Source organism: Cannabis sativa, chromosome 7 (assembly GCF_029168945.1).
Source record: "Cannabis sativa cultivar Pink pepper isolate KNU-18-1 chromosome 7, ASM2916894v1, whole genome shotgun sequence".
Classification (NCBI taxonomy): Eukaryota; Viridiplantae; Streptophyta; class Magnoliopsida; order Rosales; family Cannabaceae; genus Cannabis; species Cannabis sativa.
In genome coordinates this window covers 55,003,562-55,075,650 of record NC_083607.1, presented here as the reverse complement: position 1 = coordinate 55,075,650, position 72,089 = coordinate 55,003,562, and the positions used below count along the sequence as shown (strand labels likewise).

At 33.3% G+C, this 72,089-nt stretch overlaps 4 protein-coding genes and 1 non-coding gene across 7 annotated transcripts; 3 read left to right on the top strand and 2 right to left on the bottom strand.

Annotated features, from left to right (window-relative positions):
• Positions 1-8,392: 8,392 nt before the first annotated feature.
• LOC115698361 (small nucleolar RNA R71) lies at positions 8,393-8,499 on the top strand. Its single transcript, XR_004008113.1, has one exon. It is a non-coding gene; the product is annotated as a small nucleolar RNA R71 (small nucleolar RNA).
• Positions 8,500-21,969: 13,470 nt separating this feature from the next.
• LOC115696700 (formin-like protein 14) lies at positions 21,970-31,908 on the top strand. 2 transcript variants are annotated; one of them, XM_061118972.1, is made up of 18 exons: positions 21,973-22,266; positions 23,068-23,189; positions 23,308-24,008; positions 24,118-24,339; positions 24,536-25,959; positions 26,161-26,287; positions 26,984-27,055; positions 27,727-27,825; positions 28,970-29,011; positions 29,104-29,184; positions 29,271-29,321; positions 29,404-29,485; positions 29,573-29,667; positions 29,963-30,034; positions 30,160-30,276; positions 30,523-30,591; positions 30,668-30,734; positions 30,979-31,908. In XM_061118972.1, the coding sequence occupies exons 2-18, from the start codon at positions 23,117-23,119 to the stop codon at positions 31,179-31,181; spliced, it is 3,597 nt and encodes a 1,198-aa protein (XP_060974955.1). In that variant the 5' UTR covers positions 21,973-22,266; positions 23,068-23,116; the 3' UTR covers positions 31,182-31,908. The 2 variants fall into 2 exon arrangements, with proteins under 2 accessions (XP_060974954.1, XP_060974955.1); XM_061118971.1 differs by having other exon boundaries at positions 21,970-22,266; positions 29,404-29,667.
• Positions 31,909-44,248: 12,340 nt separating this feature from the next.
• LOC133039894 (uncharacterized) lies at positions 44,249-47,571 on the bottom strand. Its single transcript, XM_061118970.1, has 2 exons — positions 45,332-47,571; positions 44,249-44,458 (listed from the first exon to the last, which is right to left on the bottom strand). Exon 1 carries the CDS (start codon positions 46,361-46,363, stop codon positions 45,332-45,334), a length of 1,032 nt encoding a protein of 343 aa, XP_060974953.1. The 5' UTR covers positions 46,364-47,571; the 3' UTR covers positions 44,249-44,458.
• A 7,618-nt stretch (positions 47,572-55,189) lies between these two features.
• On the bottom strand, positions 55,190-58,564 carry LOC115696882 (urea-proton symporter DUR3). Its single transcript, XM_030623770.2, has 9 exons — positions 58,109-58,564; positions 57,904-58,011; positions 57,719-57,814; positions 57,545-57,627; positions 57,237-57,457; positions 56,850-57,112; positions 56,515-56,753; positions 55,723-56,375; positions 55,190-55,640 (listed from the first exon to the last, which is right to left on the bottom strand). The coding sequence occupies exons 1-9, from the start codon at positions 58,292-58,294 to the stop codon at positions 55,357-55,359; spliced, it is 2,133 nt and encodes a 710-aa protein (XP_030479630.1). The 5' UTR covers positions 58,295-58,564; the 3' UTR covers positions 55,190-55,356.
• Positions 58,565-61,068: 2,504 nt separating this feature from the next.
• On the top strand, positions 61,069-68,721 carry LOC115697939 (small RNA 2'-O-methyltransferase). 2 transcript variants are annotated; one of them, XM_030625115.2, is made up of 10 exons: positions 61,069-63,557; positions 64,326-64,615; positions 64,762-64,851; positions 65,326-65,780; positions 65,898-66,143; positions 66,340-67,259; positions 67,342-67,490; positions 67,577-67,693; positions 67,824-67,949; positions 68,097-68,721. In XM_030625115.2, exons 2-10 carry the CDS (start codon positions 64,343-64,345, stop codon positions 68,538-68,540), a joined length of 2,820 nt encoding a protein of 939 aa, XP_030480975.1. In that variant the 5' UTR covers positions 61,069-63,557; positions 64,326-64,342; the 3' UTR covers positions 68,541-68,721. The 2 variants fall into 2 exon arrangements, with proteins under 2 accessions (XP_030480975.1, XP_030480974.1); XM_030625114.2 differs by having other exon boundaries at positions 61,078-63,557; positions 67,339-67,490.
• The last annotated feature ends 3,368 nt before the right edge of the window (positions 68,722-72,089 follow it).

Genomic DNA, 72,089 nt, shown 5'->3' with positions numbered 1-72,089 from the left:
TTTAGGGCTAAGTATAATCGGTTTTAAATTAGGGTTTTAATTCAGAACTTTCAAGTTAAGGTATTCATTGAGTTTTAATTATCGTGACATAGGACCGGGATTGCCTAGCTTGTTTTCCACTCAGGTCGGCCCGTACACTTGAGTTCTGAATTGAGGTAAGAAAAGTGGTAAGCACCGTATGTGGCTAAATATTAATGGTTGAATGGTAGTGGCCTTGATTATTATCAAGACTTTGATTAAACATTTATTGAGCCTAGGTTATGACCTAGGGTGGGAAACGGTTAATACCGTTACGAGTAATTACTCATGAAACCGCAGTTAGGTTTCTTATTTATCGTTTGCTTCATCGGGCAACGATAGTGACATATACAGCTCGTGGTCAACGAGTGGTAAAGGGGTACTTTATAAAGTACCAAGATTGTGTGTTTATGATATTGTGTAAATGTGTAAGCATGCTGACATGAGATTGAATTGATGATTATTACCAGTTATTGTTTATCTCACTTTTCTTGCTGAGTCTCTGTGACTCACAGGTGCTTTATGGTGCACGTAAAGGAAAGGCTAAAGTTGAGCAGCCATGAGTGCGAGGCCGTAGCAGCAATGTACATATCAGTCGCGATGGCATGGCGCAGTAAACCAAATGCTATATTTTGAATGTATTTTGGAATTACAAAATTTATGTTGTAAAAACACTATTAAACCAGTTTGTAAATATTTTGAAAACAGGGGGACCCCGTAGTTAATATCACTTATCTTTTATCAAATAGTTTTATATGTCGAATTTTTAATTATCAAAATTTAATTACTCACACTTTTAGTATAATTATGTAGTATATAAAATACGAATTTTATTAAAACACACACACGTGACGTCCCTGTTGGACAGGGCGCTACATGTCTCCTCTCAAATCCTCAACTAGTAATAACCAGATCAAAGATCGATCTTAGAGAAGACGCTCTTTCCTTGTAAGTGAACTTTCAACAACTTTTTTTAACTTAATAAGTACCATCTGATATGAAATTTAAGATACAGACTTTGACCCAGGTACCATATCAATTTTAAAGTCAATCTCCCACTTTGGTAGTAACCCCAGTAACTCCCCTAGAGAAACATTCAGAAATCCTCAAACCACTGGAACATGTTCCAGTCCCATAGGTATTCTTCAGAACATCTACCTCACTAGCTAAGAAACTGACACATCCATCTCACAACAAATCTCTTTCCTTAAACACTGAGATTAATAGAATTTAGGATCCTTAAACCTTACCCACTAACATGAATGAGTCCTCTCCATCTGGTTCAAAAGTTACCATCATCCCTTTTACCATCGATTGTTACATCATACTTTGCAAGCCAATCATTTCCAGTATAACATTAAAATTCTCTAGATTCAATCAAATCAACTGATAATCCCCTTCCCTTACAAACAGCAGAAGGGACCTAACCCACCTATTGGAGATAACCAATTCTCCAGTAGGCAGTAAGGTACCAGAACCTCTTGGTACAACATCTCTAAGTTTATAGAAATTTCTAATTGCTATACTCAACACATAAGAATGTATTGCTCCGGAATCAATTTAAAACAATCAACAAGGTACCCTCAATAAAAAGATGACTTGTCACGGTGGAAGGATCAACATCGACCTCTACCTGTGTCAACGAAAACTCCCAAACAGGAATCAAAGTGTCATTTTTCTTCTATTTCGATCACTATAACTGTGGATAATTTCTTTTCAAATGGCCCACTACCCCCACACTGGAAGCCGGCTTTAGCTTAATATTTGCCCTGATAACATCTCTTGCACCTCATGCACTTTGGATAGGTTTGCCAATTTTCATTTCACCTTGTCGGAAACCTTGGTGACCTTGGAATATCTTTTTTGGTCCCGTATTTGACGGATCATTAGGCCTTTCTTACAATCTTTAGGGTCAGCTTTCTTACCAGAACCAACATTAGATGTTTGTTTCCATGAATCTCTCCTCATTATGTTTCTCTTTTGAATTTGATCTTCTGCACCCTCAACAACAAGGGTTAGCTTTACTACCTGAGCATAAGTGTAGACAACTCCTAGTTGTTTGGCAGCTACAATTACATTTCAAGCAATATGTTCTTTCAACCCTCAAATAAACTTGGCCTCTCTAGCTGCCTTAGTGGCCATTCCATCTAAAGTAATCTTTTCTAACCAATAAGATTTGGTGGCATACTCTATCACTACCACATTACCCCAGATTAGCCGTATAAATTCTTTTCGATTTAGCAGCTCGAATAAATTCGTTGTTGTACTTTTCATAGAACAAAGTCTAGAAAGTATCTTACGCCATGGTATTCAGATCATAGCCCTATGATACAATGTCCCACCAAATGCGGGCATCTCTACGCAACATGTATACGACACATCTAACCCAATCATTACTCTTAACCCGCATGAAATCAAAAATCGATATTATCATACTCATCTATTGCTCTGCCTTGAGTGGATCTGCACCATCCTCAGGCACAGGCAATCACTACTTTCTGAACCACTTAAGAAAAGGCTCCAAACAATTTCCCGCCTCCAGTGGCACTACCAGAAGTGCTAGAGGATCAGGATTGAGACTTGGAGAAGGCTTAGCTTGCTGCTCCCTCAATTTTCAAATCTAATCACCTTGCTACCGGATGGCCTCCTGCATCACGGCATACATCTCTTTCCAGTTTGGTGGTGGTGGAGGATTCACCCCTTCACCATCAACCCCGAGCCCTAAAAGCTCGTGATTACCTCTATTAGATCACCTGGAGTGCATATTCTACTACACTCGTGACCAAAACTTTCCATCATTAGAATCTTCCAAATTAAAAAATTAATGCTAATAAGCATTGCCATACATGCACATACATATTTAACAATCTTTATCAGAACTTATCATACTTTCTAATTACTTGCAAATTTCAAATAAGCAGGTAATTAGATAATTAACAAATAATTCAACATTTAACACTTATTGAACCATGAGTCGAACGAGTCTTCGCAACCAATGTACATATCAAACCAGTCTTCAGGATCTTTAAACCTTGGTTACTCTGATACCATGTTGTAACACCTTGTCTCATAGGGACGCCATGTGTGTGCTTTTATAAACTAATCTTAGTTATTCTATTAGTTTAGGAAAAGAGCGGTTTAGTTAAAAACTTTCAATTTAAACTAAAACGTAACTTTTATTCAAAAGATTGTTAAGTATGGATCCCTTGTTTAAAAAAACTTTTACACTTTAGCTCAAAACCAGATTTACAGAATAAGGTTACATTTCCACAAAATAGTCAAAAGGATGGATCCTATCCACTGGCAGCCGAAACATCGCGATTGATATGTACATCGTCGGGAGACCTCTGACTCATGGCTGACCACAATTTCATTCTCCTTATCTGCACCACAAAGCACCCGCGAGTCACAATGACTCACCAAGAAAAGCTATTAAATCAAGACAATGATAAACACAAGTAATCACAACATAATATAATATGCGTACTCATAATTCATTACTTATTCAGCATGCATAAATAATTTAACAATTATACCAACAAGCATATTACGCATTATAAGAAAATCATAGTAACTTATAATCAACAACTTCATCATTTTACTAAACAGACATTCATTCAATACATAATCACATAATTGCAGTGCTTCATAAAGCGCCCTTACCACTCGCTATGTATGTCACTATCGTTGCCCAATAAAGTGAATGATAAGTAAGAAACCTATCTGCGATTTCAACGAGTAATTACTCATAACGATAATGACCGTATCTTTTACTCGATCATAATCGAGTCGTAAACGATAATAATCATTCCATACCATTACCTCGATCATAATCGAGTCACAAACGATAATAATCGTTCCATACCATTACCTCGATCATAATCGAGTCACAATCGATAATAATCGTTTCTCAATATTACCTTGATCAAAATCAAGTCACAATAAACACATTTCGGGATCTCGATCATAATTGAGACTATCACAATTATATTTGTTAAACATAAACAGTGCATAACACTTTTCTTACCTCAAACCAATATCAAGGGTGCGGGCAGACCTGGGTGGAACCATGCTCGACGATCCCAGGTCCTATGTCACAATAACAAAACTTGATAAACAACTTATCCAAACTCCGAAAAACAAACCCTAATTCCATAACCGAACAAATCAATCCCCCACTAATTCTAAATAACTCAAACATCACTAAAATGCCCTAGTCTAAGCTCTGAAGAACACCCCACTCAAAACCGGTTTCGAAGCCAAAAACTAGATTTTTCCCTATTGGAAAACCAGTTGACTGGTTTCACTATACCTGTGAAACCGGTTAACTGATTTTCCCTGTTGCACAATTGGGAAACTCGGGTTTTTTCACCAAAAGCCAACTAAATCTCCTCCAAACCTACCCAAACACTCCAGAACAGTTCAATAACATAAAAACAGTGTATATAATCAATCAATTCTCAAAAATTCAACACAATACCCAATTCACCATGTTTGAATCAAAATTAGGTTCTTAAACTCAATTCCTTCATTTCCAACATTAACCGTCATGGAAATCATCCAATTCACAATTAAACAGACCTAAATTAACTTTAAAATCATACTATGAACCTCAACAACTGTACAGACTTGAAACCATAAGAAAAACCCAATAAAACTTAATCCTAAACCTAGAAAATCAAAGGGATAAAATAAGAGACTTACCTCCAAGCTTGGGTTACCTCTACACCTCATTACCACAATCAAATCTTGCCTGAAATGGAGTTGAAAACTTTGGTCCAAGTTGGTTTTCTAGGGCTATTGAGAAAGAGGAAGAGAAAGCAATATATGTGTATCCTTAGTTATTTATTTTTTTCTTTCCTTGATTTTATCTTAATTTCCTAACCTTAAATTAAGAATTAATAAACTTAAATATAATTCTAATTCAGCCATCAATAAAACTAAAATCTATATAAGACAAAACTAGGGTAATACTTGGTAAAATGACTATTTACCCCTCCCACTAAACTTAAACTAAACACAACCTAGGGGTATTTTGATCATTTCTAATTTCCCCGATTAAACCTACTTTTTAACATTCTAACCTAGTCCAATATAACTTTAATATAACGCAACTTCAGTCGCCTTGACATTTCTGACCAATCCGTCGAGTTTCCATGGTCGCCGAACCAGAAAATCTTTTATTTTGAAAATGGTATCTACAATACCCCCATAATCCAATAAAATTTTTGTAATTAATAAATTACGCTTTATTTATTCTTTTACTCATATTTCACTAATTAACTTGTAATTAGCTTAAGTAAGATAATAATCCTACTCTGATATCCACTTAATCACATATTTAATAAAATATGTCTAATAAAATATTATTATATTTTTTGGGATATTACATCCTACTTCCACCGATCGTTTCTTGGTCAAGAGGTCACACATGTCTCTTGGTCTGCCAAGTTGATCTTGGACTCCAGTCTACTTGGGTCTTGTTGTTGTCTCCTGACCATGGGTTCGTGAAGGCAACACTGGTGAGGTCTTCAAAATGAACTCCAAATCATCTCAAGATGATTCACTGCGGGAGTGATCATTTGGAGTATTGTAGTAGCTACTTCTTTCAAAGTAGTCTTCATCTGGATCACAAGTATGAAGAGAATTGGACTGTTTGTTCAGGTTCAACTCCTCTCCGTGTACTTGAGGGAAGTACTCATACTACTGGCCATCAGGGCCACGAGCAAAGTAACAACACAATTTACCCATTTCATCTCAATAAGTATTTTCGAGTATAAAGCGGTTCATTGGTCTTTACCTGCTAGATCTCATAGCCTATAGTTTTGAAGTAGTATCTCCTACTACCACCATTAGTTTGAGTAACAAGTCCCTTTCCCCTTGAAGGATCTCGGGGCCTGTTATCATGAGAGTTTTGAGAAGGACTTGGTGGAGGAGTCTTGTTAGTTCTCTCAGTGTTTTGAGGTCGCTCCACATCAGGTGGAGGGCCCATGATTGGCACCCATGAGCTTGAATCCTTTTGGGCTCTTGCTCGAAGGTATTTTTCCTCTAGGAGGTCTCCACACCTGGTGTTTGCTTAGTGTTGGCACAGTTACTAGGTGTTGTGGTGGTATTTCGTGTGTTAAGGGTTTTCCCTTGAATACTAGTTCCCACGTGACTAGTTTGAGCCTGTGGCTTTGGATTGGATGGTTGACTGACATGAGTTTGTGCGGTGTGATTAGCTATATACTCTTCTAACCCATTTGTGTTCCCATGGGAATACTATTATCAATCACTGGTTGATGGTCAATGATCTAATAGGCTCTTCAGATTAGCATGGTGGTCTGCCCAGAGCGGTTGTCAATGGCTGCTTGCTGGGCTATCATGATCTCCATCTCTCAATCCCTCCATTCCTCAAACTGGCATCTTTGCTCATTAGAAGCAAGATTAATAGCTACTTAAATATCTTGTTGGTCGTGGTGAAGAGCGTTACTATGGCCTTGTATTAGCCCTAGTGCAGCTCGTAAGTTCTAAAGCTCAGTGTCATCTCCAATTGACATTTGAGTATTTGAAGTGGACAAAATTCTAGTTCCAGAAGTGGTATTCTAGGTTGTCGTACTGGTATTCCCAGTTTCTTATGCCTGGAGTGAACCCAGCCAGAGGGGAAGTCACTCCATGGCTGACTGTTGGTGGTTGAGTATTAACTTGTCTAGGGGCTGTCATAGGTGGATCTCTTACGTTTCCAAGTGTTTGCATGCTCAAATCTGTCACCATTGGATCGACTGTATCATTTTGAACCCCCCTTTGAGTGACGCATGGGACTCACCCGTTACACGGGAATGAAGACAAACATCACGTGTCATGTAAAAGACTTAAGACAAAAAACTTGTTTATTTGCTCTCAATGAAAGCATCAAAATATTAACCTCCCTTTTAGCCAACTACAGTGAGTCTTAATTAAAGTGATAAGAATAAATAAACAATAGAAATCACATAATAAAAAAGTTAAAGAAATACCAAAATTTATAGAGGTTTGACCCCGTGATAGTGGTAATAGTCTACTCCTATTTTTGTTGTATTAACTTGTGAGATAAAGAATGAAGTATTATCTCTCGAAAGCTCTTACAAAGATCTCTGAGTATTCACTCTTAGAACGAAATTTCTCTCTTGAGTGTTTTTTCTCTGAATAAATTCATCTCCGTGAATAGTGAGATGAGATCACTATTTATAGGGGCTAATTACATAGTAATGGTTTCCCTTAATTTATAAGAAATAAAATAGAAAATTATCATGTTTCTATAATTACAATGAAAAAATTGAGAAATCTAGGCTGATTGCCTTTATTCTCTGAAGGTACAAATTAATCCCACAAAAATAGGGATTGGTTTGTGACATGCAAGCTTGGAGATGACATTGATCACTTATGAAATTGCCAACTCACATCTCTTGGCCGATGCATGAGAATTGATCACACGATCGAGCTGGTCGGGTGTCCATTAGTGACCTTGCTCAAATATCTTGTTATTTGTGTATGACTATGAGCTTCATATATTATCAACCTTCATGGGCTACTAGGAGTAAACCCCAAACTCAATTAGGCCGGAGTTTACTCCTTAAACCTGAACTCACTCATTAATGGAGGATTTGTGGAATATAGGATTACATAATTTGACAAAAATTTACAAATAAATTTTAATAAAAAATTACAACAAAATCCTATACCACAATTATGGTGTACATATTTTTCTAATAAATACTGTAAAAAATTTCTAACCCAATTTTATCATATAATTAACAATTCATATTCTGTATAACATGTTTCCAGCCACTCATGTTATTAAGCTCTCAAAACAAAAGTTGTAAGAATTATCTTATCTGAGAAACATTAATGAGTAAATCAAAGAACTCAATGAACAAAAATAGGAGTTCATTTAAAGTCGGGATTAAGATTGATCTACTAATGATCACTGTTGTGATATGAATAACACGTTCATGATAAACGACCCGTTGATGAAAGATGTTATTGCATATCGATCCAACCATGAATAATCAAATTATACACACCTTTACTACATGTCTATCCACATATGTGATCCAAATCAAAATCAGAGTATAGTGTATATTAAACTGTACTTAGTAGTTCTATATTAAAGATTCATTTTACTTTAATACACTACCGACTAGTTTTATTCATATCATATAATCTTAATTCTCTTGTACATCTTTACAAGATTATACCTTCTCCATATGAATAAGAGATTTTTAGATATTTATTAAATATACTTTTATAGTTAATGTATTCATTTATCTTATAATTGTATTTAATGTATTCTATAACATATTATCCAATAACTTGCTTTTAGAGCATAAATCCCAACACCAACATCCATTTTTCTATTCCATGATGTAGACACTTTCTGATCAAGTCTTTTAATCTCTCTCAGGCTTCATACAATGATTCATTGTCTAGTTGATAAAAAATATTGATCTCCCCTCTCAGCTTATCAACTTTAGTTGGAGGAAAGAACTTGGAGAGAAAATTCATCGTGAGATCTTCCCATGTGGCAATTGAGTTAGGTGGCAATGACACCAACCAACTCTTAGCTCATCCCCTTAGTGAGAATGAGAATAATCTAAGTTGAATAACATCATCACTAACTCCATTCATTTTGAATGTCTGACAGAGCTCTATGAAGTTAGATAAATGCATGCTTGGATCTTCATTATGTAGTCCCCCAAACTGGATAGTGGATTGAACTATTTGAATAATGGCAGACTTGATTTCAAAATTATTAGCATCAACAGTAGGTGGTCGAAGTAAGACTGAACCCTTGTCATGGTGGGCAATACGTAGCCCCTCAAGTTTCTGGTTGGTGGATTCTTTCCATTAGCTTGGTCTTCCACTACACCCCCATTATTAGCCATCACTTCTTCTACTTCAATCCCTATTTCTCTTTGAGCAACTCTTTCCAACGTCTTGTTCATTTTATTCTATGTACAAATTTTGTCTATTTCAGGATTAATATGCACTTTGTGCAGTTGGTCCTTGACGTCGCATAAACTACCTATACGTGAGACGAGGAAAAGATCTGACATAAAAAGAATTAGAAGAATTGAAAAAAAAAAACCAAATTAGAATAAAATTCAACTTCGTTGATATTAGTTAATGCAGTTCTCCGACAATGGTGCTTAAAACTTGTTGAAAAATATTAGACACACAAGTGTACGTATCTTCAAGTAATAACTCATGCTAGTGAGGTCAATCCCACAAGAACTGTAGCTAGATACTAATAAATTGAATCTTTGTGTCTATTTGGCAAATTAAAACTCTGATGCTTGATAATAGAATGTAAGAAAACAGTAAAATTAAGTAAACAATTGTAAAGTCTTTTTTTGGCAAGTTAGGTGACAAAATAATTTTTCCTTTTTATGGTAAGATTGCTATGCATTCATTTTCGAAATCTTACCTCTTTTATTCGGTTTTAGTTGCCATTTTCCTTGTTTGGAAAGTTGCTCTTTCAGCTGAACTTTCCTTTGTTGAAAACTTCTCAAAAGAGAAGGAATTCTCTTTTGGAAAGTTGTCTTTTTTAGGGAAACCTTGTTTATTGCCTTTTCCTTATTGATTTCGATTGTATCTTGATACAATCAGAATATCTAATCTGTTTTTGGCAGGAATCAAGCATTGAAAGAAGATCGGACCCGATTTTAGTAAGTTTCCGTTTCAGGCGGATACGCTTCGTCGTCAGCAACCGAATCTGATGTAGCAGATCGTGTTTCTTTTGGAAAGTTTTTGTACAGCTGCTAATTCGAACTTGTGGTTGCCTCTTTGGTTTCTATGATCTATAAATAGAGCCTAGTGAGCAACCATTCGGATGAGCTCTTCCATTGTTCATTTTTTGCATTTATCTTTTGTGAGAAGAGAGTGTTTCTTTGTTTTGTGAGAGCCTAGTTGTTCACCTAGGTTCTAGTTGTTCTATTTCTGTTCTTACTCTATCCTAGAGGTTGTGAAGAACTACTTGACTGAACAAGAGATTGGTCTTCGGGAGAAGACTTGATAAAGCCTTACTTCGGGAGGAAGTAAGCACTTGGTCTTCGGGAGAAGACTTGCTAAAGCCTTACTTCGGGAGGAAGTAAGCACTCACACTTCAAAGACGAAGGGAGTTCGGGCTTGAAGGTGTTTCAAGAAGTCAGATTCATAAAGTGGATTACAAAGGATTGCAGCAATACTTTAGAGGGAGTCTAAACTTGTTTAAGTCAATTGTCTTTGTAATTTTGATACTTTATTAATTGATTTCATTCTCTGGGCGTGGCCCCGTGGACTAGGAGTGTTCGTGAGAACACTGATACCACGTATAAATCTCTTGTGTCAAGTTATTTATTTTTCTACAAATATTTTATATTACGCACTGTTCGGTTCTTTGTAAACGAGAATTACTTTCTTCTTTGCAAACGCTTACAGTTGTTATATTTTCTTATATACAACTGACATTTGCAAAAACACGGTTTTTCATTTGGTATCAGAGCGGGACACTAAACTCTTAGTGTGGTCCTATAACGTTTTTGTTAGAATGTCATTTTTTGCAGAAGGAAGTTCTATTTCTAGACCACCATTGCTTAATGACTCTAACTATCCTTACTGGAAAGTTAGAATGAGAGCCTTCATCAAATCTCAAGATGAGAAGGCGTGGAGAATGGTTCTATCAGGTTGGTCTCCTCCAGTTGAGACGGATTCTTCGGGTAATACTATTATAAAATACGAACCGGAATGGTCTATTGAAGATGATAAACTATCTGCCTACAATAGCAAAGCCTTGCATGCTATCTTTAATGGTGTAGGTGAGGGTTACATTAAACTTATATCATCTTGTGTTTCTGCTAAGGAAGCTTGGGAGATTCTTCAAACTCAGTTTGAAGGAACTTCTGATGTAAAAAGATCTAGATTTATCATGCTTCAAACTAAATTTGATGAGCTTAGAATGTCTGATAATGAAACTTTAACTGAATTCTATGAAAAATTATCTGACATTGCTAATGAATATTTTGCTCTTGGAGAAAAGCTTGATGATTCTGTTCTTGTGAGAAAAATTGTTAGAGTCCTTCCAGAAAGGTTTGATACTAAACTTTTGGCAATGGAGGAAGCTAAAGATTTTAACACTATGAAAGTGGAAGAATTGATGGGTTCCTTACGTACTTTTGAATTAAATCAACAGATTAAACAAAAGGACAAACCCAAATCCATTATTGATAAAGGTAAAAGTATTGCTTTGAAAGTTGCTGATAATGAAAATTCTGATAGTGAATGTGATGATGAGATTGCTTTATTAACAAAGAATTTTCAGAAATATATGAAAAAGATGGGAAATAAAAAGAATATTTCGAAAGGTTCAAAAGGTAATACTTTCATTAAACCATCTGTCTCTAACAAAAAGGGAATTCGGTGCGGGGAATGTGAAGGTTTTGGGCATATTCAATGCGAGTGTGCAAACACTTTGAAAAAGAATAAGAAAAGTTTCAATGTCACTTGGAGTGATGATGAAACCGAAAGTGATGAAGATATTACCGAAAATGTTGCCCTAACCTCTGTTATGACTAATGTGTTGTGTGATTCACGAGTGAAAGATAGATTGGTATGTACGAATAATACCACCAAACAAGAGGAATCGGATTCGATGAGTCCGAAATCTGTGAAGAATCTCTTGCCGAATCATACAAAGTCATGTATGAAAAATGGATTCGGAGTTGCTTCGAAAATAGAGAGTTGAATAAATTGAATAAAAAATTGTCTCATCAGATTGAAATGTGTGAGTTGAAAATAAAAGAATATGAGACAAGTGTTTGTGATAAAGATAAAAAAATCTCTCTATTGAAGAAGGAACTTGAAAACTTTAAGAAAAATGTTCAAATGCTTAATCCTGGATCTTCTATTTTTGAAAAAGCTCGTAATGCGAGTCGGAGAGGTTTTGCAGGCCTTGGTTCTAATGGAATGAAAAGTTCTGGAGTCACGAAGTTTGTAAAATCTAGTGTTCCAACGAATCACCGTGAGGCTACAAACTCTGCCATAACAGTTTCACGACTGTGGCGAAGAACGACTTTCGATGCTGCAAAATCTCCAGGATTTTCGAAAAAGGTAAGATCTCAGGTAAAAAGATTTGTTCCCATTTGTCATTTTTGTGGTAGAAAAGGACATATCAGACCTAAATGTTTCACATTGAACAACCTGTTTAAAACAAATTATTTTGATAATTTGAAAAAATCTCAAAAGAAACATAAAGGTTTGAAACAAATATGGGTGAAAAAGAAGTGTCTAGTGGTTTTTCCGATAAAGCTATTGCATCTCAAATGTGGTATTTTGACGAGTGGTTGCTCTAGACATATGACGGTGACAAGGATTTTTTGACTAACATTCGGCCTATGCAATGTGGAGAAGTCACTTTTGGAAATGGCTTATCAGGAAAAGTTGTTGGTATGGGAACTCTAAATTTTGAAGGGTTACCTAGACTGAAAAATGTGATGTTAGTTGAAGGACTGAGGGCTAATTTACTTAGCATCGGTCAAATCCGTGATCAAGGGTTTCTTGTTTCCTTTGATAGTGATCATTGTTATGTTATGAATGATGACAATGAATGTATCTTGCAAGGATTTCGATCCAATGATAACCGTTACACTCTAACCCCCGTGTTCACTTGTCACTCGGCTATCAACAACACCACGGATACGTGGCATGCCAAGCTTGGGCATATTAATTTTAAAAACCTGAAAAAAGCTGTCAAATGCAGTATTGTTCGAGGTCTTCCCAAGCTTGGTAAGGAAAGTGAAGGTAAGTGTGAACCGTGTCAACTTGGGAAGCAATTAAAAATCACTCACAAGCTCGTGTCGATATCAATACCTCAAAGGTATTGGAATTGCTTCACATGGATCTTATGGATCCAATCCAAGTTGAAAGTTTGAATGGTAAACGATATATGTTTGTGTGTGTTGATGATTTCTCTCGTTTTACTTGGGTAGATTTCTAAAGAGACAAATCGACACTTTTGATGCCTTTAAAACTCTTTGTACGAGATTAAGAGTTGAGAAAGGTTGTAATATTGGGAAAGTTGTTCGAATTCGAAGTGATCATGGTAAGGAGTTTGAAAATTCTGTGTATGATGATTTTTGCAAGTCTACAGGTATAACTCATGAATTTTCAGCTCCCAAAACTCCTCAACAAAATGGAGTTGTTGAGAGGAAGAATCGAACTTTGCTGGAAATGTCAAGAGTGATGTTAAATAGCAAGAAGTTGACAAAGCGATTATGGGCTGAAGCTATTAACACTGCTTGCTACATAATAAACAGAGTGTTTATTCGTCCGGGTACCTCAAAAACATCTTATGAAATGCGGAAAGGTAAGCGCCCCAATGTAAGTCATTTTCATGTTTTTGGATGTGTGTGTTATGTCTATAGAGATCGTGAGCATATTGGTAAATTTGATGCTAAAAGTGATGTTGGTGTATTTATTGGATATTCCTTAAACAGTAGAGCTTATCGTGTTTATAACATGAGGACTCAAACTGTTTTGGAATCGCCTAATGTGGTTGTTGATGATTTTAGAGATTTTTCGAATTTTCCACGAAGCCAAGATAGATAGTCTCATGGATACTCCTCCAAAAGCCGTAACGGCGGATCCCGATGCACGGAACCCATTGCCGATGCCGCAAATGACGAATCCGTCGCCGCAACCGAAACCGGAGAACCCGAACCGTCTATCTTGACTCATCCAAACATCATCACAGACTCTATCCAGAAAGAACCAAGCACCAGAGTCAAACTGAATCATCCAAAAGATCTCATCCTTGGAAATCCTGAAGAAAGCATGGTAACTCGCAGAAGGTATATTAATTTAATCAGCTTTCTTTGCTTTGTTTCTCAATATGAACCGAAAAATGTGAAGGAAGCCATGACCTTTGAGGAATGGCTCAATGCAATGCAAGAGGAACTCAACCAATTTGTTCGCAACAAGGTATGGATTTTGGTCCGAAGACCAAAAGGTATAAATGTTATTGGAACAAAGTGGTTGTTTAAAAATAAAAGTGATGAGTTCGGTACAATTGTAAGAAACAAGGCTCGTTTGGTGGCACAAGGGTACACTCAGGTAGAAGGTATTGATTTTGATGAAACTTTTGCTCCTGTTGCAAGATTAGAATCAATACGTTTACTTTTATGTATTGCTTGTATTCTCAATATTAAATTGTTTCAAATGGATGTGAAATCTGCCTTCCTAAATGGTATTTTGAATGAGGAAGTTTATGTTGAGCAACCAAAAGGATTCGAAGATCCTCAATTTCCAGACCATGTATACAAACTTGAAAAAGCTTTGTATGGTCTGAAACAAGCTCCTCGAGCTTGGTATGAAAGGTTGACTCAATTTTTACTTTCTCATGGCTATCACAGAGGTAGTGTGGATAAAACTCTTTTCATCAAACATATAAAATCTGATTTTATCATTGCTCAAATTTATGTTGATGATATAGTTTTTGGTTCTACATCTAACCATGAAGTGCAAGTATTTGTTGATCAAATGAAAAGTGAATTTGAAATGAGCATGGTTGGTGAGCTTAATTTCTTTACGGGTCTTCAAGTGAGACAAATGGAAGGAGGTACATTTGTATCTCAAAGCAAGTATGCTAAGAACCTTGTCAAGAAATTTGGCCTTGAATCGGCTAAGCAGGTAAGTACTCCTATGAGCACCACTCTGAAATTAACAAAAGATGAGAATGGAGTAAAGGTAGACACTACACTCTATCGTAGCATGATTGGAAGTCTCTTGTATTTAACTGTTAGTCGTCCTGATATATGTTACAGTGTGGGAGTATGTGCTAGATATCAAAGTAATCCTATGGAATCTCATGTATCAGCTGTAAAAAGGATTATTAGATATGTTAATAGCACTCCTGATTATGGAATTTGGTACTCGAAAGATACCAATTCAAATCTTGCTTGTTTTAGTGATGCGTATTGGGCGGGAAATGCGATGATCGAAAGAGCACAAGTGGAGGGTGCTTCTTTCTTGGGAATAATCTAGTATCTTGGCATAGCAAGAAACGTAATTCCATCTCCTTATCCACCGCCGAAGCCGAGTACATAGGCTGGCAGTTGTTGCACTCAACTATTGTGGTTGAAACAAATGTTGATTGATTATGGGTTTGATTTGGGTGTTTTGACTATCTTTTGTGACAATACTAGTGCCATAAATATTTCCAAAAATCATGTTCAACACTCTAGAACAAAGCACATTGATATAAGACACCACTTTATTAGGGAACTTGTTGAAAATAAATCATTGCAATTAGAATATGTTGATACTGAAAAACAATTAGCTGATATTTTCACAAAGGCCCTAGATGCAAGTCGCTTTGACTCCCTCAGAAAGTCTTTGGGAGTTTGCATTGTTTAATTTTATCCGTTCATCATTCGTGTACAATAGTGTTGTGTGATTCTTCTCTAGCTCTTAATCTTCTATCATTGTTTTTGACAAATCATGTTTATGCTTTTGGAATATAATTAGTTAGGATCTCGGATCGATCATACTTTGTGATGTTGTGTTAAAAGATTCATGTTACTCTTTATTTGTGTACGGGATTAAATAATGTTCTTATACGTAGTTGAGCAATTTTTGTTTCATGCTTGTCGGGCCCCTTCTTTGGAATAGAGCTACCCATACTGAAGTGTGAAAGCCATCTGATGAGTAAGCTGGAACATTGTAATTAGCAACTATGATGAGGATGCACTACCATAGAAAAGGGCTACCTTCAGTATGGTGTGAAAGCATCCAGTTGCGGGATCAATATGAAAAAGGCGAAAATGAAAAATCTTGCCAAGGACAATGATCCTATTTACACTGCACACACTTATGCCTGACAAGTGTGTTCAAATCTGTAAGTCTCCTCTATTAAAATTAAATTGATAAATCCTGGTTCACAACTTTCAGTAACATGCATATCTTTTTCATCAACATCAATTAAGTATGATTATTCCATGAGATACTAATTAGTTATTTTCCTTAAAAGCATAACATGTATTTTATTTTGTCAATTGTCAATGATATTTGATTTACTTGCTTAATTCGAATCACATATAGTTATTGTACACTTTGTCTTTATTTTTGGTTTTTATTTTAAAAAATAAAAATAATAATAATAATAATAATAATAATAATAATAAAATGAGGGAGGCGTGTGACTTGCTTCATGGGTTAAGGAAAATCTTGTGCATAAATGGTAAGTATCAACATTCATTCTTTCTTTGATTTATTATGATATTTTTCCAAGTAAAGATTAATCTTTATATGGTAATGTGTCTTTATTCTTGACAGATTGATTTATTTTTGGAAAAATTTGTTGGCATTTCTAGTTTCCTTTTATTTTTGTTAAAAAAAAAAAGGGGGAAAGGAGTTGAGAAGTGGGCGGTTTCCTTTTTTGGTTCATGGGCTGGCGGTTACCATTTGAATTTTCAAAATTGGTTTCCTCTTTCTTGTTTTGATTCCAAGGTTATATAAACCAAATTTTGTCACTTATTTCACCACCTACCCGAACCTTCTTTCTTGTTTCTCTGTCAGACACTATTCATCTTCTCTTTCAGTTTCAAAATGGTGAGAACCAAGAATCTAGGGCACTCTAAAAAATTAGAAGAAACCGTTCCAACTCCTTCTAGTGCTCCCCCTGCTGCCTCAGTTCCTCCTCCTGCTGTTGCAAAGCCTGGAGATTCATCGCTTCCCCAGCGTGAATCTCAAGCCGTGAAGCCAAAACGTCCACCCAAGCAAGTAGCTCGCAAATCGGTAAGGCCCTATCGCACCTGGACTTCCTCTTCTGAATCCTCGAAGGAATCTCCTCCTCCATTGGCTGTTCCTCCTCCTGCTGCATCAATGGCTGGCACCACTCCAACGAGGCCCTTCCACTCGAACTCGAGCCCGGACAAGCCTCGGGCGAGAAAGAACTTCAAGCCTCTCAATCTCGAGAGAAGGCGCTCCTCCACCAAGAAGAAACTCAAGACTAATCCTCCCTCGGCTTCCTCGAGTTCCGGATTCGAAGAAGAGGATCCAATGGAAGTCTCTTCAGACAAATCCGTATCTCTGCATGCGAGAAGGACGATGAAGACACGTAACTCGAGCCGAGCCTCCTCGTTCAAAAGCGCTTCGCGAAAGGCCTCTGCCGTCGCCAAAGGCAAGCGGCCCATGGAAGATCCTCCATCTGGTAATATCCCTTCCTCTATCTCTGGCTGTCCAACTTTTTACTATCGAGACAATGAGCGTGACTGGAATCTTTATGCAACTCGTAAGTTTGAAAGTGAGAGGAATTATGATTTGCATGCCCATCGTGTTTATGGTATTGTAAAGTTCATTCAATTTCATCAATGGGAACACACTCTTACTGGTTTTATTGGATTCATTGCTAACATTATTAAAGAGTTTTATGCTAATCTTACTGATGATTTCCTTGATGAGAACTCTAGACTGTATAGAAGAGTGTATGTTAGGGGTCACTGGTTCTCATTTTCTGAAAAGGACATTGCTCAGGCTCTGCAATTGCCTGAGAATGTATCCAATGCTGTGATGTCCATGGATCGTGACTTGATGCACTCTGAACTCACTGGTGCTCGTTCAGAATTGAAACCAGGGGAGAGTCTTCGAATTACTCACCTCACTTTTGCTCATGCTTCCCTTATGCGGTTTGCACTAAGCAATTGGGTTCCAAATTCGAACAAGACCGTGGTGTCTCAAGAAGTGGCTACACTCCTATACCGCATCACCTCTGGAACTTCCATTGATCTAGCCTCTCATATTCTCAACCAGATTGTCTCCTTTCGAAGAGGTAAAAAGCCAACCTTCAAACTTGTATTTCCAAATCTCATCTATAAGGTTTTATCCTCTCAGAAGAATGTGGCCCAAGCACATGAAACTCTTGAGCCTCCCATCACTGGCCCTACATTCCAACCTTCTGAATATTTTGATGGTGTGTTCCAAAAACGGCCAAAGGCTGGTCTTTCTTCTTGCTCCTGGCCGGGTGCAAGTTCGGGCTCTCTTGCAGAGCTCCTGGAAGTCAAGTCTGAACTTCAGAATGTGTACACTCGTCTTGAAGCAATGGCTGATGTCCAGCATGACATGTCCAGGCAACTGTCCACCTTGATTAAACTCTACAAAAATTAAAGTGTTATAGTTTGTTTCTTTTTAATTAAACTTTGGTCTATTTTTGTTCTTTGTTTACTTTGGCACTCCGATAAACAAAAAGGGGGAGAGATATTTATTTTTTGGTTTTTGTTGCCCAACTCTGGACCCTTTTTTTTTCAGGGGGAGTTGTGGTTTGTTAGTACTTGTGAACTTAATGTTTAAAGTTAGCATGTTCTTTGTTTTTATTGTGATATTCGATTGTGTTACTCAGGGGGAGTAGTATCGTTTGCTCTTGCTAACTTTGCATTGCAGGTACTTTATGATAAAAATTATTTTGTTCATCTAAAGTGCCAAAGGGGGAGATTGTAAAGTCTTTTTTTGGCAAGTTAGGTGACAAAATAATTTTTCCTTTTTATGGTAAGATTGCTATGCATTCATTTTCGAAATCTTACCTCTTTTATTCGGTTTTAGTTGCCATTTTCCTTGTTTGGAAAGTTGCTCTTTCAGCTGAACTTTCCTTTGTTGAAAACTTCTCAAAAGAGAAGGAATTCTCTTTTGGAAAGTTGTCTTTTTTAGGGAAACCTTGTTTATTGCCTTTTCCTTATTGATTTCGATTGTATCTTGATACAATCAGAATATCTAATCTGTTTTTGGCAGGAATCAAGCATTGAAAGAAGATCGGACCCGATTTTAGTAAGTTTCCGTTTCAGGCGGATCTGCTTCGTCAGCAACCGAATCTGATGTAGCAGATCGTGTTTCTTTTGGAAAGTTTTTGTACAGCTGCTAATTCGAACTTGTGGTTGCCTCTTTGGTTTCTATGATCTATAAATAGAGCCTAGTGAGCAACCATTCGGATGAGCTCTTCCATTGTTCATTTTTTGCATTTATCTTTTGTGAGAAGAGAGTGTTTCTTTGTTTTGTGAGAGCCTAGTTGTTCACCTAGGTTCTAGTTGTTCTATTTCTGTTCTTACTCTATCCTAGAGGTTGTGAAGAACTACTTGACTGAACAAGAGATTGGTCTTCGGGAGAAGACTTGATAAAGCCTTACTTCGGGAGGAAGTAAGCACTTGGTCTTCGGGAGAAGACTTGCTAAAGCCTTACTTCGGGAGGAAGTAAGCACTCACACTTCAAAGACGAAGGGAGTTCGGGCTTGAAGGTGTTTCAAGAAGTCAGATTCATAAAGTGGATTACAAAGGATTGCAACAATACTTTAGAGGGAGTCTAAACTTGTTTAAGTCAATTGTCTTTGTAATTTTGATACTTTATTAATTGATTTCATTCTCTGGGCGTGGCCCCGTGGACTAGGAGTGTTCGTGAGAACACTGATACCACGTATAAATCTCTTGTGTCAAGTTATTTATTTTTCTGCAAATATTTTATATTCTGCCTATTCAGTTTTGCTGTAGCAGAATTACTTTCTGCTGCTGCAAACGCTTACAGTTGTTATATTTTCTTATATACAACTGACATTTGCAAAAACACGGTTTTTCAACAATTAAATAAAGTTCAACCACGAGATGAAGAATTAGGAACAAAACTTTAATTTCTTAGATTACTTATTTTACTAATGCCTATTAGTCTTTCTCCTTCCTCCTAAGTGATCATAAATTATAATTCTTACCAAAACTCTTATTAGGACATTAATGTACTAAATTACAAGAATAACTACTACATCTTTAAGATAATTAAACAAGTAATCTGTATTAAGCAATAATCTAATATCACATAAGCTATGCAAATACTTTCATTTTGCATCAAAAATTATATTTATTCAATTAGAGCATTTCTAATATTTACTTTTTAGATTTTATATTAGAATCATAAATCATGTTTAAGGCTATCAATATCAAACATGCATCAAACACAAATATGAATAAATTACAAAATAATAGAAGGAAGAAACACCAAATAGCATTAGTTCATAAGAAATCTCAGACAGTATCCATTAAAATCCTTAAAAAAAAAGAGTTAGTTCACAATCTCCATGCACACATCCATAGTTGTTTCAGACATAAGCATAATTAAAGAAAAAAATTATAAGAGAAAAGAGAAGAAACTAGTTTGGGGTTGTCACAATTCGCCAACTTTTGCTCCAATCTTTATCTTCTTCTTTTTTTAGGATTATTTTTAGTCTCCCTCCTCCAACTTGCAATTCCCAAAGATTAAAAGTGAAAATCTCTCTTTCTCCCTCAAAAAAGACAAAATTACCCTTAAAAGTTAGTGACATGTACGGACGATGGCGCCACGATGCCAACACTAGTGTTGCGACGCCTGACACCAATAGAAAATGGCAGTCTTCTTTGTTGTAGTGGCGTGCCACAACGCCTGTATATCCCGCTGTGGCACTATTTCTGCCATGGCACCATCAGTAGTGCCACGACTCTAATTTCACTCCAGTTGATGTGTTTTTTGCTCTAACTTAGCACAAACTCTTGCTTTTCACTTCCATTATCCAAGTGTAGTGCATAAACTTGAAATCAACAAAAACAAGTATAAGTTTGCTCCAAAAATGCATATTCACAAGAAGATAAAAGAGATTAAAACGGTAAAAAAAAAAGTAGACTAAATCTAGTCTAACACCCTTGAAGATCAATTGGACGAAACCCTAGAGAGTTAAGAGTGTGTTCTCAGTGTTCTTAGGAGCCTAAACACAATACCAAGAACTTAGATCCAACATGAAAAAGATGATTAAATTTTTAGGAGAAGAAGAGAATTATAGTGATGATAAAAACTTAAAAGAAAACAAAAATATAAGAACAAGCTTACAACTATCTCAATCTCTTCTTCTTCTTCTTCTTCTTCTCCTTCTTCTTCAAGCTATGATCGAAGGCTTGGGTTGTGTGAAAAATGAGAACTCTCGCTCTTCTATTTATAAGAATTCAAAAGTGAGTCATTAATCTCATTAATTACCCTAAGCTAAAATGGTATGTTTTTATACTTAATTTACCTTTGCGTTTTCTGCACCGATCACATTCTACTAAGGCCATTTATCAAGTCTACGTTCATAGTTCTACACAAGAATAGAAACTAGGTAAATTTTCACACTCTTGGTAACCTGACACCTTACGACTTATTTGAACCATTTTAACCTATGAATTTGGCTTTATGCTCTTCATGACATTTGCACTTATCATAATATTATTTCTAAATAAATGTAATTAGAAAGTTTAATACATAAAATATACTTATATTATACATTTTTGACGATGTGCTGCTTTATATTAACGTTCTTTTATTCTGAATAAAATAATATCGTTTTGAGTCTTTTGACAGTAACAGAACTACATAAAAAATAAGACTTAATTTATTCAAAAACGATTTATTTAGTCATTTTAAATGTTATTTTTTGTACTGTTCTGTTTTGATGTTGATTTATTCAGAATGAAATAACGCCGACGCCGGTAATTACATAAATACATAATAGTGAGAGGCAATTTTAAGAAAAATAATGATTATTGATTATGTACTCGTAATTTGTTAAAAATTACTTATAATTATAGCAATTTTTTTTTCTAATCAACATATAATTATAGATTTTTGATGAAATTCTTCTATTCTAATTGAAACAACAGAGAATACAGATACCAGTAAAGATGAAACTACATAACAAAATTAAATACTCTTATGTTATTCAAAAATAACTTAATCATTTTTAGATATCATTTTTCTTTTTTAGCTTTCTTAAAAATTATTTTTACCTTCTTCATCCATCCATGTCGGAGCTACATTACATCCGTCCCTATAATAAATCCTTAAAAATAAAAAAGACATTATCCAATTTTTATTTTAAGAATATGAGGCGCCGTGATGACATGTTAGACACAAAAAGTCACAACGATCACAAAATATTTGGAGCTTTTTGTTTTTCAAATTCCCAATTTTTATTATTTTTAATTAATTTAATTATTTATATCAAAATTCAAAGACAAAGAGAAAGAGAGAGAAAGCTTTGATAGTTTCAAATCTCACAAACAAAACGCCTTCTTCTTCTTCTTCCCTCCTCTCCACACTTCCGACCGCCATTTTCTTCTTCTCTCTTAACCTTTTTTCTGGATTTTATCTTAATTCTTTACTATCTTCGCCGGACATCTTGGACTGAACTGCAGCGAAGCTGACCGTGGCTTTTTTCTGGTTTGAACCGAACCCATTATTTATTTATTTTTTTCAGTTACATTCTGGTATTTACTACGATTTTGTTCTTATTAAATTCTTTATGCTTTTAAGTATTGTATTTGATGGAATTTGTGGATTCCTTTGTGTGAAAATTGATATAAAGCTTTGTCTTTTGTGAAATTTTGGTCTTGCCCTTGTGTTTCAAATGTTGCAGGGTTTTCAGGTTTGGCTTTATTGCGTTTGATACACGTAAGAGGTGGAATTGAGAATATTGTTAGCTTACTAGTTTGTTTCGGTATCTTTTTCTTGAACGATTTTGTAGTAATTGATGGTAATGGAGTAGATTTCTCCTTCCCATTTGTCTAATTTAATGCAATTAGGGATGAAAAAGATTATATTTATATAATTATTGAAGTAAATTAACTTTTTATGGTTAGGAAGGAAAGATTGGATTTTGCATTATTTTTTTTTTCCATTGTTTATTTTGAGATTTCAATTACCCAACAAGGATAGATGAAAGGAAAATTTTCTTAGCAAAGAAGGGCATTGCCCAAACGGTCGTGTATGTTGTTTGTGGTGTCATCCCACAAGGTTGGAAGTTTCAAAACCTAATTTATTGATTTTGTAAATTTCTCCTCTATTTTATAATATATTCATTTTCTCATTTTCATTGAGCTGAAATATGTCTACTTTTGAAGAAAATTTAAATTTATAGGAAAAGTTGGTGTTTGGTTGGAGTGACATAGACAAGTACATATTGATAATATTAACACTGAAAGGTAAAGCTTGGTTTAACGGTTAGATTCTTACTCCTTTCAGGTCTTAGCTAGCTTATTGGTGATCATCCATATGCTATCTATTTGAGGAAATGACTCTTCTTAGTAGATTCTTTTACAAGAGACCCCCAGATGGGTTGCTGGAATTTATTGACCGAGTATATGGTATTAAGATTATTTAATGTGAGGTTATTGCTCTTAGATTGATGTTTCTATTTGACTTTGGGTGCTATTAATTCCCTTTTCTGTGTTTATTTTTCTCTTTCTTTTATGGTATATACAGTTTTCGATTCGTGTTTTTCAACGGAAGTCTTGACCGAGGAATTGTACCAAATATACTTGCACGAAATCATTAATGAGTTGCATGAAGAATTCCCGGATTCATCTTTCCTTGCATTCAATTTTCGCGATGGAGAAAAGCGAAGCCAATTTGCTAAAATACTATGTGAATATGATGTTACCGTTATGGACTATCCTCGGCAATATGAGGGTTGCCCTCTTCTCCCATTGGCTTTGATTCAACATTTTCTTCGTGTTTGTGATAATTGGCTGTCACTTGGGAATGAGCAGAATATTATTCTTGTACACTGTGAGAGAGGGGGTTGGCCACTCTTGGCATTTCTGTTAGCTAGTTTTCTGATTTTCAAAAAGATTAACAGTGGTGAACGCAAGACTCTTCAAATTGTTCATCGAGAAGCTCCCAAAGGTTTCTTGCAGCTGCTATCACCTTTAAACCCGTTGCCATCTCAACTTCGTTATCTTCAGTATGTGACAAGAAGAAATATAACTTCAGAGTGGCCACCTCCTGAGCGAGCTTTGTCTTTAGACTGTATCATTCTTCGAGCTATACCTAGCTTTGATTCCCAAAATGGCTGTAGACCAATTATTCGTATTTTTGGTAGGAATCTCTTAAGTAAGGGTGGGGTTACTACCCAAATGTTATTTTCTATGTCGAAAAAGAAGACTCTGCGACATTACTGTCAGGTGAGGCTTCTTTTGTTATGGTTTGTTTACCTATGTTGCTTCACATTCTTTGCTTTTTCCAACGTTCATAATGTTCCTCTAGTTTTGAGTTCTTTTTTTCTCTTTTCAGGTAGACTGCGATGTGATCAAAATTGACATTCAGTGCTTGGTTCAAGGAGATGTTGTGATGGAGTGCGTCCATTTAGACCTGGATTCTGAAAGAGAAGTTATGATGTTTCGCATAATGTTCAACACTGCATTCATTCGTTCAAACATATTAATGTTAAATTCTGATAACTTGGACATACTTTGGAACTCAAAGGAGCGGTATCCAAAAGGATTTCGGGCAGAGGTAATTAAGTATTTATGATTGAAATCTAGAAGGAATGAGATAAAATATATTGATTAAAATAATGGATCCTTGAAATCTTCGAGCCATAGAGTTTTATACTTTTGGAGATACATATGTTGGTAACCCTAATTATTTAAGTTATATTTTGTAGATATAAGTACTAGCAGTACATTTGATTACTTGATAATTTGATCAGGTGTTGTTTGGGGACGTTGAGAACATCTCTTCACCTAGGGCTCCAACAGTAATTTTAAATGGTGAAGAAAAAGGTGGCTTACCCATAGAAGCTTTTTCAAGGGTTCAAGAACTATTCAACGGTGTTGAGTGGGTTGATGGCAATGATGATGCTGCACTATGGTTACTTAAACAACTCTCTATCATGAGTGATGCAAAAGACTTTTCAAAGTTTCAAAATAAGACCAGTTTGTACTCTTCACCTGGTGACTCCGAAGAAGAAAACAATGCATCTAGTACTGCTGATAGTACTGATGAAACTTTTGATATTGTTTCAAAGACTTCAATGGATTCTGCAAAGCCATTGATACTAGATGCAGTTGATTCAATTCCTTCATCTTTTGATCAAGTGATGGTTGAATCGAGACAATCATCATTTCCAAGTGAAGGAACTCAATCACCCTTTCCCTCTCACTCACATCCTCAACAACAACCATTATCTCCAACGTCAACATCAATAACAAGACCACCGTCGTCGTCACCTCCTCCATCACCGCCACCAACCTTCAATAAGGAATATACTAAACCATCTTTTGATACTATCAAAGGTCCTCCACCACCTCCTCCACCACCTCCACTTGGAAGTAATACTAGGTCACCTCCACCACCTCCACCTGGAAGTAATACTAGGTCATCACCTCCACCTCCACCTTCAACTAGTAATGCTACTAGACCCCCACCCTCACCCCCACCCCCACCATCTAATAGTAACTCTACTAACAAACTACCACCACCCCCACCTCCACCTCCACCTCCTCCTCCACCATTGTTGTCTAATGGAAATACTATTAGACCACCACCCCCACCCCCTCCTCCTCCATATGTTGGTGGTACTACTAAAGCACCATCACCATCACCCCCTCCACCCCCACCCCCTCCATTTGCTGGTAAAAGTGTTAAAGCACCCCCACCGCCTCCACCTCCACCAACTGCTGGTAATACTACTAGACCACCGCCTCCACCCCCACCTCCTTTAGGTGCTGCCAGATCTGCGCCTCCACCTCCACCCCCACCTCCTTCAGGTGCTGCCAGATCTATGCCTCCACCTCCACCCCCACCTCCTTCAGGTGCTGCCAGATCTGGGCCTCCACCTCCACCTCCTGCACCAAAACTCCCTAATGCTCCTCCACGGTCAACTCATGGTGTTGCACCATCCCCACCCCCACCCCCACTGCCAGGGGCTAAGCAATCAAGTGCACCACCACCACCACCTTTGAAAGGAAAAGTCTCTTCCGGATCAACAACTCAAGGAAGAAGTAAGGGTGCAAGTGTTGCGGCTAATGCCCCCAAAAAAGCTTCTTTAAAGCCTCTACATTGGGTGAAAGTTACTCGGGCAATGCAAGGAAGTTTATGGGCTGATTCTCACAAACAAGACAATCAGTCAAGGTGAATTTTCTTTTAGCAAACATTTGCATCCTTTCAAGATTGCTTGGCCGTGATACTCAATATTATCATGTTGAAACCATTTTGTCAGTATCCAAATAATTCTTTCCCCTATTGTTTTGTTTTTGAATGTAATGTCATTTAAGTTTATGTCTGTTTCTTTTCCACTTTTGATGTTGCATTCTCACATGACATGTTTTGCAGGGCTCCAGAAATAGATATATCGGAACTCGAAACTCTATTCTCAGCTGCATCTGTTACAGATGGCGCTAGTAACAAGGGTGGAATTCGTCGTGGTCCTAACATAAACAAGCCAGAAAAAGTGCAATTGGTGAGCTGTTAACTCCCTCAATGCAGAAATGATCTAATTTTATCTGTTAAAATCACTTCTTACACAATACATTATAACTTGGAGCTGTATATGTTTGTTTTTCTCTTCTATAGTCTTCCAAAGTGTCTTCTTATACTTGGGATTTTTCATTTTGATATAGTAGAAAATTGTTCCAAATTTTGTGGATTGATGTTGCTGTAACTTAAGATAATTTCCCGTCATCTTCTTATATACAGATTCAACTATCATTCTTATGTAAAAACTGCAGCTTAGTACAATTATACAGGCTGTATAGCTTCGAGTTGACTATATTGTCAACAAATTAAATTGTTTTCGTGGCTTCTATTTTCATTTTGTGGATGTCTGTTAAGTTCTTAAATTATTAAAATAATATCCATTCTAACATAGTACTTGTGACTAAGTGTCGTTAGAAAAGACTTGTGATTATATATCATAAGGATTTTTCATTGCGAAATTTCTTTGGAAGGTGGAAGTTGGTCTGAATTTGAACGTACTTCTTAAGGATTCTTGAAGTATATCTTGCATTATTTTTTCCTTTTATTTATTAGAATTTAGAAATACCGACAATTAAAAGCCCATTTGTAGATGATCCCCCCTCCTCTTATTTTGGCTTCCTTGTAATCTAAAGACATGTATGTAATGTATACTCAAGCTTGTTGTGATGTTTATATGCAGGTTGACTTGCGCAGAGCATATAACTGTGAAATTATGCTATCAAAGATTAAAATACCTCTGCCAGAAATGATTGTAAGTTATTCTTTTTCTCTTGTTTATTTGTGCCACAACAAGCTTTCTTCTTTTAGTTTACAAATTTACCTTATGCATGGATCATGACTCAAATATGGGATGAAGTTCCACGAACTAGTCAAATGTTGGTGATTTGCACTACTACTATGGATGTTTTTGTGCGTTGTGCAGAAGCTATATTCAGAATGAGTTGTCTACTATAAATAGAAATGCTTAAATAGTGTTTGATTTGGGGTAATGGGAATGAGATTGAATGGTCCTCTTAAAGAATCCGCCATCACTTGTCTGTTTTGCTTTTCTAATGAGGAATGTCCATCACCGATTGACGGAATAGGCTTTCCTACAAATTAAATGGATGGAAATAATATTCCTTTTGTAGTGTAGTATATACATTTCTATATGTATAAATACAAAACATAACAAATAAAATAAAATACTTATCTCCTTATTATTTCATTCCTATTTCATTTGTTTACAAAATAGTACCTGATGTTTTGAGTAGCTTCAGCATTGTTGTAGAAACTTTTTAGTGTGGAACCTAGTGCTAATTCTACTGCTTACAAGAAGGAATATCATATGGACAGATTGTCCTTGATAATTTGTTGGTTGTGTTTATGCCTCATTAGTACTGTTAAAAGAATGGGGGTGTAACTATTACTTTATGTTTCCAGAATGCTGTTCTGGCTTTGGATTCTTCTACGCTGGACATTGATCAGGTTGAGAATCTCATTAAATTTTGTCCAACAAAGGACGAAATGGAAATACTCAAGGTAAGCCATTTGTTTTTGTTGTTACGGTCTCAAGCATGTATGAAAGTGGATAATAGCTGTTGTTTTCTGTTTTAGGTATGGTATGCTCTCTCAATGTACTGAAAAAAGAATATCTATGTAACATTTTGAAATTAGAAAAAAAAATCTTCCTTTTTTCTTTCATTTTGTTTTTGGGAAGTTTGAACTTAATGCAAGAATTACAGTATATGTCTTTCAAGGTCAAGGAACAGATTAATAATTTCACCAGAAGCAAACAGCTTGTGAAAAATCTCATGTGTGCCTGTAATGTGGCATGATTAACATCAAAGTAACTCTTTTTAGTCTGTTTGTATTAGAATCTTTTAGATCGGATTCCAATCACATCAGTGAGTCTCCCAGGTGTGAAGCCATTCTTTAAGTCAAAACAAAATAATTGAAGTTACTATCTAAAGAAAGGGGGTTGTTTAAAGGAAAAGGAGAAACAAAGAAGTGTATTTTTTTTTATCTAGGAATAGTCAAGCAAATAGCTTTTACCTATACATGCATATAAATGTGAATAGACCACCAGATACTGTATGGTACTGGTGATCTTCCGAAGTGCTTGGCTCCAAGCTGAGGTCTGAAGTAAATATTCTTTCATTTAAACAAGGAAGAAAAGCAAAAGTTGAATTGAATTGCTCTAGATTATGATGGCCTTATATTATATTGGCTTCTAATATTTATTTGTAACGAGAGTACCAATTCAAAGAAAAGTCATTAAAGTCAAATACCAGCGGAATAAAAAAGAAAAAGAAAATCTTTTTGATGAGCATTTAATGAAATATTTATTCAAAAAATAATACTTGAGGGTGTTGTATGAACACTCAAAAGAGTTTAGGGAAAGAGTTTACATAAAATACTGCCATTCTGTAAATAAGCCAGAAAATGAAACACCTCTTTAAACTCTGGTACATTGTAAGGAAACAACACGGCAAAGTGTTAAATCTTTTCCCACAAGCTTTTACCATTACCTTCCGTAGGAGTTCCCTTGTTTTGTTGCTATATCCATAATTGATAATTCTGTATACACTAAATGAAGAAGTAGATTGTGGCAGAAGTAAATTCTCTGCACCTTATGAGGTTATTAAGAACATTTGGTTTCTGCTAATTTCTTTCTTTGCATCAGAATTATACAGGTGAAAAGGAAAAGCTTGGGAGGTGTGAACAGGTTGTATATTTATTCGGGCTATCATCTCTTTTATTTTGAATTCAATGTCATTCAATAAATTGATTCTTTGGTGACAATGTATGTTATTTCAGTTTTTCTCGGAACTGATGAAGGTTCCACGAGTTGAATCCAAGTTGAGGGTGTTTGCTTTCAAAATCACATTTTCCAGTCAGGTACTGCTAATTTAATTTCATTGTATTTATATGATTGTGCTTGTGCTTTTAATTGTTATTAATTTTCTCTGCTGTTTGTTGTTTAGGTGACTGATTTGAAAAATAATCTGAATACAATTAACAATGCTACTAGAGAGGTACTGATGAATTTATTTTTAGCCAAGATGCAATGTATAAATGTGATTCTGGGCTGTATCAATATGTCTCATTTATTTGCAGGTGAAAGAATCAGGAAAATTGCGTCAGATTATGCAGACAATTCTAACTTTGGGAAATGCTCTGAATCAAGGCACTGCACGAGGTATCTCATTTTTCTTTCTTTGTTTCTTATTCTTTTTGCTTCTTGACACAATCCTAATTTTGCTTTTCCTCACTTTTCATATTCCAGGATCTGCCATTGGGTTCAAATTGGATAGTCTTCTAAAATTGTCGGATACTCGTGCAAGAAATAACAAAATGACGTTAATGCATTACTTGTGCAAGGTAGAGAAATTCGATTTCAATGCATTATTTTTAATCTTTTATCTTATGTATTGCTTTATTATTAAAGCTTTATACAGTTCCTATATTATTTTTTAGTTTCTATGATGTCCTTCCCATATGCTTGGAGAGCCCCCTTTACAGAGTTTTTATGTTTTTGTTTTGTTTTTTTTTTCCTGGTGTTTACTATTGTTGCTACTGATATCATTTCCAGGCTCTGTATATTCCTTTTCTGCATTATTTTGGCATTTCTGTGTGATATTCAAGTAATGCCTATGAATATTCTTGTCTTGAGCAGCTTCTTGCCGAGAAAATGCCAGAGTTGTTGGATTTTGATAAGGATCTTATGCATTTAGAAGGTGCCTCTAAGGTATGCTGGTCATTTTGTAGTATTGGATCCTGATATTGAGACATTTTACGAGATGATCTGGTTTGCATTAGCCTTCTAAGGCAACAGCTTGCTCCCTTTGTTTAACTTTTACTTCAAATTAATAGATTCAATTGAAAGCTTTGGCTGAAGAAATGCAAGCTGTGAGCAAAGGTCTTGAAAAGGTTGAGCTAGAACTTGCTGCTTCAGAAAGTGATGGTTCAATCTCCCTCGGTTTCCAGACGGTGAGGATTCTTAATTAGAATTCGCCTTTCCATTTCACTTTTATTACTATAGGTTTGTGAATGTTGAATATTGAATATGATGGAAGAAAAAAAAACATAAAAAAACAAAAGAAACAAAAGAAAAAATTTCAGGATGAAAGAAAGATGTTGTGTCTTATGGTTACCGAGGGTGTCTTACAAACATGTAGGTGTTCAATATGATATTTATTATCATTGAAGATTAATAACTTAAATTTCCTTCTCTAGGTTCTAAAGGGTTTTCTTGAAACTGCGGAAGCTGAAGTACGGTCACTAATTTCGTTATACTCTGAAGTGGTAAGCCTGTTGTAACATTTTTCTTTTAAATGCGCAATGTATTGCTGCTTCATAGTATCTTCTCATTGCCCTATAGGGAAGAAACGCAGATTCTTTGTCCCAATACTTTGGAGAGGATCCAGCTCGGTGTCCTTTTGAACAAGGTATGGAATATTCTTCACATGTAGGCACTGAAAAAAGCACAGTATAGAGATATTATTACAGTTTCTAGTTCCTTGTTATTCTGCACCTCGAGCTAATCTACGTTATTATGCATTTTTCTCGCTGCCATGTAGTTTATTTTCTTCGTAATTCATCTTTTGACTTGCTAAGCTGTGTGAGCGAAGGGGTTCGGGTTTGGTTTGTCATTTGATTGATGCATTTTATTTATTTACATCTGGCTTGCAGTGACACAAATTTTGGCTGTCTTTGTAAAAATGTTCAATAAGTCGCGAGATGAGAATGTTAAGCTAGCTGATGCTGAGAAAAAGAAACAAGAGAAGGAAGCCATGAAAGAACGGAGCATGGCTCTTGCATCTGCAAAGAAAGATCAAGAAAAACACTCTTCAATCTCAGAGGCTATTCTGGGGAAAACAAAAATCAAAGAATAGTCTGGCCTGACGCGACTCCTGAGATTACAAAAAAAAAAAAAAAAAAAAAAAAAAGAAAAAGAAATAAAGGAAATCCTGCAAGGAAAGTTGGAGTTTAGTACTAGTACATCATGAATTATTAAGCCTGCAAGATCACTCCATTTAATTGCCAAAAACAAATTTTGGCCAACTTTCAACTTCATGGTTTGACACCACACACACACATGAACCAAGCCTTTCTATAGATCAGAATGCTTGGGAATCCACCACTAAATTTTATGCTGTAGACCGGAAATCACGCTGGTTTTATGCGAGTCCGGCTTTTCCCCGAGATGCAGTCCACTGACCGTGGTGCAGATTTCTCTCTACAAGCTGGATCAGTGGTGTAGTTTTAGAAATTGTGAATATTATTATACAGCATGATAGAATGCGTGCACTGCAGCTATTTTACTCCTAAATAGCATTTTTTTTAGTATTTATTCAAAGCTCTCTGTAAAGAATCACAAATTTTGTGGCATTTGGAGCTTAGTCAGCCAATTGTTAGTCATATTCTCTGGCTATGGGACTGTGATTAGTTTTGTGATATATGGTTATATAGCACATGATAACTACTCTGTAGTTTGAAACCATATATTATACAAACAATGTCACTAAGTGCCGTGAAGAATTAGTTTAAACTTTAAACCCAAATATTATAAGAGCATATTCAAATCAGTGTCAAAGTTATATGTTTATTTGACTCCTATAATTTTCTTGTAGTCCATTTTTTTTTGCTTCCAGATTTGGTATTCATGTTGATACTTATATTGAAGATATCAACTTCTTACTAGGGCGGTAGTTTTACTCAAAAATCTGTGGGTAACATATACCCGATGTAGATTGTAGATGTGTAGGATACGAAGATAGGGGGTGTGTCCTTCCAAGTTATTTGCTCGATTATATATTTTTAATTATTATATATGTAATTGACATTTAAAAAATAATTAAAAACTTATAAGTTTATTATTTTTTTAATAAATAGTGTAATTTTACTATTAATGATCCCACATTAATATTGTTTGCTTTAAGACTTTACGGTTTTGTTTGTGGATACTTTTTCAAACGCTTTATACTAATAGAGTAGGTGGAACATTCGTACTTAAAATAACTCTTGCTTATTCTTTCAATGTGAGATTCAAGTTAATACCGAACCAACACAATAAATTAAAATCATGTCACACAGACAAGATTAAAATACTTAAAATAATATTATAGTATAGAGACAAAACTAAAATACTGAAAACTATGCTAGTAGCAACAATTAAATTGCAATAGCAAAACACACTAGGGGTGTTCATCCGATCCAATCCGCACTTTTTTGGTCAAAAAACATCCAATCCGCACTAAGTGCGGATTTCATATTTTGGATCCAATCCGATCCGCATAAGAGTTTAAATCCAATCCGCAATAGTGCAGATTAGATCGGTTATTTTGGATCGGTTATTTTTTTAATAATAAATTATTTAATATTTCATAGAAAAAAAAAATAAAAAAAAGACTATTGTTTCTTAATCTCCAATAATAATCTATTTCCATCTCTATTTATATACAAATTAAACCAATATACATATATATCAATATATATATATATATAGTTATTTTTAGATTTACACTAAAATATATATGTATCTAATTACTAAAATAAATAAGCTAGTATATATATATTTAAACTTTATGTGTATGTGTCTATGTGAATAAGAATTATTTTTCTTGTGTTTTTTATTACAAAATAAATAAAATGCACTAACTCAATATATTACTAAAAAAGATTAAGAAATTGAAAGTTTGTGTCTTTTTTTAATTAATATATATTACATATTATAATTTTTTAAAAATATATATAATTAAGTGCGGATTGGATTGGATCGGTTACTTTTTGAGGTCAAACAACATTCAATCCGTACAAGTGCGGATGTCCGCATTTTACGGATTAGATTGGATTGGATCGTGCGGATTGGATTGGATCGGATACTTTGTGAACACCCCTAAAACACACAATCCCGATCAAGCTGCACCTATGCTGAGGGAAGGCCAGTGGATCTGGCTGGAGAAAAACGACAACCTCCTGTAACTATAAATTTAAGAACGAGAAACTCTAATTTTTTAATTTAGTTATTTTTTTTGCACATCATTTTTATATTAATTAGTATACAAATATAATATCATTTACTATCTCTAATACTATATTATTATTATTATTATTATTATTATTATTATTATTATTATTATTATTATTATTATTATTTTGATCAAGCGGAAAAAGCTTCATTAATCAACAGAGTAAAATACATCAGATAGCAAGAGCAAACACAGCCCCTTACAACTCAGCCAAGACCAACAAGACACCTACCTATTTTGTAATCTCAGTAGGTAGTCTCTCTCCTGCTTAGACAAGTTTTTCCTATTTACAAGTTGTAATCTATACTTAGCAGAATTTTTTACACCATCAACTAAACTACCAACAGAACTAGAATAATTACTGAAAATACATCTATTCCTGTTGAGCCAAATGTTGTAGATTACATCCGCCAAAACAGTAATGTTGAGCCGATGTAGCCTAGCTTGACCTGTCAAAATTACCCAATCATACCATCCATTGTAATCTGTTGGCCAAGCCCTGAATCCCAACCACGAAAAAGTTGCATCCAGGACTTTTTGAGACAACAGACATCTAAAGAAGTGATGTTCATGGGATTCCTCCTTCTCCTCACAAACCGGACAAAGGTTCGAATTAAGCACTATATGAAACCGAGATAATTTATCTCTGGTAAGAAGGTGAGAGTTCATCACTTGCCAACGAAAGAATCTATGTTTAGGCACATTTAGAGAGCTCCAAACTGCCTTGTGATAATTGACTGGACTTTGATTTAAACTTTTGTTATACAACCAATTAGTTCTAAATCCACCAAAGGCACCAGCTTTCACAATCTTTCTGATTAAACTTTTGTCTTAAGTGACAAAGTTTACGCCAATACCAGCTTGAATCATGCTTTAGATTATAAGACCAAAAGCAAGTAGACTTCAGGTAAATGTTATCAACCCACTTTACCCATAGCAGATCTTTTTGGTAGTGATAGCCCAAACATTTTTCGCAAGAATTGCTTGGTTCCACCTGTTACCGTCTTTGAACCCAAGCCCCCCATAAATCTTCGGAAGGCAAACTTTATCCCAGGAAGCTAAGTGGATCTTGTTCCTGTTGCCGTTTAATCCCCAGAGAAAACCTCTACACAACTTTTCTACCTCATTGGTGATACTATGAGGAAGAACGAAAATACTCATCCAATAATTCCGAAGCCCAAGTAACACAGAATGAATCAATTGAGCTTTTCCAGCAAAAGACAGGTGTCTACTCAACCAAGTGTGGAGTCTTTGTTTTATCTTTTTGATTATGATCCCACAATCCCCAGCCTTCCATTTTGTTGGTCTAAGAGGAACACCCAGGTACTTTAAGGGAAAAGTGCCTTCAACTAGCTGTAAATCTCTAAGAATATCTTGGATATCAACATTACTCATGCCTCCAAAATAGACTTGAGATTTGCTAGCATTGATGTGTAATCCAGACACCTTACTAAATTCATCGAGAACCTGTTTCAAAACCAGAATAGAGGGAGTAGAACCCTTACTAAACAGAATCAAGTCATCAGCAAAACAGAGATTTATGATTTTCAACCCCTTACACATCGGATGAAACCTGTAAGCAGAGTTATTAGCAGCCCTTTGAAGACTTCTCGTGAGATACTCCATTATTAAAACAAACAATAAAGGCGAAATAGGGTCCCCTTGCCTTAACCCTTCCATGGCGAAGAAGAGGCGTGCTGTGCGAAAACCTAGCTCTCGTATCCCTGCTATTGATTCGAAGGAGGATGATCAGAAGGAGGATCAAAGAGAGGAAGTGGCTGATTCGTTTCAGGTTTGTTCTGAGGAAGAAGGCCCAGTGGGTGCAGGAGATGTAGGTCAGAATTGTCATTATTATTATTATTATTATTATTATTATTATTTATTAGGTGATAATACTTCTCTTGATAATCACAAAAATGTGAAAGAACTCATTATCTATATTATAATAATTCACCCATAAGTGTCGATCAAAGCTCTTTAGTGGTACCCTGATGATTTTTATTTTAGGTTCCAAGCTTGAAAAGTCGAGTGCAGGATATCAACGGAACTAGGACTATGAAACTTATTTGTACTTTGGCCAAGTATTATAAGATAATAGATAAAATTAGAAAATAATACAACACTCTTTCTAAATTATAGCTTATTTTTCTTTAATTTTCTTATTAGCATTAGTTTTATATGATATCAATTTTATAGATCAGTACCTACCCATAGCTGAAAATGTGTGGTATGGTATTTTTATTATCAAAAATATTCATCTTCCACGACGAATAATAATAAGAGATTGATTCGAAAAATGAAAAAAAAAAAAGCCAATCTTGAACGATCAATTTATTGTCTACTCATCACCATGAGTTTCGACTCCAATCACTTTATTTATAATTTTTGTTTTTTATGGAGAAAACTATAATTTTTGGTCCATCGAAATTAGGACTTTTTTTTTTTTTTTATCACAAAATCTATAAAAAATTATTGAAGAGAGAGTCACTATTCTAGAAAACATTACCTCTTTCAAAAGATCAAAAGAAGAGACTAGAGAATACCTAACAAAAAAATTCTCATGCATTATGTTGCTTACAACAAGTCATGACAGATAATCTTTTTCCACGACGAAAGAAGCATGAGATCATGTTGTAGGAGGAGTTCCGAAGAGCAATTAAGGTACACACAGTTAGACTACAAAAATTTAGAAGAGATTTAGAAAATATTAAAATGAAAGATAATGAGACCACAAAAAATTACTATTCTAAAATTAAAGAAATATTAATCAAATCAGAGTCTATGAAAAAATAATTTTTGACAAGAACATAGTATAAAAAATACCAATTTCTTGTTCATAAAAATGTGATTTAATAGTTTCAGTGATAGAGGAAACAAAAGATTTAGAAACTCTATCACTGACTAAATGAACGAGTTCTCTTGAAGCATACAAAAATAGATGAGAAATAAAAAGGAAATTGAAAATGCCTTTCAATCTAAAATAAAACCGCACTCAAAAAATCAAAAGGTAATGGGAAAAAGACAGGAAAAACAAAAAGAAAATAACCATAAGTATTCTCCATGTGTCATTTGTAAAAGAAAAAATTACTTGGAGAAAGATTATTGATTTGAAGAAAAATTACAGTGCCAAAATTGTAAAAAAAAAAATTTGACACACTGAAAGAAGGAGTAAGTTAAAAAATACTACTTTTATTAATCAATTAATCAAATTTATCTATAATTTTATATTTAATTGAAACATACCTCTTTTTATATGTATTGTACCCAAAATACCCTGACATAAGAGAGTCACATGGAGAGTATCTTGAAGTGACAAGGGCAAAATTGGTACAATGTTTAAAAAAAGAGGTGAAAATGATAGACTATAAAAAAGAGAGTAAAAATAAAAGAAAACAATATAAAAAGGGTATAAAGTATAATTTCCTCCTGAAAAAAACTTGTTGTTTAGAGAGATTAATTTTTCTTGAAGAAAAAAATAATGAGAATAATCTCTTATATGTTTGCCAAGTTGCAACAGAAGAAGTTAAATACATTTGGTATCTTGACGTTGGTTGAGTAACTGCATGACGAAAAATGAAAGTATTTTTTGTAGTCTTGACAAATCTAAGACGAAAGTCAAAATTAATAATGGGAACTTTATGGAAGCAGCTGTAAAAAGTACCATTGACATTAACACAAAAAAAGACAAGAGATACATCAATAGTGTACTCTTGGTACTTAATATTGATAAAAACCTACTCAATATAGGCTAAATGATTGAAAAATGTTACTCTTTGCACTTTGAAGGAGATTATTGTACAATAATAAATGAGATAAATCCTTCCAAATTACAAAAATAGAAAACTCAACACCCTTAATTATTAATTAATTTTGTTTGTATTGATGTTCACTTTAGTGTTTAGTGCATGCATATAATAACTAACTTAATTTTAATTTATTTTGGAGCAATATAATTGGTTGTTATGCAAAATTTATAAAATGAAATCGAAGACATGCATTTGCAAATGAGAGGACAAAAGAGCCAAACACAAAAAGATACAAATTAGTACATGATGAGAGCATCTTCAATGGGGTTGCTCATGGAGTGATCTTTGCCACATGTATATTTTGGTTAACATTTTAAACAAATTTTATGAACACATGACATTATTTATTTATTTTTGGCTAATAAGGATTTTTGCCCTTTGAATTTTGACATGTACCAAATCATACTCTCTGAACTTTTAATGTCGTTAAAAATGCCTCTTGAATTATTAAGATTGTTAGATTTAAGGACTTTTGTCCAATTTTAGTAAAAAAAAGTCTAGCATTGATGAAAGTTCAGGGGGCATGATTTAGTACATGTCAAAATTCGAGGGGCATGATTTGGTAGATATCAAAGTCTGAGGAGCATGGTTTAGTACATAAACAATCACTGAAATAGTAAAATTTAATGAAATTAGACAAAAGTCATTAAATCTAACAATCTAAATAGTTCAGGAGGAATTTTTAACGGTCAAAAAAGTTTAAGGGGCATGATTTGATACATGTTAAAGTTTAGAGAGTAAAAATCTTTATTAGCCTTTATTTTTTAAAAAAATGTTACTTTATCACCATTTTTTTAAGGAAATATATATAATTTTAAAATTTAATTAAAAAGTAGTATGTGGGCAACATTTGGAGTTGTCGACCATTGGAGTAATTTTTGTAAAAAAAGTGTGTCAAATCTTAAATAAATGAGAGAAAAAAATATTTTAAAATAATGTCTGTATTTTAGCATGGGTGTTGGCCCCCATTGGAGGTACTCTGATATAGTCAATGAACAAAAGTAATATAATAAATTTAGTCAAAAGTAAAAAAAAATTTACCATTAAAAAGTAGATTAATTTGTGACCCAAATAATAATAAGTACAAAATGATGTTAATATTTTATCATATATAATAACCTTAATATATTAGATTGTGTTACGACTTTTTATTTTAACTTATGTATTTATAATATTATTTAATTATTTTAACATTTGAAAAAAAAATATATAACTTAATATAAAATTAAACATTCATGCATTACATTATCCAATTATAAAATAATGTGTATTAATTTTAGTGACGATAGGTGTTGGCCCTTATTGTTGGAGGTACTATGTAGTCACTGAACAAAAGCAATATAACAGGAAATACATAAACTATAATGAAAGGATGAGCTCACAACCATAGATGATCTTGGCAAGTTAGTAAACTTATTAGCAGATCTTCAGCCAAGTTTAGAACACCTTCTGAATGTTGATAAATAATTAAGCCTAGGGTTTAAAATCAAGACATGGTTAATATATATGGTCTATAATTTCATTAATTTTTGTTAATGGTGGATATTAGTAATTTAATTATTTTATTTTATTGTTATTATTGTACTAATGAAAAGTATTGTTGATATAATTAGATAAATATTATGTTTGGTGTGATTTTATATAACAAATAAATAATGAAAATTATTCCTTATTGCAAAAAAAATTAATGAAAATTATCCCCTCGCTGAATATATGACCAACATAATATTGAGACTGTCTCACAAGAAAATGCTTAGCTAAATTAGCAGATTGTTTAACAAAATATAAAACAACATTGTTCAAAGATTATAATAAATCCTTACAATCTTCCACCACTAAACTAAAATTAGAAAGCATTATAAAAGAACTATGAATAGCTTGAATAACAATAAGCCTATTTGACTCAACCTTCACTCTAAAATAACTTTGAGTCTTCAACCAACTAAGAACATCATTGATCCCCATCACTTCTGCTAAAGAAGGAGACACCACCCCTTGCCAATAAGAAACAGTATGCTAGCAACTCTCCCCTCAAATCCCGAATCATAGAAGCAGAATCAAAGTGCATATCTTCCTCAAAAATAGTTGCATCTACATTAATCTCGCATGTTTTCTCCAATACTTCACCCCCATCACAAGCTAGTAGGGTTAAGCTGCATCTTGAGTACCAATCCACATTAATCAAGATTTAATAAAGAAAATGACACCACATACTCCCCTCTCTGTATTTTTCGATTCCACATTAGAAGATAAATTGCCCAACAAAGCATCACAACTATTTATTCTCATCTACCCTACTCATCACCACACCAAGCCAAGAAAAAAACATAATGAAACAAAATCCAACCCCACATCAACTCAACAACTCTTATAAAACTCACAAGACACTAAATAATGAAATATTATTTCATTAAAAGCATCACAAAAAGGATAGGCAGTGTCAAGTTATCATCATCACGGTTCTCAACTTGCAAAGACTGAAGCCACCATAAGCACTCTTGACAAAATAATAAATTGTTTCTTTCTTCCATAACCAATTATCCTTCTCCTGAGATAAACTTTAATGAATGTCTAAGATAATCTCAGCATCCCTGTCATTAAACATGTCCCAAACCAAATTCACATCTCACTCCCGACTCTACACCTGAAACAAATCGCACACCATATGGCCTTCCAACCCTGTAGAAGAAGAGGTGACATATGGATTCGAATCCACCGAGAAGCATAGGTCATGAAAAATGGGAAATAGAGGCTCCGGACCCGACCCGACGTCTAAGCACATCTTGAGAATACATTGGGCTTCCCTCACACTTCTCCAAATAATTTGTTTAACATCTTTAAAAATATAATAAGATGATTAAATGTAAATATAATAAGATAATTAAATGCACATTTTTCTCAAAGAAAAAAAATCATTACCGAATAATATAAAGGGGTTTTTTCATTAGTGTACAACAAAAACAATTATATTACAAAAATGTGAAAAAAAACACAATTTTAAAAATGTACACATTTGAAAACATATTTACAAATATTCATATATATTTTTAATTAAATTATAATAGATATATTAATGATTCAACTTTCTATATTTAGATTTGTATAGCTATTTTTTATGACTAATTGATATGGTATTAATGAGTAAGTCTACTAATTAACAAAATTTATATATTAATAATTAAAAAACATAATAAGATTCTAATTATAAACAATAATATTTAAAATATACAGATATAATATTTTAAATGTAAGACATAAAAAAATAATTAACAATTAAAAATAATAAACAATTTTAAATTAATAATAAAAAGCGAAAAAAATACATTAAAAAAATAAACAAAAACAACCCATCAAGTTTAACAAAAACATATATAAATTAAAAAAAATACTAAAAACAAATAAACAATATTAAAAAAAATTATAACACGATACATAACAAATCATAATAAAAAAAACCACAAAACAACAAAAGAAAAAAAACAACTAACAAAGATAAAAATACCAAAGAAAGGACATTTATAGATGGAGCATGAATAATTCTTCCACCAAAAAAATACATTAAAAAAATAAACAAAAACAACCCATCAAGATTAACAAAAACATATATAATTTTTTTTTTTAAAAAAAACACTAAAAATAAATAAACAATATTAAAAAAATATTACAATGCGATACACAACAAAACATAATAAGAAACACCACAAAAATTACAAAATAAAAAAAACAACTAACAAAGATAAAAATACAAAAAAAAGGATCTTTATAGATGGAGCATGAATAATTCTTCCACCAAAAAAATACATTAAAAAAATAAACAAAAACAACCCATCAAGTTTAACAAAAACATATATAAATTTTTAAAAAAACACTAAAAATATATAAGCAATATTAAAAAAATATTACAATACCATACACAACAAAACATAATAAGAAACACCACAAAAAAAATAACTAACAAAGATAAAAATACCAAAAAAAAGGGACCTTTGTATATGGAGCATGAATAAGTCTTCCACCAGAATCTAAATCGAATACTTCATCTACATGCGGGTGTGTGCAGATTTTTTTAGCGGGTCTTTTACAGTCCGGTTGCTTCCCACTAATTTTTTTCTTGATCTCAACTTTCACAAGTGATGAGATCTTCTCATCATCACTAACAAAATCACCAGACTCAATAGACATATTATCATGAGTTTGCATCATTGAAAAATTATGTAACAAGAATGCAATCTATAAAATAAAAAAGAAAGAATGAATGAAAATTAAAATATGAAACATATATATATATCACTAATTCAAAATATATGTTAATTAACATTAAAATATATTAAATTGGCTTGATATGATCATATGTATAATTAATATCAATTTTTAATATTTTTCCAATAAAATTTGATAATATATTATCAAGATTAAATTATACAATATAATATCATTTCAAATTTGATAATGATTTTTTAATTAAAAAATGATATGTTATTAAATTGGCTCTAATACTATATCAATTATTCATAAAAAAATAGTTATACAAATCTAAATATAGAAAGTGAATCATTAATATATCTATTATAATTTAATTAAGAATTTGTATAAAATTTTGTAAATATGTTTTCAAATATGTACATTTTTAAAATTGTATTTTTTTGCACATTTTTTGTAATTATTTAAAAAAATGTATACATTTATGTAAAATGCCCTAATATAAATTACATGTCGAGATATATATAATTTTTGAGAAACTGGTTCAAAATAATGGTAATCATTTTTCCCTTCCCCATAATCAAGAAACACACAAAGAGCAGAGCGTGACGATAACTTTGTACGCTCTACACTAGGACGAAGCACAAAATAACTAGAACCAAAGACTCTTAAAGATAAATAGTCATGAATACAACCATATAGTTTCTCAAAAGGAGACAAACTCAAAATTGCAGAAGACGAAATCATATTAATTCAGTGAACTATAGTTAGAACTACCTCCCCCTAAAATTGACTAGGAACATAAGATGACAATAAAAGAGAACGAGCAGTTTCAACAATGTGTCTATACTTTCTTTTAGCCACATTCAGTTGTATCAGTACAAGAAGTTTGATACACAGTGCCATCTAAGGCAAGCTTATTAGGAGAGCTTTCCAATGACCTTTATGTTTGCAAAAGCTACACTCATCAATACTAACCTTTGTGCGAGGTTTGTTCTCTTATGGAAGAAATAGTGTAGTAGGAGGGACTGCCAAAATAAAAGAACTGAGTGTTGAGAGAATGCCTTTTCCTGATTGAGACTTGAGACGGATTTCATCTGCTAACAATTCACTGATGACTGAATCAGCTGAAGGAAGCGGAGAACAATGCAATATAGAACTAGGAAGTGCTTCAAAATCACTAGGAAGAGCCATTAAAAATTGAACCAATCGTTGTTCTTTTCTACGAGCAATATACGGTGCAAAAGTACGTAGCTCTTATGATTCGGTGAGTGCCAATTGATCCCAAAGATCTGTCATAACAGAATAGAACTCTTGAATGCGCTCATATCTTTTTGTTCTAGAGCTCTAATATTAGTTTCCAACTGAAACTGCTTTGCAATATTAGACTGTGTATGCAGTCTTGGAAGATGGTCCCAGACTTCTTTTGATGTATCATACTTTGCTAATTGGGTGCCAATAGATTGTTCTACAGAGTTATTTATCAATGTGAGAATTTTTGAATTATCCACTTTCTAATTTTTAACAGATCTGCATTACCATCTCCATGTTTCTTTTTTGTTCCAGAAATATAACTCACATTTTTTTCCTTTCAGAATTTTTTTCATTAGATAACTCCAATATGAATAATTCTTTCCATCCAATCTCACACTGATCGCTTAAAGGGAATCATCTATATTAGTAGCCATTTCAAAAATAAAACAAATTGCACAAATTTCTAAATACAAAAGTGTTAAAAAGATATCAAAACTGTATTTTGAAAATCAAACCGCAAACTCCTATGCAAAAATCAAAACGAAAATTGTTATGCGAATCTAGAAAAAAGTTGAAGAATTTAATACCAAAACTGGACTGTCGAACTGTACAGACATGATTGTACGGACGTCTGCCAAAACTTTAAAGTGTTAAAATACAATTAATAAGAAAGTCTTACATAGACAACTAATATAAAATACTAAAATAACCCTAATTATTATTTAACAATAACAACCACTTCTATTTTAAAATCTTTCTTTCTATTATTGATTGAATCTTCAAAGAAACAACATTGTAATGGTAAAGAAATTTATTAATTAATAATACAATAGTGAAATGTAAAAGTAATAATAATAAAATTAAGTTAGAGATAGCTTCACTAAGTACCATAAGCTCAGAATCTCAGATCATGTTGAGTCCATATTTTTCCAACCTCAACATCCAGCACTAGCCTTAAAAACTCCATATCTAAAAGAATAAAAATCCTTCCAATATTGATCATTACTTCGTTGGACAAAATACTGATTATTACAACTTGGAGGTAGCAGAAGTACTCAAAATTTTTAATTTGTAAGCGGTATAAATTTAGTAATTTTTTTTTTGTGGTATAAGTATTCAATATTTGTAAAAATGTAATTTTTGCTCAATTTCTTCAATACAAACTCCATTTTAAATTTAATAAATGAAGATTTAGATGTAACTCATACTACATGTTTTTGTTAAAACATAACAATTTAGAATTTGAATCATATATGTATCATCTTTAAAATATTAATAGAATTTGTATTGACAAAGAAAATGTACTTTTACTAATAAAATTAAGTACTTATGCCGCTATAAAAATTTGGTTGATTAAGATTTTTGTCCTTCAAATTTTAACATGTACCAAATCCTGCCCTATGAACTTTTAAGGTCGTTAAAAATGATTCATGAACTATTGAGATTATTAAATTTTAAGAATTTAGTCCAATTTTAGTTAAAAAAAAGTCTAACATGGATAAAAGTTCAAGGGACATGATTTAATACATGTCAAAGTTTGAAGGACAAGATTTGATAGATATCAAAATTTGGGGAGCATGATTTAGTACATAAACAATCACTGAAATAGTAAAATTGAATGGAATTAGACAGAAGTCCTTAAATCTAACAATCTCAATAGTTCAAGAAGAATTTTTAACGGTAAAAAAAATTCAAAAAATATAATTTAGTACATATTAAAATTTAGGGGTATTAACCTAAAAATTATTATATGCACTTACTACTCATTTCCATGCTTACAAAGCTTTATCTACATGACTAACGACACTAACATAGACTCTAAGCAAGCTAACCGAATAAACCAACCAACTGTCATCATAAGCAGCTGTATTCAATGTAGACCTGTAAAAGTGTCGTGTCATCATAACAGAGATTTTATAATGAGAATTAAATGAAAACACTGTTTTTCTCTTTTTTTTGGACACCATGATAAAATTTGTGGTATATACAATTAGAGATCAGTTTATGGAATTTTATTTTGTTGCTGATGCACAAAAAGTACATACATTCTGAGACCATTTAAGCCAAAGAGATTGAAAATTTCCCATTTTGGGTAATCCTGAATTCAAGCACTAAAACAGTAAAACTCACGTTTGGTTTATAATTCTCTAACTAATAATCTAATAAAGAGCAGAAAATGAATATGTCAGTACTAGAAAATGTGAAACTTTTCCAAACCAAAAAAACTCATAACCATTATTTGCTCCATATTTTTTGAACCTTCATTCACAACCATAATTGGTTAGACAAGAAAACTTGCAGCTTCAGCTCATACATTTTCTGAACTTTTTCCTCTAAGTTTAGCCTCAATTTTACTTTAAGTAATTGACCATTTTGAATTTCTAAACATAGAAATTTAATTAATCAAGTCATCTGAAGTATGTATTAGTATTAATTCAATAGAAAGAAGCTGATAATACATTTAAAATATTAAATAAAAAAACTGCAAGAAAACATTATTAACCCATCATTAATTACCTTCTTTATATTATTCTGTACGGTTATTATGAAAATAATTATTATTATATTATAACCATTGTAACAAAAGAGAAATATCAGAAAGCAAAAAAGAAAAAGATAAAGAAAATAAAAGGAAACCATTGAACTAATACTCAAATGTTATTAACCATTAATGGAAGAAAATCACAGATAAAATGAAACACAAACTCAATATTTTCAAGTACTATAAAAAAGAAAATTGAAAAAGAAAAATACTTATGAAGAAGATGATGATGAATTAATGTCAAATTTGGTCCATATGTTATGAGCTCCAGCACCCATTGTTTCCTTAGCAATTTTCAATTTCCTTTCTTCTTGACTATCATGATTTTCATCTATAAGCAAAGAAACAACTTGTATCCTCAATTCATTCACCTTCAAATTCAAATCACTCAATTTACACTCAAAGAAATTTCTGAGATGAGATATCATAGATAAGTATATCTCATCTGTCAACACCATAACCAAATCAGGACAACACAGAGCAACTTCAAGTCTCAAAATTTCTTTAAGGATCATTCTCATGATCTCGAGTTCTATTTCGCCGGCGACCTCAGATTTTTCTCCTCTTTTCCCACTCAAACTCTTTCTCTTTTTCATTGTTCTTACTACTAATTGGATCACAGATAAGAAAGTCTTGATCACAATAGAATCATTAGTTTTCTCAACACTTAGTAGTTTTATCATAGCCTTGAAATCATCAAGATTCTTCATTATGTCATTCCTATCACCCAAAATCACCACCAAAAGAAGAAATTCAGTGATAATTACAGAAATATCAGTGCCAAGATCAATCACAGCCTTCTTCATTTCTTCAATGGTAGTCTTTCTTTCAGATTGATGATGATGGTCAAGGTGTTGTAGCCACTCAATCAAACTCTTTCCTCCTTTTTCTCTTTTTTCTTTGGATTCTTTCTCCCAAACGTTTTTCATAAACTCTTGTAAATTTTCCAAGTAACCCTTGAAAGATTGTACACCAATTAGAGATGGAATGTTGTACTTTAGGTGTTTTTCTTCAAACTCATAGGTTCGATCGATTAGACTTAAAGCTTGTTTCTTTAACTCTGTGTATTTGGCATTGAATTCTTGATCTTCAACGCTCCCCAAAAGTGATGATGATGCTTCTTTAAGGAGAGAAGTAAGTTCATTTCCTAATTCAACTAAACCTTGAAAGTCATCTGAGTTTTCCAATTCTTGTAACTTCTTGTTAATTTTGTTTGTGATACAAGTTAATGGTAAATCATCCATTTTTTTTGCAATTGAAGAAGATGATCTTGTGACTAGAGAGAGGGAAAGAGAGGGAGTTTCATAAGAGGGTTCTAATGAAAATGTGGAAGTTATTGCTGTTATATATGTTATTTGCTGCTGTGTGAATTGATATCATTAATTAAACGACATGTCGTTTATGGAATTCCGTTTATTGTATAATCAAACGGCGTGTCTTCACTTTTTTCTATGACATAAAAATTCTTAATTCATTTTTTTAGTGAAATGTCGTTGTATTTTTTTTTAAAGGAGAAACGATATGTCGTTTTGGTACACATAAGTGACTGTGGTGGTCCGTTGTTGAATGAATCTATAGACACTTACAAAAGAGTTCAACTAAATACAAATCAAAATAGAGAAATTATTTAAAAAAAAATAAAAGAAATTAATTTTGAAAAAATAGAAACAAAAACTGCTAATTAGTTCCACTATCATTAATTATTATTATTAGAATAATAAAACTAACATTAATTATTAGAACAAATAGATTTTTTTTTTTTTATAAATATTATTTTGGACAAAAATTACTAATTTTTTTTTTGACGCGGTGATCAAAATCACAGATGATTAACATTGCAGCAATCCGCAAACGATAACATCATCTCCTCGAACCAGGATAGCTCATCGTCTAACCGAAGGACATGCTTTGTCAAACCATGCGCTGCAAAATTTTTATCCGAGCCATATGGGACAAAACTGCCCCTGAAAATTTAGACGATAAAACTATAACATCCTCAAACAGCACCTCCAGCTCATTAAAAACACCCTTTCTTTGTTGATAGCTTTACTAGAGAGCCAAAGTTTCGACTTGTAATACAGAAATACTACTTGAAAAAAACAAACAACACCAAGAAAACACAAGTATTAGAAAATAAAATCCTTGAATTAAACTATATAGACTAAATTCATATTTAAACACCTAACTAAAAAATTAAAACTCAACTACAAAAGGAGAATGAAATCCCGACCAAAACTTACAGAGAACCAACCAAAAGTATAACCTTTGGCAAAAGCAACAAACTAAGAACACTTAGCAAAACACGTGTGATTTTGATTAAATTAAAATTAAATTTATCGACAAAGTCTTAATAATTGAAGGACCTCCAGAAAACTAAGCAACAAATTAAATAACAATAAATAAAACTATATTACAACAAAATTAAATAAAAATTAAATAATTGTGAAAGGACGATGACAAAACAATCTATAATATAATATAAAACAATCTATATTAAATATAAAGACTTAAAAAGACTTGAAATACTTATCTCCTGAGCACAAAATAGATCACTTATCTTGCCCAATGATCATACCACAAAACTACCCTAAATAATTAAAGACAAGCCATAAAAATAGCACAACAGCCGTAAAAGGCACAAAAATCGTTAAAGGCACAAAATTCTTATAAAAAACATCAAATTATTGTGTAGACAAAAATTACTAATAAGATCGTGGTAAGTTGAAAAATACCACTTTTATTAGTCATTTAATCAAATTTACCTCTAATTTTATATTTAATTGAAACATACCTTTTTTATATGTATTGTACCCAAAATACCCTGACATAAGAGACTCACATGGAGAGTATCTTGAAGTGACGTGGGCAAAATTGGTATAATGTTTAAAAAAAGAGGTAAAAATAATAAACTTTAAAAAAGAATGTAAAAATAAAAGAGGGCAATATAAAAAGGGTATAGAATGTAATTTTCTCAATAAGATCTTCTATTTTGTTAAAGAAATATTTACACCATATACTAACTTTTCTCCTAAATTGACATTTATGCTTTGATAAAGAAGTTTCTACAATTATTCCCTACCTATTTATTTTTACTATTTTTTTATTTATTAAAGCTTTTATAAAGCTTTTTTTTTTTTTTTGGGATTTTTACAAAAATACTAGATTTTGGACAAAAGTTTATAATTTTACTGTCACACGAATTTATTTACAAAAATACTATCTTTTCATAAAATAACCGTTAAACAACAAAACTGAACAATTAAAACATCAGTGAAACAACTAAAACACAATCGTGGAACAACAGTAAAAATTTATTACAGTGCATAGTATATAAAACTTACACAGTATTTTTTAAAAAAATTCCGCCCCACAGTAAAAAAATAAAAAAAATAAAAATTTCAGTATGTAGTGTAAAAACTTTTTTTTTTTCTTCTATCTCTTTGTATTTTTTTTATATTGACTTCTTTTTTATTTCTTAGCTCTGTCCTTTTTTTTTTCCTTTATTTTTCTTAGTAAGCTTGGCTGACATTATTTTTCTTTCTCTTCTCTCTTTATTTTTCTTTTTTCTTTTTCAATTCTCTCTCTCTTTCTCTCTATCTTTTTTTTTTCTACACTTTTTTTTATCTTTATATATATAAAAAATTAATATATAATAAGTATGTATTTTTATATCTTTTTTTTCTAACAATTTTTCACTCTCTAAGAAAATTTTATTTTATTATTTTTTTTTAAAAAAAATACAAACACTTGCTATATTTATTTTTCTCAAATTTTATATTTTCTTACTATTCACACTTAAACTATTTCATAATATTTTTCTTTAATAATCACGTTTTTTTAAAATATTTTAATTAATTTCTTTTAATTTTTACTAAAATATGATTATTTTACTTTCACACTTTTCATAATATTTTTTAACACTCTTTATCTATCTTAGAAAAAAATTAAGAGCACTCCTTCTATATTTTTCTCTCTTTTACATGATTAACAAAAGCAGTATTTTTTTTGGATGTTTTGTAATTTATTTGGAGTCAATTTATGAATGATTTGCACATTTTAACAAAGTTGATGTCTTGTTATTTTTCTATTGATTTATAGCTGTCTTTTTTTTTATTTTTTTATTTTATATAGCTTTTTATAGTTGTTTTTATATTGTTGTTTAGATGCTTTATAGTTGTTTTTCTATTATTTTTATGTGTTTTTTTTTTACAGATATTGTTTAGTTCATATACATTTTTTTATAATGTATATTTTTAATTTATTTCAAATATTTTTTTTTTTATTTTGTTATCTTTTAGTTGTTTTTAAGTAGTTTTTATAATATTTTTTTATTCAACAATTATTTTTTATTTGTTTTTTTATTTATGTGTATTTTTTATGGTTTATATATGTTTAATTCATTTTTAAATAATAAATTATAATTTTAAATTATTACAATACACAATCACATACAAAATTTAATTAATCCAATCATAAAGTTTACATTCATATCATTTCATCAAAATTATCAATTAATAACAATAATAAACCAACAACAAGTTTATAAAACTTGGTAAATTTGGTGAAGTGTTTCATAAGGGAGACCAATAGATATTAACACAACTGACAACTCTTAATAGCTTCCGATCGGTAGAATATACATCTTGGACATCATCAAAAGTCTAACATCATACATTGTGTGAGAAAATTAATTTCTTATGGAAAATTTAATAATCCATATGCTAAAAAAATTAGCCATGCTGTTCAATTATACCCTAATTATTACACATAAGAAAAATATTCCAATCTTTTAATTTTCTTCCAAAGTTACTCCTCTCTTTTCATTCTCTCTAACTCCATTTTCTCTCTTCTTTCCCTCTCCCAAACTCACGGTGACCCAAAAACGAACCCACCGCACGAACCCACCTCGTCCAGAACCGAACCCCCCTCTCTAGAACCGAACCCATGACGACCCAGGAGAATTTTCAAGTACATCCAACCAAGTGACACTGGAGCCTTGTTTAGTATCACTGCAAGAAGTCCCATGAAACATCCAAAGCCAAAGATGACATACTTTGATACTTGGAGAATTTTCTTCCCACTTGCTTCTGGATTTATGTATGTTCTAAAGATATCATACGTGCATAGGGACGAGACTGCTATTTAGCTCCGACGAACCAGCAGATGTCACAGCCCTGTTCATTGCAGCATACATCAAAACTCATAGCTCAAGACCATGCACAGGGCCGTCTTAAGGTGATGAGAGGCCTAGGGCGAAATTTGAAATGAGGCCTTTTATTTTAATAAAAATTAAAAATAAATTTTAATTAAATTTTGACACAGTATTAATTTTAATTCTTTTATCTCTACGTAATAAATATTTTTTTTGTAACGTAAGCTAACTCGATCAAAGTAATATTTAATTACTTAGAACATCTATATTGAAGTCAGGGCCGGCCCTGAGCAGAGGCGGGCTAGGCTTGTGCCTTGGGCCCACCTAGCTCAGGGGTCCAAAAAAAATTTGTTCCTTTTAAAATTACACATTTTTTTTTTATCAATTTTAAAAAATACAACATTTTTTCCTAAATGAGGGCCCAAAAATATTTTTTTTCTATGGCCCACTAAATTTCAGGACCGGCCCTGATTGAAGTGATATATATTTTAGCACATTTGAAAGAAAAAAAAAATAATGTGTTTAAATTATATATATTTTAAAAAAATAGATAATTAATATAAATCTTATTTATTATTAATATTTTAAAATTAAAACACAAATAATTAAAAGTATAAAAAGTAGTGAGGGAAGAATTGAATCTTGAATCTCAAGTCCAATAAAAGATCCACTTACCATTTGTGCTACATGTTTTTCATGTATTTTGTTGAGTTAAATATTTATATATTATACGTTTTTATATGTATATATATTAATTTTAATTTTTTTAGGGTCTCCAAAATTGTGGAGCCTGTGGCCGAGGCCCCGGCTGCCCCACCCTTTGACCGGCTCTGACCATGCATGTCAACCAAGGTACTCACACTACGTACCAACATTATCTTCTTTTCCTCCCAACTATTACATATTTAAATTTTTTTTGTTGACGTAATTTAAATTTAGGTTCATCGATCAAAGATGATTCTAGATCCTAAAATATTTAAAATTACACCACGTGACTAAAAATTTAGATTATTAAATATTAGTTAAATAATTATATAATAATATCCTCTTTTTTACAAATTCACATTATTTATTGTTATATAATTTCCTTTTTTTTAAAAAAAAAAATCAAATATTCGAGGAGACTCCTTTGACTAAGTAAAAATATTTATATTTTTTCACAATAATAATTAGGGTTAAGATTGTTATTATATATTATAATTATATTAGAATTAGGATTAGGAGTATTATGATTTGAGTATTTAAAGACACAAAGAGTACATATTCATTCATTTTCATTTTTTGATCGATCCATATATACATATAATAAAATTACGTAAGATATAAGTACTAAAAGAGTAATTAAATAAGTTTCATCACTAATTACTAATACTACTCGTACATATTCATAAACTAATTAAATTATTCAGATATACATATATTGAGAAGATGGCAATTAATAAGGGACTAAATTTGATCAAGTCTGAGTTTAAAAAACGTCATAGATCATCAATGTCAAAAGTAATAATCTTCTTTAATCATCTTAATTAAATATATTAATTAGGGCACATGTTTATTTTTTAGGGATAATTGCGGCAAAAGTCCCCAAAAACTTGAGGTTGATGCCGATTAGTCCTCAACCTCAAAAATTGGCGGTGAAAATAAAGGTCCCAATTTTTGTTTGCCCGTTGGTCCTTTTTCTAACGGATCCGTTAAACCCAAATAAAGTGCCACGTGTCAATTTTTTATTGGTCTAAATAATAATTTTAATTAAAAAAATTTAAAATAAAATAAAAAACTAAAAAATATATATTAAAATTATAAATTTATTTAATTTTATTTTATTTTTTCTTTTCTTTTTTTATTATTCATCTTCTTCAACCACAAATACATATAATATATATATATAACATATCAATCGATTATTCAGAAAATAATAATAAAATATAATTAAACAAAACATTTGCAACTATTTCTTAATTTAAGATATAACAGTTTCATATATAGCTGTCTTAAAAACAAAACTTATGGTCCATTGCTAAGACAAACAAACACAAAATGCAATTTCAGATGACAAATTGAACATACTGCTTGTATAAACTTAAAATTCTGAACCTAAGCAAACCAAAGAATGGCAGAAGACTTGGCATATTTCTCCATCTTTTTGTTTGGATCCACCCCAAAAACTTGGACACCTTTATCTCCACCATAGTACCTAAGATTTGGACCCGTCCCAATCCCAATCTCTACCACTCTTTCAGCCTTTCCTCTCAAATTAGCAAACAGCTCAGACTTGTAACCTGCAATCTTACCAATATGTATATACCAACCAAAACAATCAATCCTGGAAAAATTTCATTCTTGTCCCAAAATTGAGAGTTGGAGAAAATTCAAACATTATACTATTCAAAGAAATTAGGAACTCACCTCAGCTTCATAAGATTTCATGCTCGTATCCAGAACTGAAGCATAGAATTCTTCATACCAATCTGGTCTCGGAGGGTGAATTTTTCTCAACGTATCCTACATATGTAAAAATGTAGAACTGACACAAATACAAAAACTTGCAAAATTGGTATAACCCATCCCTTTTAACAATATATAACCCATCCCTTTCCACAATATATATAACTGATAAAAAAAAAAAAAAAGAAAGTCGGGTTACCTAATTTGGGGGTGGTTCAGTGCGACGGGGACTCCGAGATGGCACCACTACTACCATCCGCCGGAGGCGAAACTCCAGGGGTGGCGCGGCGATGGTTGGTGGTGCAAACAGATCTGAAAAAGGAGAGAGGGTTGGTGGTTCGGGAGTGAGATCCTTTGGTCTTCGATTTCTCTGGGTTTTGGTCTTCGAAGAAGAGAAGAACTGTAGTGATAGACGATTGGGCATAGGTCTGACTGGGAATGGCAGAGTGCGAAATTGACGTTTCAAGGGGTGCTACGTCTAGTGGTGGTGCTCGTTTGGGCGTTACGATGCCGAAGATGCCCACAATCTGGTTTGGAGATCTGATGATCTTAGAGAATGTAGAGGGAAGAAGAGGCGGAAGAAGATGACGTCTGTAGGGTTAGTTTTTGGTGGCTGGTTGGAGAAGATGAATAAAAAAAAATATAAAATAAAATAAATTTATAATTTTAAAATATATTTTTTAGTTTTTTATTTTATTTTAAATTTTTTTAATTAAAATTATTATTTAGACCAATAAAAAATTGACACGTGATACTTTATTTGGGTTTAACGGATACATTAGAAAAAGGACCAACGGACAAACAAAAATTGAGACCTTAGGTATTTTCACCGCCAATTTTTGAGGTTGAGGACTAATCGGCATCAACCTCAAGTTTTTGAGGATTTTTGCCGCAATTATCCCTTTTTTTTATGTATTAAATATAAATGCGTTTTCTAATAGTTTATGTATTAATTTCTATACATAGGTGGAGAATCAATCCGAAACTAAAAAACATATTCAGAAAAGATCACTGAACAAATCTGAAATGAAACAATTTATTGACGGGAAATCCCAAATTTCTAAAACGTCAACTCTATATCGTAAACCGATATTTTCTGCGAGTGAGACTGTAATTCCATCTTCGTCATTTGAAAAAGGTTATTGGTTAATTTAATTAATATTAATTTATATATATATGTAGAGTTAATGATAAATTATTAACCTATATATTTTTTTTAAAAAAAAAAAAAAAATAGAATGTCCTCTCAAGAAAACTCTTCTTGATGCAAAATCTATGCATGCCAACTCAAGTTACCAAGCTACAAAGATTGAAGTCGATGAGAAATTGAAGAAAAGGCTGCGGGAAATATTCGAAAAGACAAGGAGTGAAAAAGAAAAAAATGAAAGAGAAGAAAATGAAAAAAGAGCGAACTTACAACGATTAATCAAAGAAAGGAAAGCTCATTTAGCTCTAATTGAAAAGGTTAATTTACTTGCTTATTTGTATTTGGCATCTTATTAATTCGATTGTGGTATAAAACGTAGTTGTGATGATATAAACTAACTAATATTGTATTATGATAATTAACACAGGTTGAGTCGCAAGTTATTCATCCTAATGAGTACTTTCAGTATTTCTTGAAACTTAAAAAGCAATGCGAAAATAAGTCGTGCACATATGATGAAAAAAATTTCGATTGGTACATCAATTCTTCTTATTATTTAGGAAGTCATTGATCAAGAAGTTGGGATTATTTTTAAAATAAGGATGAAGAAAAACAAGAAGAAAACTCGAATCAGAAGAAGCTAGCTAAGAGGCCTAATTAATTAAACTTTGTTTGCATGTAATTAAATATTATTAGTACTTTTTTTAGGGTGCGTTTGGCAATAATTTTTTAATCAGTTTTCTATTTTTTTTAATTAGAAAAGTAAAAATATTTTCCAAAAATATGTTATTTAAAACTGTTTTCATTTCAATTTTTTAATTAAGAATCAAAATTAAGAATAAAAGTTATAGAACATACTTTTATTTTTTGTTTTTGAAATTAAAAATAAAAATAGTGATAAAATATATTTTTGTTTTTATAAATAAAAATTTTACTTTTATTTTTGTGATTAAAAAATTAAAAATAAAAGTGTTACTAAATGTCAGATGATAGATTGAAATTATTTGAATATAATAAATTTAAATTAGGTCAAATAAAATTTTTAATTCATAATATTTAAAAATGTTATTATATGTCATAAATTAATTATTAATTTTATGGTAAGGTTTGGCAATAATTATACAATTAAAAAAAATGGGGCCATGACTATGTTGATCGTGGATTAATAACTCTCAACTCAGCTTTTTGAGACAGATAAAATTATAACTACCAAAATGTTAAAGCAAATAAAAGACAAGAACTTTGAAGCCTGGCCTTTCTTGTAAGGAAGCAAACAAAATTTAAAAATGCATTTACAAGAAAGAAAAAAAAATAGCAATAGGGTTATTAGAGAAGTAGCTTCGTTTCTCGTCTTCTTTGCTCAATCAATATACCGATATTTAAGTGTTTTAGGCGTAGAGAAAATCACACTAATTCATTTACAAAAATCAAAAAGAAAAATGAATTTATTTACAAAAATGACACGAGTCATGAAATGTTCTCAAAGACTTAGCTTAGTCATCATGAAGCTCAAATGCTTCTTTCTTCTTAGCTTTCTCCTTTTCAAGAAGATAAAGCTTCTCTGCCTCTGGCATAGCAAGAATGATGGAGTGAAGTTTAGAGTTTAACTCATCAACCTTTTCAATCAGTCTATCATTTGTGAACATTCCCAAAATGACACTCTTTATGGTTGCCCAACTTTCAATTAATGGCAAAGCAATGATCACTGCTGAGCCAATGGTTCCCCATGCAACTGCAATGACTGCCCAGAATGTGAAATATCCAACACTGAATTGCCCTGCATAAAACCCAAAAATGATATAAACAACTGATCATCAATATAGAAACTTGGAGAAATATGTCTTTTGTTAGAAATTTACCTGCTGGGAGAGTGAAAAGAGGCCATAATATAACAATGACAGCAGTAAATCCAAGACCCCATTTCACAATCCATGATTTTGCTTTTACCAATTTCTCCTCATTGAACTCTTCACCTGGAAGCTCAGTACTATTTTCCTTCTCAACAACTGTGATCTGCTTAGTTGTGTCCCAATCATAGTTCTGAGGCCACACAAAGCTGCAAACAGCATGAATTGCTCCACCAGTGAGTATTGAGACAAGGTTCCCTGCAAGCATTGGTGCATTTCGGCCTGTTGTGTCGAGATCCACCCTTCCATACTCGATTTTCGTGACTGAAAGCCATGTTATGATCCCAAGAACACAACCGGAAGTTGCTCCTAGGATTGCTCCAATTGCATTTGCTTTTCTCCATAGAAGCATGAAAGCAATGGGAAGAACAGCTGAGCCAATGATCACTCCCATTGCCAAGTACATCCAACCAAGTGACACTCCAGCCTTGTTTAGTATCACTGCAAGAAGTCCCATGAAACATCCAAAGCCAAAGATGACATACCTTGATACTTGGAGAATTTTCTTCCCACTTGCTTCTGGATTTATGTATGTTCGATAGATATCATACGTGCATAGCGACGAGACTGCTATTAGCTCCGACGAACCAGCAGATGTCACAGCCCTGTTCATTGCAGCATACATCAAAACTCATAGCTCAAGACCATGTCAAGCAAGGTACTCACACTACCAATATACTGAACTTTAATATGCAGATTTTAACAATATTTTCAATGAAAGAATGAAAGAGAGACAAAACTTACATGAAAAGCATAGTAAGTAGGAGAACAGAACCTCCTTTCCCCATCAAAGCAATGGCAGTGGCTGGAGGAACCAATCCATGGCTTGCTTCAGATTGTGATAATGGCAAATCAAGGGCTACAGCTCCCAAACCAAGTGATGTTGCTAAAGCGAATGGAACCGCAAACCAAACCAGCCCGCCTAACAAGTATCCTTTGTGAGTAGATGAAGGCCGCGCTGCAATGGCACTCACCCAATACCCCTAAAGTTTTCCAATAAATATTCAAAATGAAAGTTGGTTAAGTTCTGAACTGTAATTCATATGTTGGTATTGCTTGAAATTAGTTGAGAAGCTTACATTATCAACAAAAACAGTGCCAAAGTTTCCAACAATGTTGATAATTCCAAAAACAAGACCACCAGAACTCAACATTGTTAGGTATGATCCTTTGTAATTTCCAGTAACAGGACCACAAGATTGGCCATGATGAGATATTGGCTGCTGACATATTCTTGATTTGCTAGCCAACTCTAGTAGACGGCTGTGTATGACACTCGGGCTACCAAGCTCGCTGCTCGTCACGTATACAAGGTAGACAAATATTACCAAAACCACATGAACTGAAACCAAATAACAAACTACAGGCTAAGAGCAAGACATTGTTATAAGAAAAAGAATGAAAGAATATCAAAGAACAGAAAAATTGGCAAGAACAACAACAACAAAAATAGAATTTGAGAGCACCTATAACTGAATGTATGTAGCTAGCCAAGAAGGTAGCTTTCAATCCTCCTGCTAAAGTATAAACAATTACTCCAAGGGGTATTAGGAAGCTAGCAGCATAAATGTTTACTCCTGTGAGTGCATTTACCACAGCAGAACCGCCGAGAAGCAGCATGGCCGTGACAATAATATTCGTCATAAAACAGAAAGTAAGAAAGACAATGTGTGCTGCAGTTCCCCATCTGAAAAAGAAAATGTTCTCATGAAAATTAATTGTATGTTATATATTTTGGTTTGAGATCATCAATGCTGCAGCCTGCATCACCTACCGAGCTTTTACTATTTCACAAACAGTATGAGCATGAGGAGCCTTTCTTTTGATTTCAATAGCCATTATACCAAACAAGAGCACCTATCAGTGTAATCAAAGATGTAAAGTCACATTGTGTAAAAGGGGTTTTCCATATTGAATATTTTTAAGAGTAAAATTGGTGTGAACATGCCTGAATTGTAGCCCCACTAGCATACCAGAAAGGTCCACTAACTCCATACTGCCAAGCTACATTTGAGCTTTGTAAGATTGTTGCTGCCCAAGTCCACTATTGAAATCATTCACAAAAAAGTCTCTAAATGTTGATATCAATCTTAGTATACAAAAAATATGTGGTGGATTTAGGTGATTTCTTACTTGGGATACAATCACACTGGCAATAAGTCCTGTTTTAACATTTCTGCCTGCAGTGTTGAACCATTCTGAAGTGTGACGAGAACCAACATATCTCTTCTCAAGCCACACCTAATAATTCAAACCAATACAACAAAAATCAAACTATGTATTTGCACTTTGTAACTTATTATAAAACAAATCTCTCAGATTATTAAAGAAAGGGTACCAGAAAAGAAGTGAAGACAGCAAAGAAGGCACCAAAACCAAGAATAATTGAGTAGCCCACACCTTGATTAAGCACAGCTTTGCCTTCAAAGAAACTATTCTGTCTCACACAGCTTCCATCCCCAGAAACATGGTAGTATTTCTCTGAGAAACCAAATGGTGGACACTGTAAATGGGAGGCTGCCATTGAGAAACTCAGACTATATTTGACACAAGTTTTTGCTCTAACCTACTTTGTTTCTCTTAATTTTGCTTGAAACCCAATTTGTATTCTTGCTAATTCATTAAGATCATGAAAAAAGAAGAAAAATAAAATGAAGAACTGAAAAATCTTTGTGGACTCAACTACCACCGCAAAGTGATGAGTCAAAGTAAGAAGTTTTCTATGGCAGTGTTTGATATGTTTACACTACAACATGAGGCATGTTTTTTTGTTTGTTTGTTGTGTACACACAAATAAGATTCTTTTGTTTGTTTTAAAATGAGTTATTAGTACTGGTTTTGAATAATTAATAAATTAGATTCTTAGTATCTATTTTGTTAGAGATGGAATCAACCAACTGTTACTACCGAATCAATCGTCAATTTGGACTATGATTGGTAGATATTTATTGAGTCAGTATTTGATTTACCAATTGGGTGATCACTAGTGTCCCAATGCAAAGTCTTTGGATGAAAAGTTGACTTTCATTTACTATTATTATTTTTAATTAAAAAGTGGTTTATTTTAAAGAAAAAAAAAAATCTATTTTGTTACTCTCCCAAAAAAAAAATTATTTTGTTCAATTTGTTGCTACTAAATATTCAAAATTTATTTTGAGCTCTTAGCCCCTCAGCTTCTTCCTCAGCTTCTTCCTCTTGATGGTATTTTTTTTTTTGGAATATTTACATAGTATGCTAATATTTATTTAAAGTTTATATTTATACTTTGACAAATAAATTTTGACATTTATATTTTCTATACTTATTTGTTTTTTCTTTTTTATTTACTAAAACTTCTATAAAGTTTGTTTTTTCTTTCTTATACCTCTTTGTTTTTTTTTTTCTTAGCTGATTTTTTTCTCTCTTATTTTTTTTTCTTATGTAAGTTTGGCTTATTTTTTTTTTCTTTCTCTTCTCTTTGTTTATCTTTTTTCTTTTTCATCTTTCTCTCTATATATAATAAGTGTACATTTTTATATATATTTATTTTCAAACACTTTGTCACTCTCACAAAACTTTATTTTATTATTTTTTTTTTCATATTTTTTTCTCATATTTTTTAACACTCTTTCTCTATCTTAGAAAAAATTAAGAACATTTCTCCTATATCTTTCTCCTTCTCGCATGATTAATAAAAAGTAGTATTTTTTATTTGGATGTTTTGTAGTTTATTCGAAATTAATTTATGAATGATTTTGCATATTTGAACAAGGTTGATGTCTGTTTTTTTTATTGATTTATAGCTGTCTTTTGTTATTTTATAGTTATTTTTATGTTATTTTTTAGGTATTTTATAGTTGTTTTATAGTTATTGTTGACCAAGGTTTTCGGCAACCAATAAAATATTATAAGATTATAGAGCTGTAAGAAAATTAGAGAAAGATTTTTACGTGGTTAATGAGCCTTAATCCACGAGTCTATCTTATTTATGGATATATTTAATACAGAGAATGTATTTAGTGAGTGTTTCACTCTTGTAAATACAGAGAATGTTCTTGGTGAGTATTTACTCTTCTTGCTCTTATGCAACCCAAGATTCTCACCCCATTTAATGAGCTTTGAGGGGGTATTTATAGTGTTTTTGGTGGGGTGATCCCCAGAATTATTGTACAAGTGTATCTGTAAGTATCCATAAAGTTGGGCATTCTCAATGAATATACCATGAGTAATGCATGGTCAAATCCCTAGGTGCTGTAGGGCTTTTATGTGGAATGTCCTTATTGTCTTTTGACTGATGTGACTCTTCACAGTGTAGCCGTCGATAGACTTAAATGATCATTACTTTGTAGCTGCAGATTGGGGGTTGTGCCGTCAGACTTTATTGCGTGTAGCAGTTCCAACACGTTTCCTCCCATGCGGCATTAAATGCGACTTGATTGCTCAGGGGAAGCCTGACACCTCGCGGAGATGCCTTAGTATTACTCGGGCTTCCGGGAGCATATGGGGCTCCTTATGTCTTCTCCGGGAGGCATGTCCCGGATGCGGCCTTATTTACATAAAGACTTAGCAAATAATTTAATTGTTAAGCTGTTTGATCCACGTGTCCTTGTCCGGTTGGTCCATGTATATTGGGCAAAATCAGGGGCAACAGTTATTTTTATGTTTTTTTTTGCACATTTGTTATTTAGTTTATGTGCATTTTTTATGGTGTATATTTTTAGTTTATTCCACACATTTTTTGTTGTATATATGTGCATTTATTTTATTATTTTTTCAATTATTTTTAAGTAGTTTTCAGAATATTTGTTGGTTCAACAATTATTTTTTTAGTTGTTTTTTAATGTGTATTTTTTATGGTGTATATTTTAAATTCTTTCTAACAATTTTTTAGTTGTATGTATGTTGCTTTGTAGTTTAGATACATATATTTAGTTTATTTTTTTTTAACACATTTTGTTTAAATTTTTTATTTTTTTAAATGACACAATATGCAGTAGTAAAAATTGATATATTAATTATATATTACCCATTATATTATGTACTGCACTTTTAAATTATAAGATTTTATTATTTTACAGTTATGGGGTACAAAAAGTGACAAGAGGAAGATTGCTTGGGTGAATTGGTAAACAGTTTGTCAACTAAAATCGAAAGGAGAATTGGGGTTCAAGGATTTGGAATTATTTCATCAAGCTATGGTGGCCAAGCAAGTGTGGAGATTACTTTGGGATCCTGATTCGTTGCCTGGTTGGGTGTTGAAGCATAAATATTTTCCTCATTCATCTATTTTGGCGGCGAAGGATTGAAATTGGTCATCTCATTTATGGTCGAGTTTGATTTGGGGGCTTGAGCTTTTGCGTAAGGGGTTGAGGAAGACCGTTGGGGATGGAACTAGTATTGTCGCTTTTAGAGATCCATGGCTTCCTAGGCCTAGAACATTTCGTCCCATCACTTCGAGGCCAGAGGTTGATTGGTTGGTTCAAGAATTTAGTACAACAGGTGGTGTGTGGAATATTACGGCGTTATTACAGGTGTTCTTGTTGATGGATGTTAATGTCATTCTTGGTATTTCTTTGGCAAGTGAGTGTTGTGGGATGGTTGGTGTTGGCACTACAATTCACATGGTTATTATTCTATGAGGAGTGGATATTCACGGTTTTAGATTTGGTGAATGAGAATAAGGGGTGCTCAACCTTGAATTTGAGCTTGGTGGAATGGTGTTTGAATTTGAGGGTGCCACAGAAGGTTAAAATCTTTGTGTGTTGGATGTATTATCGAGCACACTCTCAACTTATTAAACGAAATATACTAGTTCAGCCGATTTGTGCAAGGTGTGGGGACGAGGTATTTAGACAAATGCTTGTCCTAAATTTTTATGTACTCCCATAACAATTGATCTAATTTAATAGTATTACCATGTTTTCCTTTAAAAAATAAATAAATAAAATAAATAAATGTTAGAATGAATTTACAACATTTTAAAATACAATCAAACACAAAAATATAATAAAAATTGATTCTTTTTAATTTCATTATATATTTCAACTAGTTTCACCTAACCGGTTATATCAAGTAAAAAGTTAAACAAGTACAAGATTCCTATATAATTCAACAACTATCACTTGCCTAAAATATGAATCTCACACGTAAAGGACTTCGTCCCATGAGAGACCATAGGATTGACCTTATTTATTTACTTAAAATACATAAGAGTAAACTTAAAATAATTATTATTCTGTGTTAAAAAAAAACTAATAATTCATTTAACAAAGAATTTTAAAATTTTATTTTTGGCACTTTAAATTTTTTATTTTTTTTTTCAAAAAATTACAACAATTCTAAATAATTATAATGTATACAATTATAAAAAAAATAAAATTAGACTAAAATACACTCTTAAATGTTAAAGTAGATGAAATAATATACATATAGAAGATATACTGAAATAATATAATATTTTGAGTTGCAATTGATATTTTTCAAAATATGTATTAATGGAAGCTTCTAAGTGCACCTTATAAAAATGTGCACTAATGGAAGTTCTATTATTTCAGCATTCAAAGAAAAAAATTTACTCTAATTATTTTATGTTAATATATGTTATAAACTTATAGTTATTTAAGGTATTTATTAAATTTTAAAAAATTTAGAATAATTTAAAATATAAAAAGCAGTACTCAAATAATTTACTTTACACACGTATAAATTAAAAGAAATATGCGTGTAACACACTGTTTTACTTTTGATTTTATTGCGTTAATATTTTTTTTAAATTTTACAAAATATATTATTTTTTAAAGGCTAATTAGGATTTTGCCCCCTGAACTTTGATATGTACCAAATTATGCTCTCTAAACTTTGAAGGTCGTTAAAAATGCCCCTTGAACTATTGAGATAGTTGAATTTAAGGACTTTTTTCCAATTTTAATAAAAAAGTCTAACATGGATGAAAGTTCAGAGGCCATAATTTAGTACATATCAAGATTCGAGGGGCATGATTTGGTAGATTTCAAAGTCTGGGGAGCATAGTTTAGTACATAAACAATCACTGAAATAGTAAAATTGAATGAAATTAGACAAAAGTCCTTAAATCCAACAATCTCAATAGTTCAGGGGGCATTTTTAACGACCTTAAAAGTTCAGGGGCATGATTTGGTACATGTCAAAGTTCAGGGGGCATGATTTGATACATGTCAAAATTCAGGGAGCAAAAATCTTAATTAGCCTTTTTTTAAATAACATTTTAGAGAATATCTTAAATAATTCCACAAATATTAAAAAAAATTGTAATACAAAATTTTCCAATTATGAATGGGGTAGCACCATAACCACTTGAGGCTAGCTCAAGTGGCCATAAGGGGTGCGTGTGTGTTGAAAGTCCTGGGTTCGAGTTCCAAGTTATGCTGATATAATATATAAACGCTTAAATAAATAAATAAAAAAAAAGAATGGGGTAGCACCATAAACTTTTCTTTTATTAACCTTTGTGAGAAAGTTTGGACTTTGTTTTTATTTATTAATATTATTATTCCCTGTGAACTTTTTTGCCTTCTTACACAAGTTGTGTAGTGTTGGAAGAATAAAAGACTCACAAACATTTCTTCAAAGAAAAAAAAAAAAAAACAAACAAAAGAGCAAGCGGAAGGAATAACGTTTCCCTCCTTTCCCTTTAAATACCAAATTCCCAAACCAAACTCCACCCCAAAGCTCACTCCCAACCCACCCAAGAACGACACCGCAAAATCACAATTCTCAGTCATTCATTTCCCATTTGTTTTTATTTTTTATTTTTTTTTATGTTGGAACAGGTAAAGGTCTCATCTTTCTATCTTCATCCTTCTTCTATGGATTCTTGTATTACTTCCACTTGTTTCATTCACAGTTCTTTTGACGTTTTGTAGTTTGGAATTACTTTGTTTTTATTCTGCTCAAAAACCCTTTTCATTTCTTGCCAAAAATTTGAGCTTTTTCGCTTCTGGGATTTTACTGCATTGTTTGATTTTCATTTTCATTAGTGAATTCTTTTTCTTCAGACCCTTTGTTATCTGATCATAAGGGAAATTTCATGCCGTTGGTAAAATAGTTCTGATAAGTTAACGCTCATCATTTGATAGATGCTTCTGCCTTGCTGATTTTTGAATTATATATTCGTTTTTTTATTTTATTTTATTTATTTATTTCTTTGTTTGTCTGTTTTATACTATATTTTGAGGAATCTGCTGCCTGAGGATGATGAGATTGTGGGTATACAATGCTGTCGTAGTCCATTTACAAAAGATATTCTAAAGTTAATTTTAGTGAAATGATGGTCATGTTTAGTTGAATTTGCTACTTTCACTCTCATTTTATCTATTTACTTAATTTAGCTTGTATGATTGAGTATGATTTGATTACCAAATCATAGGTAGAATTTAGGAAAAGAGTAGTACATTGTTGGGAAAGGAATTGTGGCTGTTATTCTGCACTTGTAGTTTTAATTTATAACTATGATAGCTAGATTAATGTTGAAATTAACAATGTGTGATACCCAACAAGGTTTTTGCTAATATTTTTGTTGTACCAATTCATATAATCAGACTCCTAGAGGTTAGCTATGGAAAATGGAGAATCTACAGATGTTGTAGTGAGAAAGAGTGTCCTCACTCCTAAGGCCATTATATATCAGAAGTTTGGTAATGATGCCTGCTATAAGGTTGAGGAAGTACAGGAATCTAATCAAAATGAATGCCCGGGATTGGCTATTATACAGAGAGGTCCTTGCCTTTATCGTTGCTCATTGCAGCTCCCTGAGATTTCTGTAAGGTCAGGAACATTTAAGAAGAAGAAGGAAGCTGAGCAAGCAGCCTCTGAATTGGCCTTACAAAAGGTTTCCTTTTTTATTTCTATCTTTAACATATTACCCTGTCCTTAATTTCATTATAAATGTTTATCTGTAATTACTGTTTGATACATGGATCAGGAGGTTTAGATACTACAAAATATTTATGTTTAACAGTTGTTTTTTGGTTGCAGCTGGGTATTGATCCTTTAACTTACAACATTGCTGAAGAAGATCCATGGAACACTTTAGTTAATCGTATCAAGTTTTCGTTCTCAAATGAGGTTGGTTTTTGTGAACTTATTGATGCTTGTAATTCTTTGCTCGAGAATTGACTTTGTTTTGATTCTTATTAGTTTCATTGAAACTTTTCGATAATGTTATATATGTTACATTTTCAATTATCATATGACTGGTTTGATTAATTTTTTCTCCATATTTGATAATCACTGTATTTTTCGTTTTTGCTTTGAATTTCATTTTCATTTGGGTAAGTTAGTGCTGTATTTTGTATGTCTTTTCTTTTCTTCTCTCTCTTTTTTTTGAACAAAAGAAATTTTTATCCAAAACTGAACAAGAACATTATGTTATGTGAAGAGAGGATGACTTCTATGTTATGTTCTATTCAATTGACCTCAGTTGGCTCTCGATTACTTGCTGTTGTGAGTTTTTTGTTTTTGTTTTTCTTTTCGACATTGAGATTAATTTGTATTCTACTTTCTTTTGCTGTTGTTGATATTTATGTGTCACTGTTTCAGTTCCTAACTACTCTTCATCCTCTAAGTGGTCACCTCAGAGCAGTTTTGCAGAGAGAAGGTGATCTCTACGGTCGTGTCCCTGTTTCAGTCATTGCTTTGATTGATCCAAAAGTCTCAAATCTAAGTAGGTCAATAGATCCTAAGGTGGAGTTACATCCATATATGGGCATATCTTATGTTAAGAAGGCTGTTGCTGGATTATCTGAGATCGTTGATACTTCTGACGAACAGCTTTGGGTCAAGAGGAAAGATCCATACCCTCTTGAAATTATGGATTTAGATATGCAACAATCTGTCTCTCCAGGAAGTTGCTCGGTTGGAGCCGTATATATACCATGTTCAAATGAGAAGACAGCTTACACCGTAAACCTTGATGTTTCTTCATCAGGATATTACCTGGATGCTGTTGCAAATCAGTTAGGTTTGATGGATGCTTCTAAGGTTTTGATGACAAGGTAGGTTGGGTGAAAGAGTAGACAATTGTATGTAGAAACCTGATTGATGTTGTACTGTGTGCTTTTTTAATACCTATCCGTAGTTCATAGTAATGATTGATTTTTGTTGGTCCACAGGCCCATTGGTAGAGCTTCTTCTGAGGTTAGGGTGTACTTTGCTACTTCAGAGATATATGTGTCGGAACTGCCTTCTAATCATTCAAATGCCAAAACAGACATGCATTCTGAAGAATCTTATAATACATGGGCAAGTTGCTTGTCTGGTGAGGCTATATATGGTGATGCAATTTTGGCATCCATTGGATATACATGGAAGTATAAAGAGCTTTTTCATGAAGATTTAACCTTGCAATCATATTACAGGTCTCCTATGATTGATTCTTAAATCAATATTTCTTCCTTTTTTGTGGTTATAGACTTCGTTCAACTGAAACTTTTCTCCACTTGGCTTTTAATGCTGCTATTTTTTTTTCCCCATTGATTTAATGTTTTTAATATGTTAATGCCTTAGTTGTCTAGAAACGGCATTGTATAGTTACCCCTTGGTTTGCAACTACAGGATGCTTTTGAACAAGGTACCAAGTGGAGTTTACAAGTTATCGAGAGGAGCAATACTTGCAGCTCATTTACCTTCAGCATATACTACGAGGACAAACTGGAGGGGTTCCTTTCCAAGAGAAATCCTCTGTACATTTTGCCGCCAGCACCGTCTTTTTGAACCTGTTTACTCATTGGTCAGTATCTCTGAAGCACCATCTGAGACATCGGGCTCACACAAAAAATTGAAGTTGAGAGACTCAGCTGTGGAAGGGACAGACCATGCAAATGGTAGCATAGTTGCTGCTGGTTCTAAGGAAGCAGTGGAATCAGGAGGCACCTTTCGATGTGAAGTTAAGATATACTCAAAGTTTCAGGATTTGATTATAGAGTGTTCCCCAAAGGAATCTTACAAGAAGCAGAGTGATTCCTATCAGAATGTATCTTTGAAAGTTCTTATATGGTTAGATGCATATTTTATGAATTTCAATACTCCTCTAATCAGACTAAATAGTTCTGCCGATGAACTTGACATTAAATTTAATCCCACAAACTTTTTTAAAGCATTTGCACTTTGTCGGCCTATTCAATCTTTCTTATACGGTGATACTGTGGAAGCCAGAGGAGATGAATCAAATGCTATGCCAGGACAAGAAATTCGTGGCCCAGATTCTGGTGTATCTCCATCTAATGGATCGTTAGCGTGTATAAGTTATTCAGTGATGTTGGTGATCAAAAGTACAAACACGAAAGAACTTCTTGAACACAATGATGAATTTGAGTTTGAGATTGGATCTAGTTCAGTGATACACCAAATTGAAGCAGCTATTATGTTAATGACTGTTGGGCAGTCAGCTATTTTACCTATGGGTGTGCATTCTCAAGAGTTAATTTTAGCTGCCACGGATGATTCTGAAAGGGTTCTTTCTTTGCTGTCTGCAAGTAAGTTTTTCTCTTCTTTTTCTCTTTTGTTCAATGTACTTTTGTGCCGAAGTATTTAATCTGACTTTCGGTAATGCAGAAGACTGCTGCTTGGAGTACACTATAACTTTATATCAAGTAACAGAACCTTTGGAAGACAGAATGGAGAAGGCACTGTTTAGTCCCCCGCTTTCAAAGCAGCGAGTTGAATATGCAGTCCAACACATCAGGCAAACCTGTGCTACTACTTTGGTAACTGAATATGTGTTTCTCCATATTTTTCAATGTTCATTACTTAATATACAACAGTAGTTTGATCTTCTTCTCACTTGTTGCAGGTTGATTTTGGATGTGGCTCTGGAAGTTTGTTGGATTCTTTATTGAATTATCAGACTTCTCTTGAAAAAATTGTTGGCGTTGATATTTCTCACAAAAGTCTTATACGTGCAGCAAAAGTACGTCTCATTATCCGCTTTTGTGCTATTCGTGTTTAAAAAATTTAGCAAAATAAGTTGTATCACTCCCTGTCATTTGTTGTGCTCTTAAGACATCCATTTGACACCATCTTTTTTGTTAATGGTGTAGATACTACATTCTAAACTAAATGCAAATGAAGCTTGTGCTGGTATAAAGTCTGCGATTCTATACGATGGTTCCATAACAGAATTCGATCCTCGATTGTGTGGTTTTGATATTGGTACTTGTTTAGAGGTAATGCCTTCTGAGTATGAGATTTGATATTTATTGTACTTTCAACATGCCTGGCCAAAAAAATTAGTTATCATTAGTTTATAACACTAAGTAAACTGTGCAATTATTATGCACTTATTCATTTTATTAAACTTAATGATGCTATAGGTAATTGAGCATATGGAGGAAGATCAAGCATGGCTGTTTGGTGACGTTGTGTTGAGTTACTTTTGTCCGAAGATTCTGATTGTTTCTACTCCGAACTACGAATACAATGTCATACTCCAGAGATCTAATCTATCAAACCAAGAAGAAGATCCAGAAGACAAAACTCAGTCTCAAGCCTGTAAATTTCGTAATCACGACCATAAGTTCGAGTGGACTAGAGAGCAGTTCCAGCAGTGGGCGTCAGACTTGGCCACTAAACACAATTACAGCGTTGAGTTCAGTGGGGTCGGTGGTTCCGGTGAAGTGGAACCCGGTTTCGCCTCCCAGATTGCTGTTTTCAGAAAGGGAACAACTCCACCTCTTGCTGATAATGATTCACCTGCTGTTGTGGCTGATAATCATTGCAGCATTGTGTGGGAATGGGATGGTAGCACTAGATTATGACTCTTTCACTAACAAACCACACATGAAATGAACATTTCGATTCCTAGCTTTTGGTTTTTGTCTCCTAGATTTCTATAACTAATGATAAAGTTCGTTTGACCAAAGTTTCTATGAAGTTAGCTGACAAAAGTTGCCTTAATCATCAATTCTACTAGATAAATATTTTTTTTTTCTGAACTTATAATATTTTGAAGAAAAATGTTCATCCTGCTTAAAACAACATTTCGAGCTTTGTTGACATAAATTAATGGTTGAACACATGAGCAAATGATTGTAGCTCGTTCAATTGGCTTTTAGTTTTATAATAAGATTTTATGTGAAGATTAATGACAATAATCTCATAGATGCCCAACAGAAAATTTATATTCTAATAATGGTATCGTAAAGATTTTAGATAGAGATTTTAGATAGAGATTTTTGAATGAGAATGGTAGTATTGTTGATCGTAATTCGACTCTGATTTCTCTTATTTTAAAAGTTGAGGTTCCTCGTAAAGCTTTAGATTTTAGGCCTGTTAAATTGTGTAATATTCCTTACAAAATTATTGCTAAAGCTATGACAAACAGATTGCAGGAAATTTTTGGTTTGGTTACTTTTGAAGAACAGAGTACTTTCTTTCTTGGTAGGTTGAACACTGATAATACTATAATTGGTTTGAATGTGTTAACCATTTGAAGAGAAAATTTAAAAGTAATATTAGGGCTTTGTATTTAAGCATGACATGTCCAAGACCTATGAGCATGTCAATGGTCTTACCTTCGCTGCCATGTGAGGAAGTTGGGAGTTTCAATGAAAGATGGTTCACTTTGGTTTTTGCCTCAATTTGTTTGTGGACTACTCTTTCAATTTGAACGAAGAGGTTTTTATTTGGGCCGTTCTTGGTAGGGGTCTAAGATAAGGTGATCCTCTTTTGCCATTCTTATTTCTTCTTTGTGCTGCAGGTTGTCTTCTTTGCCTCGACGTGATTGCGCGAATGGTTTTTGTTGATGATTGGTTTTTGTCAACAAAGTTATGGCCAAAAATTAAAAGTTAAGCTAGAATGAAAATAAATGTAAATGAACTTGAGAATATTAAGTGAGTTGCTGAAAGTAAATGGAGGAGTAAGAATTTCTATTACACTCAAAAATGTCTTGTTTACAAAGATTTTCCAACCCATTTTCAAATCCTAAATGAGGTATTTATATGAGTTCTATTGGCTCTTATTTACAAGATGATGCCCTAGTGGTCCAAAGGTGACAAGGACATTGTACTCCTACAGGTAACAAGTTGTAGGAGGTGGTCTTGTGCCAAGTAGTGGCTGTAAGGTGTCAGGTGGTCCCAACGCGCAGAGGTAGCGGTTACAACGTACCCCTTGTCGGGATGTTAGGGTGTGTAGGCAGGGTGCCTCCACTACTTGTACTTTCCATTGAAATTCAAGCCTTGCAGGTGGTGTGGTCGTATCCTTACATGTACTCGACCGCGTGCATACTTCGTCCTTTCGACTCTTTGTCCAATGATTTTCTTCTCAACACTTAGGGAGCATTTCACAGCTAAGTGTTGGTGGAGTTGTTGAGGGATGTAATAGCTCATGGTTGAGACGCTCAGTGTCAAACACATTATCGAGGTGTTGTCAATGATGTATGTGCTGGGATACCTCACGAAGAGGCATGTCCAGTTGGTGAAGATTAGGGGATGCCAAGATGCCCTTATGCATGCATGCCGAGTTGGTGAATACTAGGGCATGTTGAGATGCCCTTATGCATGCATGTCGAGTTGGCAAAAAAATAAGGCATGTCGAGATGCCCTTATGCATGCATGCCAAGTTGGCAAAGATTAGGGCATGCCGAGATGCCCTTATGCATGCATGCCGAGATGTCTTGCATGCCAAGTTGGCGAAGACTAGGGCATGTCGAGATGGTGTGAACTTGAGCATGTTGAGACATTGTGATCTTTGGCATGCCAAGAGGATCCTCATCTCGGGTATGTCGAGATGGTGCGACCTTGAGCATGTCGAGAAGCTATGATCTTGGGCATGTTGAGAGGGTCCCTATCTTGGGCATGTTGAGATGTAGTGACTTTGAGCATACAGAGATGTTTTGATCTCAGACATGCCGAGAGGGTCCGCATCTTGGGGATGCCGAGATGGTGTGACCTTGAGCATGCTGAGACATGAAATGAACTAAGGGGTAGCACTAGCACATGGTTCAGTCGAGGTGTCCCAAGGCCCATGCGCGCAGATTAAGTACACCCAAAACAACCCCAATTTTTTAAGCATAATTTTCAATGAAAAGTAGTTTCTAAATATTTCAAAGCCTTAAACAAGCCTAATAATTTTTTTTTTTTATAGAAATATGCATAAATTTCACTAAAATTCATCAAATTTGCAAACAATTCACATGGCATCAAAATCACATATAAACATGTAAATCTGTTTTAAACATATTCATGCATGAAAGTAAAAATTACCAAATGCTCTAAGGCTAGCTGCTGGAACTTATTTTATCAGGATCTTATTTACTATCACATATATTGATTATAAACTGTTATACCCAATTTTTCGCCAAAAAAATAAAATGGCTACTCTCGCACAAGGACCCACATGCCAAGAGTACTTTGAAGACACTCAAGTAATCTTGCAACTTTGACCAAGACTTATAAAAATGTCAAATGAATTAAGACATCCTTCTTGAGGGCCCCATGACACTTCTAGAGGACTCGAAAATATCGACCAACCATTTAATGTCGAGACTCACACACCCAAGTGTGCCCAAACTAGGATTCATGGACCCACATGAATATTTTCACCCTAGAAATCTCAATCCGCTAAGGAAACCAACAAGGACTTGACTCATTTAGGCATAAATATGACTTGGGTTTGTGCATAAAGTCAACGACATCAAATCCTCAAGAAAAAAGGCATATGCACCCACTACCATATGGAAGTGGCAGTGTCCATCAATTTTGATGGGCACTACCACAAGGAAATGGCAGTGCTCTTCAATTTTGACGAGCACTGCCACAAGGGAATGGCAGTGGTCGCTCCTTACAAACCACGAGGGAAAATTATTCAAATGGGTTCCCTCAACACCAAGGAGTGAAAAACAAGTGAGAGAAACCATTTCTCACCTAGGATTTACCCTAACCGACCACTTCCATAAGGAAACGGCAGTGCTCATCAATTTTGATGGGCAATACCCCAAGGAGATGGCAGTGGTCGACCATGAAGAGGGGAAGTGAGATTTTTTTTCCAACAATACATTTTCACCGATAATATGTCAAAACTAAGTGAAAAAAGTCACCAAGTGGTATAGAAACCACTTGGCCAACCACTACCATAAGGAAATGGCAATGCCCATCAATTTTGATGGCCACTGCCACAATGGAGTGTAGTGGTCGGCCCTGCATAAGGAAAAGGTTTCATTGGCCAAGTTAAATTTTTAACATCTATGTATCAAATAAAAGTGAAAAAAGTCACCCAAGGCTTCATAAAGTCCTTATCCGACGACTGCCATAAGGAAATGGCAGTGCCCATCAATTTCGATGGGCACTGCCATAACAGAGTGGCAGTGG

Excerpts from the sequence above, each read along its gene's own strand:
- LOC115697939 (XM_030625114.2), top strand. The coding sequence starts at position 64,343 with ATGGAAAATGGAGAATCTACAGATGTTGTAGTGAGAAAGAGTGTCCTC. Across the intron at positions 64,852-65,325 it reads AGTTTTCGTTCTCAAATGAG|TTCCTAACTACTCTTCATCC; the intron begins GTTGGTTTTTGT and ends TCACTGTTTCAG. Across the intron at positions 67,694-67,823 it reads GTCTTATACGTGCAGCAAAA|ATACTACATTCTAAACTAAA; the intron begins GTACGTCTCATT and ends TTAATGGTGTAG.
- LOC133039894 (XM_061118970.1), bottom strand. The coding sequence starts at position 46,363 with ATGGATGATTTACCATTAACTTGTATCACAAACAAAATTAACAAGAAG.
- LOC115696882 (XM_030623770.2), bottom strand. The coding sequence starts at position 58,294 with ATGGCAGCCTCCCATTTACAGTGTCCACCATTTGGTTTCTCAGAGAAA. Across the intron at positions 57,628-57,718 it reads CTAGTGGGGCTACAATTCAG|GTGCTCTTGTTTGGTATAAT; the intron begins GCATGTTCACAC and ends TTACACTGATAG. Across the intron at positions 55,641-55,722 it reads TCTTTTCACTCTCCCAGCAG|GGCAATTCAGTGTTGGATAT; the intron begins GTAAATTTCTAA and ends GGTTTTATGCAG.
- LOC115696700 (XM_061118971.1), top strand. The coding sequence starts at position 23,117 with ATGACTCTTCTTAGTAGATTCTTTTACAAGAGACCCCCAGATGGGTTG. Across the intron at positions 29,185-29,270 it reads AAATCACATTTTCCAGTCAG|GTGACTGATTTGAAAAATAA; the intron begins GTACTGCTAATT and ends TTTGTTGTTTAG. Across the intron at positions 30,277-30,522 it reads TCTCCCTCGGTTTCCAGACG|GTTCTAAAGGGTTTTCTTGA; the intron begins GTGAGGATTCTT and ends TTCCTTCTCTAG.